This window comes from Lygodium microphyllum, chromosome 4 (genome assembly GCF_053477565.2).
Source record: "Lygodium microphyllum isolate KBCC chromosome 4, Lygodium_microphyllum_v1.1.10, whole genome shotgun sequence".
In the NCBI taxonomy this organism is placed as follows: Eukaryota; Viridiplantae; Streptophyta; class Polypodiopsida; order Schizaeales; family Lygodiaceae; genus Lygodium; species Lygodium microphyllum.
In genome coordinates, this window is record NC_141138.1 from 176,236,446 (window position 1) to 176,308,534 (window position 72,089).

At 40.9% G+C, this 72,089-nt stretch overlaps 1 protein-coding gene across 1 annotated transcript; it reads right to left on the reverse strand.

Annotated features, from left to right (window-relative positions):
• Positions 1-1,860: 1,860 nt before the first annotated feature.
• On the reverse strand, positions 1,861-60,315 carry LOC148037950 (uncharacterized). Its single transcript, XM_087676995.1, has 4 exons — positions 60,088-60,315; positions 59,920-59,987; positions 4,597-4,733; positions 1,861-3,096 (listed from the first exon to the last, which is right to left on the reverse strand). Exons 1-4 carry the CDS (start codon positions 60,185-60,187, stop codon positions 2,502-2,504), a joined length of 900 nt encoding a protein of 299 aa, XP_087533121.1. The 5' UTR covers positions 60,188-60,315; the 3' UTR covers positions 1,861-2,501.
• Between the last annotated feature and the right edge of the window lie 11,774 nt (positions 60,316-72,089).

Sequence of the window (72,089 nt, forward strand, 5' to 3'; positions counted from 1 at the left end):
TATTACATAAAGTAAAGCAACCCACGTTTGCATTGTGAAGCATGGGGATTTTGTAGAAAGATGCAATTATGGCCGCATGTGAGAAGGTTTGTCTACAAAAGATATTTTCATATTTGAGTGAGAAAATCAATGGAGCAATTGACATATATTGTGACATGAGACGGCAACAAAGTAGATGTTAATGCTAGGATAAAACACATAGAGATACAAATCATTTTGTGACCAAGAAGGTCCTAGTCCATGACACTAATTTGGTGTATGTTACTAGACAAGCCTAAAGGAAGTGTTGAGAAGTCAAGCTCAATGCATACGAAGGATCCACCAGATTGACTACTTTGCACATATGACACTAGCATGCACCACGGTTCATTTGTGCTAGTGATTAGAGCTTCTATACACTAGCATACTTGTGGCGCCGTCCTACCAACTTCTATTTTGTATTCACAGCCATGAAGAAATAAAATATCTTTTTTTTAGCAGTATTAGGTAATAGAAAGAGCAAGGGACTATTCAATCAATCTTTGAAGACGATAAAATCTCTATCAAATTCTTCAATGTTGTGTTCATTTTCCTTTGTATTAATAATGGGGATACTTTTCAAGGCCTAGTTATAAATGCCCTTATCTATGAATTTTTTTCTCAATAAAACACATTCCTTTCTATTTAATGTATAAATAAACCCTTTATATAGTGCCCTTTTGTATGTTTAAAAAAGTCTTAAAATCATATTTGTATTGAACCCACATGATGCACACATATAATCATGCACTACAAAGGATTAAGATCATAGACCACCATGTTGATATATTCTTTGAACTTTTTTAAAAGCTTCTAGGCACATCTAACATCATGCTAACATCCGCATCAAAAGACCAGCATCTAGATTCACGTGTATTTACCAAAAAATAAGCACAACTTGTAATGCATATATACACATGCTACATTTACAATTTTCACACAAATTAAAATGGTTGGCAAAGGAGGACGTATTATTTGGGCGTTGTCAATTCTCTCAATAGAGAAGTGATGAAGTACTTATAAAGTATATGAGGGTGAGGTTTTTAAATGAGATTGTAGTAATTTGCCCTTAATAAAAATTCAAGCTTGATGTTTAAAGGTCATCACGATTTGTTAACTTCACTTTTAGGAGTTTCATAAAGCATAAACTTTCCTTCATGATTAGAATTGCTAAAATTTATTACTACCCATTATTCCCTACCAGTCATCGCTTATTATGATAGAAAAGAGGTCAGCTTTGAATAGTACATACACACATCTGAACCTATCAGGTCATCCAGCTATGTGATATATGAGAAGTTTCTTTTTACCTTTGAGTCTTTCATACAAAATAATTAGTTGCCCTCTTAGACATTTCATCAATGTTGAGACCTTTACAAGCACAAGGCAAAGTGAGAATAGTAGCACTCTTTGGTTGAACCAAGTATAATGGTTCATGCATAGAGGAATTTTTGCATCGTTCCTTCGACTAATCTTAGAAAACCATAAACATAAGTAGCTTGGTTAGTAAACTGCAAACATAAGTATCAACCAAGATGAGGCATTTGTTATATGTTGCCTTTTATGTTGGGTGAGGCAGAATAAGCTTGATAAGGATTTTATAAAGTGAGTCAGTTTAGAGACAATACGATATAGCTTCCAGATATTGCAAAAGACAATTTTAATGCCCTGCAATAATATCAAGTTAGTGTCAAAATGTTACCTCAGAATAGAGTTTACTTCTTACTCCCAACCAAATGACAAAAGGAATAATCCAGGAATTGAAAAGCTTAGAATATACACTTGAAACATTCATCCATAAAACATTTATTGGTTTTTGCTTTTAAGTTCGCAGCTGAAGTATGTCCAATGACAAATTCTTAGTGATGAGATAGTTCTCTAATGGAATGTTGATTACAAGAAAGGACATGGTAAAGAAGATAAATACAGATACATGTCCAATCTAATCTATCATAACCATTATGAATGCAATAGGTAAATGTGGCACCTGGACTAGTGTCTCTGAACATGCTCAGTGCTCACAATCATCAAGATGCTGAATGTTATGTCTCAACTTGGGTTGCAATTTATTGCTACTCACTTTTATACGGTCCCCCACATGTTCCAAACTCAAAAAATCACATGGCTCTTAGTTTGTGCATATGATCCAAACTCAAAAAAAGTGTGTTCACCTGTGGCATGCAATAAAACTTCAAAAAAGAACTAAGATATGTGACAGGCTGGGATACCATCAATATGAATTCCTTTTTTCTTTCCCCCACATGCTACGAACAGATCACAGAGGCATGCCTGGCATCTTGTATCCCTCTAAAATCTGCTGTATGCAAAAACAGCAGCTTACATCCTAGATTATCCTGGGACATCTGGTCTCTAGAAGGAGCTGCCTTCCAATCATTCTGTACACATCACAGAGACCCTTTGAATGTGGATCATAGTGAGGGGATCATATTGCAAGCATGAGCAACAAGTTTGTACTCTCTCTCTCAATCCGACATGGCTGCTTGCCAAAGACTTGGGAGTGAGTCTGCAAAGATAGCCTTAAGCAATGCTCGATCCTTGTCTGCAAGGTGGTATGTTCCATATCCTCTTGTCACAGCTAGTCCCACAACTTTTCTGCCACTAGCAACTGCATTCTTCCTTGTTCGGGTGAGTATGCTAGCTGGCATGGACTCCTCTGTAATGGTTTGTTCTTTATTTGCCTCTGGAAGGCTGTCATCTCTGGAGTCTGTAAGTTGGGGCTCATTCCCAGATTGTATTGGACCATTATTAAACCCATCTGAGGTGTGTTTGATATCATCCTTTCTATCTGGACCAATCGCCTCTGTTTTGTTTGTCGGTGAATTACCCCACCATTTTGTTGATGAAACAGGCAATCCCCTGCTAGGAAATCCGTGCCTGAAATCATCAAGATATGTAGGTATATTTGCCCGTAACTGAAATTGATTGTGTAAGTGAGAACGATGGTCTATATGGAGCGGCCTCAGAGAAGTGGAATGCATAGAATAACCATGTGCAGGTCCAGCTGTCTGTCTCCTTAAGGCATCTGAAGTTATGTGTTCCCTTTGAGCTGGCACTGCACTGACGCAATCAAAAAATGAGATTCTTTAGTCAAAGCTTCCTGAAGTTCACTGTGATAATTCTTAGTACATCACAAGTACATTCACCTGACATTATGTGATGGGAATTTTAAAATTAGTTGATCCATGATAATTCTGTGTAGTAACTGTTACACCAAGGTTGGTTCTTGAATTGCAGTTGAGTCATGAGCATGACACATCTTAACCATGCAAATACAGCATATGATGCATTATTAAGTGTGAACTTCTTTATAGGGGTCCTGTGGATCTTGGTTGAGTGGAGTATGATGTCAAGGAAGACACCACATGGGCTCCAACCAGAGCTGCAGGGACATGCTAACGCTAACAAGATGATGCCCAGAAGACAAGAGTCTACAGTTTCCCAAGTGTGTTGGCGGCTGATAGGCATGCCAGTCTTAAAGAGGATCAGCAATTGGCAAAAGGTAGGTGCATAACCAGCCCATCTCAAGATATGGTGGTTATGGTGAAGGATACTGTGCAGAACACTCCAGTATGGGATACCAGGGTCCAAAAGTCCAAATTTGTTAAGAGCTTCTCCCTGAGTGAGTGCCACTTCCAAAAACCAGAAACACAATTTCAACAATGTAATGGCTATAGACCACCAGACAAGATAGTCGAATGGTTCCAGGCCAGCATTTATAAACGCATTTCCATATCTTTTGTGTTCATTTTTGACATAGCATTCCATGTTCCATGCCTTTGCTGGGAGTTGAGGCATCATAGTCTCAAAATAAAATTTGCTCAAGAAGTTACTAGTTAACCAAGCTTCACAAAGTTTATGAAGTCCACAAGATCAATGATAGATCTTTAGAATAAGAGATCTACACTTGTATGCGAAACACAATGCTATCCTTTATGATCAGTTGTCATCCAATTGAAGGTTTCTTGAATTGCAAATTATTGAGAAATTATTGCTGTTGATGAAACTGAAGTTCCAAAAATAAGTATGTTGTGGGACAATTAGTTGCGTTTGTCCATTATATTATGCATAGTGTTGGTTGTGAGATAATGTGCTGTGATAAGTTCCAATACAGCAATACTGAAATACATGACTCTACAGTGGACCCTTATGATAAATTCAAAACTAGCGTTGGCAGCAGCCATTATAATACAATAACAAGAATGATATTCCATTTTCACAAACCTCTAGGATTTTGATCCAATAAACTCTACAGTGGACCCTTATGATCAATTCAAAACTAGCGTTGGCAGCAGCCACCATAATAATATTACAAGAATGATATTGCATTTTCACAAACTTGTAGGATTTTGATCAAATAACTTTAAAAAAAGACAATCCTCTAATGCATCAAGGTAAGTTCTATCTGGGTCGATGCGTTTACTTTTGAATCTCTAAGTAGACACCTGCATCCATTCAGTATAAAAAATGCCTATGCTGGCTTGCATGTTCAATATATGCCTTGTAAACTTCAATAAATTCTTGATATAAACTCTGTTAACTGATAAATAATAAACTCACAAGTTGAAAGCTCTAGATTTGTTGAGATGAGCAGGATGTGAATCCAAATGCAGAAGTGCCTGTGCTTCCCGCTCCATCAAGGCCTTCTCTTTGGCAGCTTCCCTTTTGATGTCGTCAATACTCTTCCCCGCCAAGATCTACATTCCAACAAAGCTTGTAAAATTGAGTTCAATATAGCTTTCTCAAACATGCATCTCATATCGCAAAAGCATCCTTAGTTTGAACTCCGAAAGGACCATCTAGAAGAACTTATAGTAGTTCAAATGTCATTTTCAATCATAGAAGACTAACAATGGAAGGTGTAACCATATTCAACAACCAGCATCTAGATGACACCTACACAATCCAAAAATTGCCCATTTTTATAAAGAACCAAGAAATAGAAAATTGGGAGAGGAAACTGAAAAGTAGTCGCACACCTTGTAGTAAAGAGAATGAGCGCTTTGACAATCCACACTTGGTTACAATTGAATGTATGGGAATCGGGACCCTGAGGTCAACTTTCAAGAGCCCAATTCTTGGATGTGTCATCTAGTGGTAGGGAATAAAGAAGAAAGAAGTATGGGTCCCCAGGTTAGCAACCCGGCGGCTTACAGTTACGATAAATACAAATGCGAAAAGTGTCATTTCTAAAAGAAATTGTGAGCAAGTGAAACCAGCCTTCCTCGGATAGGATGGTAAATAACCTAACTTAACATTAATTACAGCAAGCATAAAATTCACATAAACTAAAAATGCAATTATTATCACTTTATCTTGGACATTGGACACTTTGTTGGCCCCAAAACTGGCACCCCTTTCGGTATTTCTTTAACTTATATTGCAAATGGATGGAGTATAACTGAGATCCTCTGACCTCCTCTACTAATCCAAGTGCCTCTTGCTAGCAAAACTAACCAGCAAGTCTCCAAACCAATTCGCCCTTGGTTTGCTTGGGAATTGGCCTTCATCTTACTCCTTGAAAGACAAATTCAACCCCAAATCTGATATTGACTGGCTAGCTGGCCTCTTGAATCTCCTTGAAATTCCTCAATTTCAGCTACTCGAATTCGAGTCCCAAGCCCTCAATTCTAAGCATGCATCCCTAGGCAGCTGTCAAAACCCTAATTTTTGCTGTAAATTAGTATTTACAGCAAAGATTGACTGGAATCTCTTTCTCTAATGGCTCTAACTACTGAAAAATGCTGAGGTAACTTGAGAGATGGCTAGGGGATGAGAGGCAATGCTGTAGAGATAGAAATTTTATAGTTTCATCGTAAGAAATGCTGAAAGATTGCTGCTGCCCTGCTCAAACAACCATGGAAGCTGTCAACTACAGCTTAGGACTACCAAAAATATTATTGCCCCCCCATGTATGCTATCACTTGCACCAGAAGGACCTTGGGCTACTATCACCTACTCTTGAAAGGCTCCAAATTGTTGTCACTTGCTATAGGACTAGTCCATGGTAGCTGCAAATCACATCAGCAACATCTTCTTGCTCTCTAACAATCAACCTCCTCTCTCACAATGGCTAGAATAGACTTCTAGTAGCCCTTGCAAACGTTTTTTCCACTTGCATGGGCAAGTTTTGCTAGGTGGCAATCTTCTAATACCATTTTTCAGCATTATCCAGCTTATTAAATTAATTTTTAAAATGTTAATTTTGAAAATTAATTTAATAATTATTCTAATGCTCAAAAAAATATTTTCACCAATCAATAATTAAATTGGCTAGGCCAATTTGTCTTCCAAGTATCCTTGAGCAGTTATTGACCCTTAGACTAGCATTAATTAATTAATTAATGCCTAGTCTATAATATCACCACTGATATTAGTGGCCATTAAATTGGTCTAGGTCCAAATCTGATACCAAGTACCACCTAATACCTGTTAGGCATAACTTATTATAACTTTTGTCTTTGACATCCACTACATCCTCAAAGTCCTCGGCCTGTTACCATGAAATAACTGCCATGTGCATCACATGTGCTAAACAACCTTACACATTTAATTAATAACTTAATCAAATGTTATCGGTGTAGTAATCAATTAGGCATGGAAATCAAGGCAGACAATCATTACGTGCAATAAGAGAGACAAAGAGAGTGCGAGAGAGTAGAGTAGAGAGTAACACATTTTTCGATACAATGACGAGAGTACCTCTTTAGGTTTTTAGATAGATATATGTATGAAAGTACAATGTGCTAAGGGTATGTTCACACCCGTGCACATATACAAGGCATGATGGCTCTTTATTCCCAACAACCTCCCACCTAAAGGCAATGTGCCTTAAGAGGAGAAAATAATCAGCTAAGTCTAGGTATGTACAAAGCCGAAATAAATATATCTATCCAACTCACATCATCTGTCGGCAATGAGCAAACCGCTCCGCCGAAAGACCCTTCGTGAGAAGGTCTACAGGATTATTATCTGTATGCACTTTGACAAGCTCAATGCTCTTGCTGTCAAGTACACCTCTAATGAAGTGGTACTTCACCTGTATGAGCTTTGTCTTTGCATGAAAGACAAGATTCCATACTAGCATGATAGCACTCTGACTATCACAATGAAGAACAGGTAACTCTGTGATGCCAAGCTCTCCCACCAAACGTGAAAGCCATAAAGCCTCCTTGCATGCCTCAGTGGCAACTACATACTCTGCCTCTGTAGTAGACAATGCAATACACATTTGTAGCCAGGAGATCCAAGAGACTGCTCCTCCTATGAAAGTAAACACATACCCAGAAGTGGACTTATTGCAGTCCGCATGACCAGCATAGTCTGCATCCGTAAAGCGAACAACAAATACCTTTTGCTTTTCAAAGCAGATGCACAACTCCTTTGTGCCTTTGAGGTATCTCATAATACCTTTCACTGCATCCCAATGCTTCTTGCCAAGGGTTGTCATGTATCTGCTAACCACTCCCACTGGAAAAGCAATGTCAGGACGTGTAGCAACCATAGCATACATCAAACTACCAACAGCTCAAGCGTATGGTATCTTGGCCATTTCAGCCTTCTCATCATCAGATGTAGGGTTGTCCTCTGCACTGAGTTTTACATATGGAGGCAATGAAACCCCAATTGTTTTCCCCCTCTCCATATTGAAAGGCTGCAAAACTTTGGAGATATACTCCTACTGAGATAGATAGAGTAAGCCTTTCGATCTATCTCTTGAGTATTCGCATGCCAAAAATGTGATTTGCATCACCCAGATCTTTCATGTCAAAGCTGCCATGAAGACTTTGCTTCAATGAATCCAAGACATGAGTATCCCTGCCAGCAATCAGCATGTCATCAACACACAAAACCAAGATAATCAGGCCGTCATCTGCTATCTTCTTGGTGTACAAGCAGTGATCCACTTGACTTCTATGAAAGCCTTGGGACTGCATGAATGTATCAAACTTATGATACCATTCTCTTGGTGCTTGTTTCAGCCCATACAAACTTCTTTTGAGTTTACATACCATTTTTTCTTTCCCTTGTTCAACAAAACCTTCAGGCTGCTACATATATATGTCTTCATGCAGATCACCATGTAAACAAAACCTTTCTCTTGTTCAACAAAACCTTCAGGCTGCTGCATATATATGTCTTCATGCAGATCACCATGTAAACACGCAGTCTTTACATCCATTTCTATGAGTTTCATATCTTCAACTGCAACCAAGCCCAAAATGGTTCTCAATGTAGTCATCTTGACTACAGGAGAGAAAATCTCATCAAAGTCAATTCCATGCTCCTGCTTGTACCCTTTTGCAACCAATCTTGCTTTTACTTTGGTGAGGAACCAGAAGTGACCTTCATCTTGTAAACCCATTTGCATGGAAGGGTTTTCTGCCCTTTAGGCAACTGCACCAAGTCCCAAGTGCCATTTTTTTCAAGAGATTCCATCTCTGACAGCATGGCTTTATACCATTTCTTGCTGTCCTCTCTGTCCATTGCTTCCTTGAAGCAAGACTGTTCACCACAGTCTGTCAACATGACATACTCAGCCACATTAATTGCACCAAGAACAAACCTGTCAGGTTGTCTAGTAGCCCTAGATGATCTCCCCAATGGTCATTGTTTGCTGGCTGTTTCTGCAAATTTCCATTTTCAGAATGCTGTCTTGAAATTTCAGCTTGCAAATCAGTATTAACAGCTTGCTGTCATGGCTGTTCCTGCACATGGAATGGCTCATTTTCATGGGCAATAGCTGGCTGATCATTTCCAACATCATTTCCTGCATTCTCAGGTTCATTTACAGCAGGTATTTACTGCTGTACAACAGGCACATTTTGCTGTCTAAAAGGTATTTCTTCCCGGAATACAACCCTACGGACCTCCTCAGTCTTTCCGAGCTGTTTGTGCATGCGATCTTCCCGGAAGATAACATCATTGCTGCGTACTACTTTCCTTTTCTCCGGATCCCACAATTTATACCCCAGTTCACCCTCGTCACCATATCCTAGGAAAATGCATTTACAAGACTTTGGCTCAAGTTTCCTGCGTTTTTCTTTACGAATATGCACAAAAGCTTCGCAGCCAAACACTTTCAGATGAGCATACGAAGGTGGCTTGCCCGACCACGCTTCTTGGGGAACTCCCCCCCCCCCCCAAAAGACCTGTTTGGTGACCGATTAATCAAGTGAACGACTGTCATAACAGCCTTTGCCCAAAAACCATGGGATAATGTAGCATGAGACAGCATCATACGGACCTTATCCTGTATGGTCCGATTCACACGCTCTGCAACTCCATTTTGGGGTGGATTATGAGGGACAGTGAGCTCCCTCTTTATCCCTTTACTGTCACAAAATGCCTAAAAGGCCTTGGACACATATTCCCCACCATTGTCAGAGCAAAGACACTTAAGTGTCTTATCTGTCTGATTTTCAGCCAATACCAAGAATTTTTTAAACTTGTCAAGCACTTCATCCTTTGCTACGAATCGAGTAAACCCATATTTTCCGTGTAGCATCATCGACAAAGGTGACAAAATATTTCTTTTCCCCTAAAGATAATCCTAGCATTTGACATACATCCAAATGTACTAACCCTAGAGGAGAAGATTTCAAAGAAAGAGACTTTTTGTGAGACGTCGGTGCATGTTTGCCATAAATGCAATGATCACAATGCTCAAAATCAGCATAACGAAGACAAGGCAAGTAATCCAAACGAGAAAGCATTTTCATTCTTGTTTGACTCGTGTGTCCCAACCGGCCATGCCACAAAGAGACGCTTGGCTGCTCGGTCACGCACACTAGATACATGAAGTGGATACAAAGTATCACTCTTGCAACCTTTGGCAATAACCCTAGATCCCTTACAGAACTTCCATTTTCCATCACCAAAGGTGGTATGAAAACCATCATCATCTAGCTGCCCTATGCTAATCAAGCTCTTCTTGAGCTGAGATACATGCCGTATATGCTAAAGTGTAAAGACAGAGCCATGCTGAAACTGTAACTGCACACTGCCAAGTGCGAACACCTGCAATCTCACATGACAACACCATGTCGACCCCCTGTATAGGCGGAAAACCACTCACGATGAGGGGTGACATGAAAGGAAGCACCTGAATCAAGAATCCATGTATGCATGTCATCATCTGTATCTGCGAGTAAAGCATGTGCACCAAAATGTGCAGAGACAAAGAGTGCATCACTCCCCCTATCATTGTCATGAGTGACTATATTCACCTCTTCAATTTTTACACTGCTCTTCTCAGGCTGACTGTCCTTCTTTTCTTCATTGCAATCATCTGTCTTCTTGCCTTTTCCTTTCTCTTTATTCCATTTGTAGCAGTCACGTTTAAAGTGACCCTTCTTGCCACAATGATGGCATTCAACATCTTTGCCACGTGATTTACTGCGTCCCTTGCCATCATATTTGCCCTTTTGCTGTGATCTGCCCCTAGTATGCAAAGCACTGGAAGACTTACTGGATGCATTGTTCTGCTGATTCATCTCTTCCATCAGTAAAGCACTCTCTACATCAGCATACAAAAGGATTACATTAGAATTGCTCATAGCATTCCTGAATGTATCCCAACTCTTTGGTAGAGTGCAAAGTAAGAAAGTAGCCTTAAATTCCTCATCAATCATGAACTTCAAGGCAACCAGCTGGCTGAAAATGGAGTTAAACTCACTCAAGTGAGTAGGCATTGCTGTACCTTCTTTCATACACAAATCCATAAGCTTTTTCAGCCAATACACTTTGCTTGCAGCACTCTTCTGTGCATAAAATTCTTCTGCCCAAATGTGACCAAAAAACCAACAAATGCAGGCCCAAACTGTCACCCAAGTGACCAAGGTACAAACAAGTACTAATCAGCAATAAATGACCACGCAGAAGTACAAATTTCAGATCTGTAATTAAGTTTTCAGAAGCGCCAAAACAAGTGCTACAGCATTATCCAACTGATTACAGCTGTTCCAAGGGCATATGCATCACATTACATGAGAAATCCCAAAATTTCAGCTGCAATTTCTGTTGTACATGTACCTACAAGCATAAAATTTGACACGAACGGTCAAAAGCCCCAAAATTTTGTACTCAAAAGCGTCAAACACACATCTGCATTTCCTCTGTCATGCATAGGACTATCCAATTTTGCCAAAATAAAACAATTTCAGCAAAACTCCCAAATTTTACCAAGTGTTGATGTCCAGATTGTGCGGAATTCAACCTGCATGTACCTAAAGTGACCAAATGCTGCACAAATTTTGCCCAAATCGCAAAAGCCCCAGATTGCATGGGATCCAATGTGCCTCAATGTCGAGAAATTGGGTTAATTTCAGCCCAATTTATGCATGTACATGAAAAGCCCCAAATGTCGGGGACAAAATGTCACAAATTCTTGCAATTTCTGAGACAAATTTGCTTGTCCTGCATCAAATTTCCCAAATCTAGGAAAAGCCCCAAATTTTTGGGCCAGAATTGCACAAATTTGAGATTTTGTGCTTACACACGAGAAACGCCGTCAACGGGTATAAGCAATTTCAAAAAAAAAAAATTTGAATTTTTCTGAAAATTCTGACAGGTCCGTTGACCCGCCAGGCGTTGTCGTAAGCCTGGAACCCCACCAGCTGTCGTCTAACGCGCGTCGCCTGTCCGTCATGGGCTGGTCGCAGCTCGTCAGCGCCCACCCGCTGGTCCCGTCCGGTCCGCTGCAATCGTTACCACACCTGCTCCCTGTTCTGGTCACTGCCCGCTGGTCCTCAACCTGACGTTGGTTCCCTAGTCAGCTGGACTGCCCAGTCGCCCCACACCCCAGTTACTACTCGTCAACTGCTTCACGCCTACTACCTGTCGTCGACTGGACCACGCTGGTCAATCGTCACCTGCAGTCGTTAGCTGCTGCACCAGTTGACCGTCTCTCCAGCACACGGGCCTGCCTGCGACTCTCCTGCTCGCCTTTGAGCTGTCTCTTGCCAGCTCTGGTCTTCTACCTCAGCCTAACGACCGTCTGCAGCACCTTACGCTTTGATACCAGTTTGTAGTAATCGATTAGACACAGAGATCGAGGCAGACAGTCGTTACGCGCAGTGAGAGACAGCAGAGTAGAGAGTGAACACGTTTTTCAGTACAATGACAAGAGTACCTCTTTAGGTTTTTAGATAGATATATGATAGATGACGGAGAGTCAGATCAGAAAAAACGATGAAAAAGCACGAGTGATTCTTCTCCTCCCAACCACGCCTAGATAACTGCTGGCCCTCTCCACGGATTCCTTTTGCCAGCCGTCAACTTCCTGGAGTCCTACTATTCCTGGACTCTCTTACTCTCTAGGCTCCCCTTAACCCCGTTCGGGCGCCCAAGAGCCCGGACGGTCATTCTCGTGCATGTTCCCCTAGATTTACCTTAATGTGACATTAAATGTCACTTTTAATGTCACATTCCATATTTATGACCTTAATGTGACATTAAATATCACTTTTAATGTCACATTTCCTTCCCCTTAAGAATCGGTTTTGTCCTCGAAAACGATACTTGGAAGGTCTAACTGTAAATCGGGAAACCTTTTCTTTAAAGTACTTACTCGCTCCCATGTTGAGCTTTCTTCTGAACAATCTTTCCACTTAACCAAACATTCTTGATAAATAGTATTCCTCGTTCGTCTATTACGAACATTTAATATTTTTTCTGGTTCATGTGGATTAGATTGGTCATAGAATAACTCCTCAATATCATCATTTAAGATTAGATTATCCAAATCACCCAGCTTCTTCCTTAATTTACTTACATGAAAAACTGGATGTATTTTACTACCAGCAGGTAGTTGGAGCTTGTAAGCCAATTCTCCCACCCTTTTAAGTATTATGAAAGGACCACAATACCTTGGTGAAAGCTTTGGACATTGTCCCTTTTTCATAATTTTTGTTTGTTCAGGCACCTTAAGATAGACCAATTCTCCTTCTTCAAAGGAGATGTCTCTTCGGTGAGGATCTGCATATGCTTTAGCTCGATTTTGAGCTTTTTTAATATTTTCTTGAGCAAATTTTAACATACTATTCATATCCTCCAAAAAGTCTTTAGCTGCCTGAACCTTTTCCTTATGCAGTCCTACTGCAAAAGGAGCTCTGGGCTGAAACCCATACATTAACATAAATGGACTATATCCAGTGGAAGAGTGCTTGGCACTGTTATATGCAAACTCTGCTATCGGTAAATACTCTTCCCAATTAGTTTGCCTTTTACTTACATATGCCCTAAGCATATCTTCAAGAATTTGGTTAACCCTTTCAGTTTGCCCATCTGTTTGCGGATGATCCGCCGTACTCATGCTAAGTTTAGTATCCAATTTCCTAAATACTGCACGCCAAAAATGGCTATCAAATTTTCTATCCCGATCAGAAACTATATTTGCCGGAAGGCCATACAATCGGTATATGTTCTCTACGAACAATCTAGCCAATTCTGGTGTTTTAACATCAGTTGAAGTTGGAATAAACCTGGCCATTTTGGTTAACCTATCCACAATCACCCACACAGAGTCGTGCCCCCTCTGTGTTCTAGGTAAAGCAACACTAAAGTCCATGGAGATACTCTCCCATTTCCCCGAAGGAATTTCTAATGGATGGAAAAGTCCTCCCATTTTTAATCTTTCAGCTTTATTAACCTGGCATTTTTTACATTTGACCACATAGTCAAGGACGTCCTTATTCATTCCAGGCCAATAGAACTACCTTTTAATAAGACTGTAAGTCTTATTAACTCCTGGATGTCCCGCACTAGGGGTATCATGACACTCAAAGAGTATCTGGCGCCTTATTTCTATATCTTTCGGGACACATACCCTACCCTTGTAGAGTAAATAACCATTATCAATGGTAAAATTCTTCCACTTGAATCCAGTTTGAGCAACCCCTGATGCCCCATTTCCTTGTTGAACATCCTCAGACATTCCTTCCTCAGTAGAAGCACTTTCAGCTGGATCCCCATTTTTTATTGCTTCCCATATGTTGAAATATGCCGGATCAACCTGGCATTTCCCTTTTAAAGATTCAAGCAAGTTGGAAGTGAACTGAGTAAAACTCAATTCATTAATGATGGGCATTCTGCTGAGTGCATCAACTACTATATTATACTTTCCTTTTCTATATCTTATCTCATAGTCGAACTCTTGGAGGAGTTCGGCCCATCTGGCTTTACGCCCGTGTAAATCTGGTTGATCATTAAGCCACTTAATGCTTTCATGATCCGATAAAATCAAAAGTTTAGCACCATACAAATAGTGCCTCCATTTCTTCATTGCATGTACTATTGCATACAGCTCCCTCTCATAAACAGAATAATTCTGTTTTGCACGATCTAATTTCTTGCTTTCAAAAGCAACTGATCGACCTTCTTGTAATAAGACCGCGCCTATTGCCTTATCACTGGCATCAGCTTCAACCACAAATGGTTTATTGGGATCCACTATTAATAATACTGGAGCTGTAGCAATAGCTACCTTAAGTTTTTGAAAACTTTCATTTTGGTCTGTTCCCCAATTAAAACTTTTCCCTTTCCCTTTAAGTTGGTCTGTCATTGGAACAGCTATTTTGGCATAATCTCGAATGAATCTACGATAAAATCCAAATAAACCTAGGAAGATCTGCAGCTCTTCCAGGTTCCTTGGAGGTGGCCATTCAATAATTGCCCTTACTTTTTCTGGATCCATGTTGATTCCCTCTTTCGAGATAATATGCCCCAGATATTTGACCTCTTGTGCAAAGAATTCACATTTAGTTTTCTTCGCATAAAGGGAATGTGTTTTTAACAGTTGGAATACTAATTGTAAGTGTTCCAAATGTTCTTCTCTTGATTTACTAAAGATCAAGATATCATCCAAAAAGACTACTACAAAATGTCCTAGATAGGGCCGTAAAACACTATTCATCAGCTTCATAAAGGTAGCTGGTGCATTAGTGAGGCCAAAAGGCATCACCAAAAAATCATAATGCCCGTATCTAGTACGAAATGCCGTCTTAGAAACATCTTGTGCCTTAATTCTTATTTGGTGATAACCTGATCTTAAATCTATCTTTGTGAAGAATTTTCCCCTTGCAATTGATCAAAAAGATCTTCCATTCTGGGCATAGGAAATTTATTCTTCACCGTTATTTTATTAAGTGCTCTATAGTCAACACAAAGTCGCATAGAACCATCTTTTTTCTTGACCAATAAAATTGGTGAAGCCCAAGGTGAATTACTGGGTTGAATAAACCCTTTATCCAGGTAATCCTTAATTTGTCTTTCAACTTCTTGATGCTGTGTTTCACTTAACCTATACGGTGGCTTTGAAATTGGGTGTGTATCCTTATTTATATCAATTGGGTGATTTATATCACCCCTATCTGGTGGAAGGCCACTTGGTAAATCAGAAGGAAACACATCTTTAAAATCATCTAACAAACTATTCAATTCATTATTAACATTCAACTCACAAACATAAGAAAATTGTTGCTTTATATTACAGAAAGTAAAAGTATTCTGTACAGGAAGAGACCATAACATATATACCTCACAAACTTCCTTTTTTATCAGCTTCTGAACTTCAGTAGAACACAGCAAAGGATTATCAGAAACTTCATGTTCACCTTGAATGACAAAAGTCTTACCATCCCTTTCAAATTCCAGTGTATTATGGTGATAGCTACGTTTTAAGGATGGTTCCAATCCCCATAGCCACTCCCTCCCTAGAGCAATATCAGCTCTTTCCATATTCATTATTTGGAAATCAAGCTTATCTTTATATCCTTGAATCTCAATTTCCAAATTGGATACCATTGTATCCCATATTTTATTGTCTTGACCTTGCATCATACGAACAACATATTAATGCTCATTGTTTTGTTGGGGAAGTTTCAATTTTTTGACAAGTGCATAATTTATAAAATTATGTGTGGCAGAGTCATCAATCATGACTCTAACCCTTTTCCCAGCTATCAATCCATGTACTCTAAGTAAATCATGTGGCCCAAAAGTAGGCTGCCACATAGAAGTTGACATACAACACTTATGTTGTACATCCATGTGCAAGACCTCTAAAGATTTATACTTTTCATGGCCCTTTAATTCTAAGGTCTGCACTACATGGATTTGTTTTTCTTTTCCCTTGCCCTTGTCCTTATCCTTTTCTTTGTCTTCCCCCTTTTTCTTTTGAGGGCAATTCCAAGCAGCATGGTTAGGGGATAGGCAATTGAAACACAATTTTTCTTTTTTGGCCTTATCAAAGTCATCAGGACTTAACTTTGGCCTCATATATGGTTTCTTTTCAAAAGGTTGTTTTTTACCCTTGAAAAATGGCATTTTCCTTTTAAATTTGCCCACAAATTTTGAGGTTTCCAATTCCTTAGACTTGGGCTCCGTATCAGTGAGACTAGTGAGTGTACCTAGACGCGTACTATCTTCATAAATTAATGCAAATTTAATTGCCTCTTCCAGCGTCTTAGGTAAACTCCGTTTTACTTCCTTTTTACAGGCTTTATCCAGTCCCCTAATGAATCCTCTTGTTTTTTGGAATTCATCAATTCCTTCCAGTTTAAGGATGATCTCACGATATTCCTCCAGGTATGTTAGTAGGGGTCGTCCCTTTTGTCTGACATAATCCCAATCTTCCCAATTTCTTTCCATTTCATTTTCAGGAAGAAATTCTTTCAAAAAGACAGATTCAAATTGAGCCCAAGTTTCGGGTATTTTATTCGCCTCCTTTAAAGTTCGCCACCACTTATATGCTTTGGGTCCCAAAGTTAAACTAGCCTCCAGTGCTTGGAGATGTGGTGGGGTATTTTTTAATTTATGTAAATCTTCCCATTTTTGGAGGAAATTAAATATTGTGCCTTTATTCTTATCTTTTTCCTCCCCATAAAATTGAGGTGGTTTCATATCCTTTAGAATTGGATTATCCCTCAATTTATGGTAAGTTTGGGGTTCCTTAGGATCTCGCATAGTCACATCTAAATCTTTCGATGAAGATGGGACATCTGAGATTTCTATCTTATTTTTATCTCTTTCCAACAATAAAGTTAACTGAGATTTTATTTCAGTAAGTGTTTGAGTTAAAATTTCCATTTGAACCCCTTGAGTTTGCACACGAGCAGTAAGATCATCGAATTGCTCTCGCGTAGCAAAAAATTCTTCCCATTGTTCTTCTTGTATTTCTGGTTCATGGGGATCTACCATAGGTTGATCCCCGAAACTAGAACTTTCCATTACCCTTTCTTTCCCTTTTTCTGCCATTAATACACTGGAATTGGAAAGCAAAAATAAGAAATTTGCATACAAGATAAAGTACTTCCCTGATTTTTAATGGCAGGCTGTGGTTGCTGGTTTGGAAAGAAATCCGAAGAGTAAGGAATAAATTTCATCGCCCAAAGAAAGTCGGTCACGCAGGAAATGGAGCTTCTTTGCAGAATGACTAGTATTCAGCCCCCTTCTTTAATAATCACGCTAGTCATTAATGTCGCTTTCCTGAATTTGTCGCTTTCCTGAATTTGCTTCCTGCTGAACCTATACTTATGATATAAATACAGTCGAGGCTGAAATTGCGTGTCTTGTTGGTGTGTTCATGGAGAAGCATTCACAGTCAGGTATGGGCAAGATTCGATGGCCCACGATCAGCTTTCGATGGCCCACGATCAGTTTTTTTTTTTTTTTTTTAACGTAAAACAGAATGGCTGCCCCTTTCGATATGGTCCGTGGCCAGAATTACACGTCACGTTAACTTTCGTGACGTGTCACGTCACTTCTAACCAGTGACTTACGGGTCGTTACAGGTCCGTCGATTGTTGTCGACGTCTCGTATGACCAGCGACTCCAGCGACTTCTTTTCGTGACGTGTCACGTCACGTCTGACCAATGAATTCACGGTCCATCGAACTTTCGACTGAACAGATTGCGGGCAAATTCGTCACTGCCCTTCCGTTGAAGACCTCCAGGAATCCTCACGGCTTTGATACCAATGATAGATGACGGAGAGTCAGATCAGAAAAAACGATGAAAAAGCACGAGTGATTCTTCTCCTCCCAACCACGCCTAGATAAGTGCTGGCCCTCTCCACGGATTCCTTTTGCCAACCGTCAACTTCCTGGAGTCCTACTATTCCTGGACTCTCTTACTCTCTAGGCTCCCCTTAACCCCGTTCGGGCGCCCAAGAGCCCGGACGGTCATTCTCGTGCATGTTCCCCTAGATTTACCTTAATGTGACATTAAATGTCACTTTTAATGTCACATTCCATATTTATGACCTTAATGTGACATTAAATATCACTTTTAATGTCACATTAATGTCACAATATATGTATGAAAGTACAATGTGCTAAGGGTGTGGTCACACCCGTGCACATATAAAAGGCACAATGGCCCTTTATTCCCAACTAGCCAAGAAATCTTCTGCCTTACAATGGGAATAGGAGGATATTAAGAGAGAATTCAAGAAGCATCTCGCAGCTTGCTTGTTGAGGAAATGTTGAAAAACTATCTTGTGAAAGTTCTTGTGAAATTAAGGACTAGAGAGTATGAGCTTCTTGTAGGCCTTCTCCTCTTTAGCAAAGAAATCCACCAGAGGAGAATCGAAGTTGCTATAGAGGAGACCAAGGAAAACACCACACCAGCCAAAGAATCCATCATAGGAAAAAGTCATAAAGGAGACCGAGAAAGATCATCACTCATAGTGGCACCAATCTAACATGCATAGGCATGTTGTAGGAGATAAATCATTCCCTTCTTGTCACAAAAGTCACCATGGCACAAAGCACTCACGTGAAATGGAAAGTATTCGAGTCACACAGAGTTGTCATAGCTCAATATGACAACCACCCATTCACCATCAGAATAGAACTAGCCATGCCAAAAGAGAACCTAGATGTTCCATCCTTAGATATCTGGATGAGCAATAGTAGATATCGGTATATGTTCATGGTGCAACTTAGTGTGAATGCACTAAGGATACTTCAAGGTTAGGGTACCCAAATCCTATTTATAGGACTCAAGGCCCTATAGTGCACATTAATTGTGTGATCACCACTCTTGGACTCCTGGCCCCTATGCTAACACGATCATACATTGAGACAATGTGGGCTGGTAATATCGGATGCTAGCTCCTAGGGCGTGGTCATGACCCAGTTTGTTGCCAACTCCCAAGCTTCGAGGTGAGCCCATTTGGCTCTATGGCTAGGAGGTGAGTCTGATATCCATTTCTCTCATGTTTGTGGATACAACTTGTATCGTGTCTCATGTACATGTTGGATCCAAGGTGGACTTTTTGGAGCCACAAGAGGAATGACTCTCCCAAGAATACGATCAAAGCAAAATCTATGTTGAGATTTCATCTCTCTTGCTCATGGAACATAAAGAAAAGAACACATATCTGCATCATCGTCCTCTTCATCCTCATCGCTCTCCATAATTATCCTTTTAGAAACGCACGAGAGAGAGAGAGAGAACTTCTTGTTCGACACACAATGGGGGGGGGCTGTGCATGAGAGAAAGAAGGGATGTATATGGAAAGAAGCACACCCCTTCATCCCCCACATGCACCCCTTCGTATAAAATTTATTAATGAATAATATTTTCTTTTACATTGGTCTTAGCCATTGTTTCCTTGGGGATCTCGAAACTTATAGGCTTGCTTTATGAATACACCATTTCTAAAACCGTAATAAGACTACATTGATATGTGATATTATTAATGTAGATGCAATAGGGTGCTAGATTTTGAGCATATTTAGGCTTCATCATTCTCCCCGGACACAATTGCGAAGCCGTCCTCGGCAAGCACGAAGAAAAAGAACCAGAACACCGTTGAACATGTCTTTAGCGTCGATGACGAAGCCGAGCCATAGGAGACCCCCTAGGGACCACCACACCAAGGATGCTATCCCCTACTTTGTCATGAGCTTGCACACTCAAAAATCTCAAAGGGATGACCATCTTCTTCATGCTCATGAGGATTCTTCAACTGAACCATGTGTTGAGGATGTGTCGAATAGAAACACTAGTATCAATGGCCCTTCTTAAATATGTATATAGCATAAAATATTGTGATTTGATTTGTCATAATGGAAAAGTTGTTACGCATGATGATCAAGTAGTGCTACAGAACTTCTAATGGAACACGAAACTGCACATCCAAGATGTCAACAAAGAGAAAATAGACCCGTCGCAGATTGGTGGCCTTTTTGCGATGATTAGGGAGGGAGATGAACACTTTGAATAGGACGTAGATGGGGATGCCCGTTGAAGTGGCATTACTAGACAGTAGTACAAGCCTCCGAACAGGACAGTTGCTGCGATGATTCTTGATCACATTAGAGGAAACCTGATGATGGCGAACTGATGCACCCAATTCTTTTCTGAATCACCTTTTTGTAGTCAAATCGAATAGTACCCTGCCATTAATGTCTTGAATCTCTTCCCCATGAGCGATTGATTTCCCGGCCAATGCACCAAAAATGGAGCCATAAGAGGAATGACTCTCCCAGGAACACGATCAAAGCAAAATCTATGCCGAGATTTCATCTCTCTCGCTCATGGAACATAAAGAAAAGAACACATATCTGCATCATCGTCCTCTTCATCCTCATCGCTCTCCATAATTATCCTTTTAGAAACACACGAGAGAGAGAGAAAACTTCTTGTTCGACACACAATTTGGGGGGGGGGGGGGGGGGGTGATGGTGCATGAGAGAGAGAAGGGATGTATATGGAAAGAAGCACACCCCTTCATCCCCCACATGCACCCCTTCGTATAAAATTTATTAATGAATAATATTTTATTTTACATTAGTCTTAGCCATTGTTTCCTTGGGGATCTCGAAACTTATAGGCTTGCTTTATGAATACACCATTTTTAAAACCGTAATAAGACTACATTGATATATGATATAATTAATGTAGATGCGATAGGGTGCTAGATTTTGAGCATATTTTGGCTTCATCACTTTTCACTAGTGACCCTCTTTGAACAAGACACCGCCCAAATGCATGATAATGATCTAGGAAGCAAGGCAGTAACTAAGCAACTTAGTATAGGTAGACTACAATTGATTGAGCCACTTAAAATAAGGCTAGCACTAATCTTAGATTACAATGCATTAATCCCTAATTTATTCTCCTTAAAGCAACCCCAAAAAACATTATTTTCCGATTACTGAAAATAAGTGGCAATAGGACGAATGCACCAAAATCTTCTATAAATAGAGTTAGTTGTGGGCATCCCATTCATCCCTAATTCAACACCTACTCCAGCCTTCAGTCATCAGCCCTTTGCCCTCAAACTGCTGCCCATACATTCCATCATGCTTCCACCTGCTTGGAGGACATCACCATTGTTGAGAAACCCTTCACCCTTCACCCGCATTGCATTTAGGGTTTGCAGCCCCAAAAAGGGGCGCCATCCTAGACTGACTATGCCTATTTATAGGCCACTCTCTCATTCATTCCTCACGGCTGATTTATTCAATCCGTCACCTCGTCTCTCCAACCTCTCCACTACCCTCACACCCCTTTAGGAGGACATTGCAGTTCGTGGTTCGTGGTTGTCTTCATCATCTTCCTTGTGCTACGGCACCCTTGTTCCCTTGTATCACATTCACCCCATGATTCAAAACTTCATCATTCCATTCATCAAAGTTTTTTTCTCTCTTCTCTTCTCTTCTCCATGTTTGCGGAGTTCACTTCGTGTTCCTCCCCGCCAACCCTACTGTCTCGTTGGTATGTCATCTTTGACATGGTATCAGAGCCAATTCTGCTCAAACAGTGGCAAAGATCCTCCACTCCAGTGAAGGCAAAGACTAGTGGCGAGTGCGGCATCCATTTCTCTTCTTCTTCCGCTGCATCAAAATCTCGTTTTTGCAGGTTTCAGGTGTTTTCAGCTTGCTCCCCACACCCCTTTCGCGGAAGACATCACAATCTCAGCTGTCCCTTGCTATCATCTACAATCTCTCGCATGTTTCCAGCCTTCCACCCGCAGTTTGCAGCTGTTTACAGCAAAACGACTGTTGCTGATCACTCTCCATTTAGAAAACAATCTTGTTTCTGCAGATCTCAAGTATTTCAGCTTGCTGCCCACACCCCAAATGCGGAGGACATCACGGTCCAAGCTGGCCATTGCTGTCTACAACACTCTGGTGCCTGTTTCCAGCCTATCACACATTGTTCGGAGCTAATTTCAGCATATTGACTGCTGCTGCTATTTTTTCCTACGTTTTTAGTCTTTCTCTCTCCTACAAGCTGTCCTACTTGTGTTTCTAGTCTTTCTCTCACCTACTGCCTACGTTTTTAGTCTTTTCTCTCTCCTACAGGCTGTTTTTCCTGCGTTTTTAGTCTTTCTCTCTCCTACAAGCTGTCTTGCCTGCGTTTTTAGTCTTTCTCTCACCTATTGCCTACGTTTTTAGTATTTCTCTCCTGCAGGCTGCATTTTTAGTCTCTCTCTCTTGCTACCTATACTGCCTGCGTTTTTAGTCTTTCTCTCTCCTCACCTGCGTTTTTCTATTGGTTGCAACCTCTTACTACCGGTCGCATCCTCCTCCCAGTGGCAGCTCACTTCCAGCCCTTTCACTAACCTCCCACCCCTTGAGGCGGACATTGTGGTTTGTGCTTCACACTGCCCTCACCCCCCTTGAGGCGGACATTGCGGTTCGTGGTTCATGGTGGCTGACCTCTTCCTTCTTCAGCAAGGCACACTAGTATTCATGGCTTCTTTACCAACAGATGACCAAACTACTGGATGCTCCTACTATGGCATCACCGGACACACCACTGATGCTTGCCGACTTCGACCCTTGCTCCCCATTCCTCCAGAGTACATGCGTTTTCCACCAAACACTTCTTGTGCCACCTCTCCTTTCTGGCTAGGCCACTGGGCAACCGACAAACACCCTTTGTCCAATGTCTTGGCTGCTTTGGGATGGAATACCTTGGGATAAACATTGTAGGCCTTCCTTTTTTGGCTCAGTTTTGGATTTGAAAGGGGGTGTTGAGCTAAAACATGCTTTATAACTGATTAGCATTTTTAAATAGTCCCAAAATAGGCTTAATTAATTAAAAGCGCAAATTTGATACATGGTTCAAGAGAGTTTTGTGGTCCCCCAAAACCCTAATTTTTAGAGCACCCTTTAATATCTATAAATAGACAAACTGCCGACCATTTAGCCTTATCCTTTTGTGCAAGTTTCTCACTCTACCTTGCAAATTTCAGCCATCAACCACCTACCATTTGCTATCCGGCCATCACTAACTACAGCCCATCACACTCCAACCCTAGGCAGCCTGTTTTCAGCCATCGCCCTACTATTTGGAGGTCTCCATCTGCCGCGTCATCATAGCACCCGATCAACATGCGTTTTCAGCATTTGGTGCTAGGCAACAAGCTGCTACCATCTCTCCCATCAAGCGACTACTATAGTACTTGCGCTTTTGCTGTCCAGCATGCCGTCTACATCAGCAAATACCTCTCTTGTTGTTGCCTGACAATTCTCTGCCTCAGGTGATCAATTTTCAGCCTTCCTGTGGTGGTATACTGCTTTATTTACCTGATTTCGATCTCCAACTGCTCTGTTTTAGTGACCAGCCTGCTACCCTTCATTATTCAGCACTCTCTCATCTCCGTCTGGTGGTCATAGCACTTGGGATCCATCTCCAATGGACATCACTCTCCAACACTATATTTCTCTACCCTTGCACATTTTATACACTCTTACATTCATTTACAGCATTCATTCACTTCAGAGTTTCTTCTCTTTGTGTTTCTCTATGTTTAAGTTTTGACTTTTTGCGTTTTGCATTTTGCATTTAGGATTCGAGTTTTTGCTTGTCTTTATCTGAGTCTTTGTGTTTCAGTCTTGATCGTACATGTTGTGTTTTCTCAATGCGAGCCCTAGCATATCTTCACAAGGTCATGACACAATCTAGGTTGTGGTCAATCGATTGATGAAAATGGCTCAATTCACTCCTACAAAGACGACCGTCAAAAGCCACGAATTGGCTGGTGTCTTTGTCGAATATATTTATAGACTTTATGGTTTGCTCGATGAAGTAGTCTATCCTAAAACCAATGGGTAGACCGAACGAATGAATCAAACCATGGAGGATACACCATGTTGTCATGCCGCTACGTGGACACAGTGTGAAAGACCCTAGAGTGCATCATCATCCGGCTTTCTTATTAATCTAGAGAGTCAAATGTCATATTAGTCATTAGTGTTAGTGTTCATAGTATGGATAGTTCCAAAATACGGGATTTTTAGACAATTTTAGTCTATTTTTTATAATTTGGATATTATTTCTTGTAAATATTCTAAAAAGGTGTAGAAAACTTCTAGAACAGGGTGACATGAAAAAAGCAAGTTGCTTTTCAACTAGTTTGGGAGATTTCATGCAAAAAGAGGAACTTCTGAATTCATGGACACAATCGCAGTTTTAAGGCAGCAAACAACACTCCAAACTGGAAAGAAGAAGAAAGAGCGATTTGGGAGAATTCTGACCAAGTGTCTTAGAGTTTTACCCCCCTTTCGGAGCCGACGGAACCATCAAATTTGCCATCTAAGCAGCTGAGAAGAAGCTAGTATTTTGTGCGCGGTTTTTGTCTACCAGGTAGCTCCAATAGATCTAATGCTTGTAGATTACTTCACAGTAGTCCCAGACAAGGATTTTGTTTATCTTCTCAAGTTCTATCAATACATAACGCTTTGAATCATTGAGCTTTGTCTTTATCTTGTGTACCTCTTGCCTATTCTTTTTCTTCTCTTCTATCTTTTATTCTCTACTTCCTTCTCTCTCTAATCCCTAGTGGATATGACCTTTCGACTAAAAACCCTCCCACATTGGTGAACCCGAAGTGAAAGGTCATCGGAAGGAAAGGCAGGATGGGAAACCCTTCAAGCACAATTTCTAGTGATATTTTGCAGCAGTTAGTATAGAATATAAACATGCTTATGCAAGTACAACAACAACAGGTGATGCAGGCTTCTGCTCAAACAAAAACTATTGTGATGAATGCTCTACAGGCGGTAGAGCAGAAAATGAAGTTGTTTAATGGTAGGAATGTATCTACATATTTACATACCTATGCTCAACAAATAGAGTTCTTTCGGATGGCTCAACTTGCATGGAGCCATTATTTTGTATGGGTCACTATACATGAATTGAAAGGCCGAGTTACTAAATTGTACATGCAGGATGCTAACTCGGTAGCTTTCAAGAAGACGCTCTGGGAAGAATTTTACATTGAAGTCACCAATTCTATTACCCGTAAGACTTTCCAAGAGTAGATTCTACAATCTAATAAGAGTCTTGTGGCTACAGAGTTATTGAGAGAAATTGAAAGTCAGTTTAAGAAGTTAGATCTTGCAAAACAACAAGCTCTTGCAAGTCAAAAAATTGAATTATCTCTAGAAGCGGTAAATCTTGAGCTTCAAGAGAAGCTTGATGATTTGTTAGAGGATTAGACTACAAAGACACGGCTTAAAATTGAGTGGAGGCACATTAAGGAAGCTCTTACTGCACTGGTAAAAAAGCATAGAAAAAGAGAAAGATTGCATGTATCTAGCTTGCCCACTGTTACGGGCAAAACAATTGATGTATCTAGTAAGCCATCCACTTCTATGGCTAACCCTATGGCTACGCCTGCTGTTCCCACTATTAGAGAAGATGTACTAGATGAATTGATTAAAGGCATGCAGGATCTTCAGTTGAAGGTCACAAAATTGGATGAGAAAGGACAAGAGAAAAGGAGACAAGCAGCAGCTCCTAAACCAAGGAAAAGATATATGTGGTGTGATAGTTTACAGTATGAAAGAAAGAATTGTGTTGCTTATCAGGATGCCTTGGCACGACAGCTCATCTTTTGAAAAGATGGCAAGATCCATGCACAAGAAACGAGATTGCCTCGTACTTTGAATTTTGGAAAGGGCGGTATGCAAAAGTTGTTGGAAGACTTGGCTGTCTGAAATACTTATGCGGCTGTACATACTGTTACTTTTGGGCTACACTTTGATAGAATGTCTGGCCAAGTGATGATTGGTCTGAAAGCTACAATATAGACACATGCTTTGCATGCACCTCAAAAGAGAAAAGTTACTAACAGTGAAATGTCTCATACAAGGCAAGACATTCGTGACATAACTGGCTAGAAATCACCGGTAGATACATATTCAACGTATGCATATTTAGCAAAGGTGCAAAACGCAGATGTACTTGTGAAAGAGAAATGAAATAGAGATGAAGATAATGCACGGACATCTAAGAGAGTGACAAGAAGAAGTGTGGATCAACCTAAAGCTGCAAATCAACCACCTCCCGAGCATGTTATGGAAGAGGTTGAGTAAGAACAAAAACAAGATAGCAAACAAGAGGACAAATAAAAGGACAACCAGTCGGGATATAAATTACAGTCTAATATTGAGATAGGCACATATCTTAAGAAGGTTCTTGAAAAACACATTTTAAACAGTCGGGTGGAATTCACCTTGTGAGAGGTGCTTGGCATTGCCAAGCAGGAATTTCATGACGAAATCATTGACATAATTAAGAGGCAATGTCAATCTCATGGTGATACTACTAGTGCATTGCTACAATTTGAAGAGGAAACTGGTTTGTTGGGCATTCGAACTGAATATGTGCATAATGTAAGTGCTAGTTTATCAATGGAGGATGCTGCTAATCAACGGACAGCATGTAGAAAAGAGAAGAAGTTGCTGAAAATACATTGTCTTGTAACAATATGCATGGTGGAGTAAGGCAGATGCAACAATATGGGAAAGAGACTCCAGGATTTATTCCTTGGAGTCATTATACAAGAAATCATTGGGCAAGGGCTTTCACTGAAACAATAATGAAGATAAGGGAGCATGAACTTTCTTGTGTTACTCTGCTTGACCACGGGTCTAAGATTAATGTCATTGAGCGTGGATTGTATGAGAATGATGCATGGCTTGTGGACACTGATCATGGTTGGTGTATAAGGATTTCAAATAATTCTTCAAGGGAGCTCTATGATATATGTCCTAATGTAAAAGTGACGATTTTGGTAATGTACAAGAGAGCAGCACTTCTTTGTGCATGATAGGTCCTCATATGCAGTGATTTTGAAACAACCCTATATTACAAGAGTGTGTATGGAAACAAAGGTGCTTGATGATGATTCTGCTTATGCAAGAGTTAGAAGTAAGAATGCGAGGAAAGCAGTCCAATTTCTTAACATTTGTGTTAATCATCCTAAGAACCGAGATACACTTCGAGAGTCTCCTTTGCCTCAAAATACAAGGGAATTCAAAGACCCAAAGTTTCATTGAGCACTGCTCTAATGCACGACTATAGTAGTGTTGTTCAAAGGATACACTCGCCTCTTGATGGAATGAAGCATGTATTTACTGCTTGTTATTCTCAGTTTACAGCAAACAATTCATGTTGGTTTAAGCCTATGAAAGATATGTACAAGGCTGAACATGAAACAGGCTACTAAGGAACTGAGAGCATTGGGGTTGTTAGCTAAAAATGAAAGCATTTCAGACTTCTTTTATGGGCTAAATATTACTAACACTATGGCTGAAATTTTAGCAACCATACATGTAGAAAATGAGGCTGAAAATAGAGTGTTGTCAATATGTTCTTTGGACATGCATGATGTTATAGCATTGTTTGCTTAGCAAGAAATATTACAATCGACTAAAGCAGTTGTGGAGACAAAGTATAAGACGGTTGACAAAAAGGTGAAACCAATTGCTTTGCCGCTTCCACCAGACAGTGAGAGCTTGTATGAGAAAGTGTCAAGGCAACCAAGTTTATGGGATCCTAGAGATATAGGTCATCAATTTAGAGCTGAAACATTACAGGGATTGAAAGTTGGTGCAAAAGGGTTTCTTTTGCCTGCTGAAAGAAGCGCCCCTTGCAGTATTTCTTTATTTTTAAAAGGAGAGAAAATACAATGAGCTGTCTTTCACCTATTCTGGGTGAAATTTGGTAGCATAACAGTACAATTACTGACCCAAATCAAGTTGACCAGGAGGGGAAACTCTGCCCAAGTCTGAATCTTCTGGTTGGAGTGCAGAATTGACCATGTCAACCTGCTGTATTTACTGGTTCAGACCTGTTCTGAAACCTGTTTACAACTCATACTGTTCCCTGTACTGTTCAGCCCACTGTAATTATTGCCTGTTCACTGGAAAGGGCGGTAGTGTACAACCAAAATACATAAATGCTTTCACCCAATTTACAGTCGTCCACTTTACCTGAACTTAAAGACACAGAATCAAGAAGATATACAGAAAGCTAAAATGCTCCTGTTGCAACACATACACCCTGTTGGATCCGAATGTTGTCTCTCCTATGGTAATATTTACTGTGCCACATGTACCATGGAACTTGAGGCCTATTACAGTGCCTAAAGCTTACTTGCCAAAGCCAACGGGTTTGCTAAATGCAAAGATACACATGAAGATCTTGGAGCCCTCTTCAGCCCTGTACACAAATCGTTGGTTTACTGTGCCCAAAAAGAATGGGGCTTTGAGATTTATTCACATGCACCCAATCGATAAAGTGACCATAAGAAATGCGGGTACAGGTCTTGAAGTTGATGAGTTTGCAGAGGTTTTTGCAAGCAGAGAGATCTATTCTTTGGGTGATCTTTACTCGAGGTATAATCAGTTTCAGCTTACAATTGAGAGTAAGGATATCACAACCATGAAGACTCCCTTGGGGTTAGTATGGATGTGGGCCCTATGGACGAAGTCCATCACTAGTGACAATAGATGGGATTAATAGAATGCAAGATGTATGCACGAATGTATCTGAGGTACATGTTTTATTTGATATGGATCCCTTACTTTGCACATGTAGCTAATGCTCTATATCAGCTCGAGGAAAGGTCAGAGGTTTCACTGGGAAAGAAAGCATCAGAAAGCAATGAAGAAATTGAAGCAGCTCTTGAAATCTGCTCCTACATTTAGAAAGGTTGATTATTCACATGGGAAGCCTATCATTATTATTGTTGGTACGAGCCCAATCGGGATTGGATGGGCAATTGGGCAAGATGATGAGGAAGGGCAAAGATATGCAATTCGGTTTGGTGCTTAAGTATTGACCGAACGGTAGAGAAGGTATCCATAAGTAAAAAGAGAATTATGGGAAATTGTGACAGCCCTTAAATGTGATGAGGAGTATTTATGGGTTCTCATGTAGTCATGGAGACTGATTGTTTGCCGATATTGGGTATGATTACTAGTTGTGTTACCCCGGACATTGCTATGCTCCAGTGGATTGCATACATCAAATCTTTGGACCCTGAATTTCAACATATTGCAAGAAGAGATAACCTAGTGGGAAACATGTTATCTCGAGGACCCTATGAGAATGAAGATGGGATAATGGATGAGGAGGAAGAAGATGATTTTCTTGCTACTAAAAATAATGATTTGATTGGTGAAACTGAATTGGCAATTGTTGTAACTACATGTACAGCTCTAATGAATGCAAGGATAACATTAAATGCACTAAATAAAACTAGTTTGTCAAGTACAAGTGTTGTGAGAGTGAATTTAGCAATGCAAGGAGTTGCTACAACACTAACAGAAGCTTGGACAGCAAAGATAAAACACTTTAGATGCTATGTATCTTGTGTAGAAGTGTTTCTGGATGACAAATATGCAAGAGAGTGGCTGAGAATTGGTCGATACCTCAGCACATTAACAAAAAGAGAAGAGTGATCGGATGAGGAGTTTAAGAAGATCAAGAGGAAAGCGTGTGGGTAAAGAGAAAACACTTTAGATGCTATGTATCTTGTGTAAAGTGTTTCTAGAAGACAAATATGCAGGAGAGTGGCTGAGAATTGGTCAATATCTCAACACATTAACAAAAAGAGAAGAGTGGTCAGATGAGGAGTTTAAGAAGATCAAGAGGAAAGCCTATGGGTTTTTCTTAAAATATGGTACTTGTGAAAACATGCTAAGAAGAAACAGGATATACCATTGCAAGTTCTGGGTAGCACAGCTTCACAAATAAATGTTATGCAAGAATTTCATGAAAGCTTATGGGCTAGTCATAAAGGTGTTTGGGGTACTTTTGCAAAGATCAAAGAAAGATATTGGTGGCAGGGCATGTATAAGGATGTTGCTCACTTTGTGGAAACATGTATGACATGTCAAATGTATTCACCTGTGAGACATCGAAATGGATTGCAGCCCACATATCCCTTGTCTCTTCATTTTAAGTGGGTGGTGGAGTTAGTCACGATGTCTACAGGTCTTTGGCAAATGAGCTATCTTGTACTTGCCCATGAAGACTTGACAAATCAAGTCGGAGAGCTCTACGTACCAAGACAACAAATGCAATGTGTATTTTTCTCTTAGAAGAGATCTTTTGTCAATATGGCTGTGTGGGAAAATTTACAGCAAATAGGGATAAACTGGATGCAAATGAAACCCATGATTTCTTTGCACGGTTGGGAATAAAGCTTGCTTTAACTTTAGCTTATAACCCTGAAGAAAATGGTAAAAGTGAAAGAGGTCACCCACCTATTGTGAAGGCATTGGCAAAAGCATGTGGAGAGAAGGTAAAAGAGTGGCCACGATTACTCGCTTATGCTTTATGGGCTGAGAACAACTTGCTATTACAGGATATATGACTACTGAATTGATGTACAATCAAAAACTTACCATGCCGATAGAAGAGATGGCAATCACATGAAGTGTGCTACCTTGGAAAGAAGGGCCCAATCGAGAGGAGTTGTTGGCCTTACGTATTAGACAGTTGGAAAGGAAGTCGGAAGACATAGAGGCAGCAATTGAAAAGTTAAGGACAGCAAGGATACAAAACAAGAAACCGTTTGACAAAAGACATAGATTGAGGCCAAGAACTATACAAGATGGGGATTGGGTGCTTGTTTATGATAGCAGTTTGAAAAACCAATATAGCGCTATGCGTAAAGTCTCCAAACGATAGTTCGGACCCTATGTGGTAAGACAAGTGTTTGATAATGCTACTTATGCATTAAATGAGCTGGATGGGACAACCTTAAAATTTCCGATAGCAAGGAAAAGAATCAAATTATTCGGGAGACGGGAATCTACTACCTATGAGTTGCTAGAACTGGACGAAAATAGTGGCCATGATACAAGGGCTAGCCAGGAAGATATGAAAGATGAAGAAGCAAAGGATATGATTACAGAGGATGAGGACGACTTAGAATCTGCTGACAGCTAGGACTTTGCCACATACCGAAGGATGTGCAGGTTCAGAGAGGGTGGATGTCTTGCCGCTACATGGACACAGCATGAAAAACCCTGGAGTGCATCTTCATCCAGCTTTCTTATTAATCTAAAGAGTCAATGTCATATTAGTCATTAGTATTAGTGTTCATAGTATGAATAATTCCAAAATAAGGGATTTTTTGACAATTTTAGCCTATTTTTTATATTTTCGATATTATTTCTTGTAAATATCCTAAAAAGGTGTTGAAAACTTCTAGAATAGGGTGAAATGCAAAAGGCAAGTTGCTTTTCAACCAGTTTGGGAGATCTCATGCAAAAAGAGGGCTTCCGAATTCGTATGGGCACAATTGCAGTTTTCAAGTAGCAAACAACACTCTGGACTGGGAAAAAGAAGCGATCCGAGAGAATTCTAACCAGATGCACTGGTGTTTTACCCCCCTTTTCGAAGCCAACAGAACCATCAGATTTGCCATCTGAGCAGCAGAGAAGAAGCTAGTGTTTGGTGCGCATTTTTGGTCTACCAAGAAGCTCTAGGAGAACTAACGCTTGGAGATTGCTTCCGAGTAGTCCCAGACAAGGATTTTGTTTATCTTCTCAAATTCTATCATTACCCAACGCTTAGAATCATTGAGCTTTGTTTATATCTTATGTACCTCCTACCTATTATTTTTCTTCTCTTCTATCTCCTATTCTCTACTTTCTTCTCTCTAATCCCCAGTAGATACGACCTTTCGACTAAAACCCCTCTGACAACATGCATGTCTCCCGTAGGCAATTTAATGGGGGGTGTTATCTTCCTCAAATTGAACTAGCTTTTAACAGTGTTGAACATTCAGCTACTGGTTATACCCCATTTATGCTTATATACAATTATGAGCCGAAGCCACCAATTCTCACAAAGCTTAGGAGGGTGAAAATGCAATCCATAGTTGACTTTCTATACGATATGCAAGAGATGTTGATGATTGCTAGGTACAGCATTAAAAGGACCTAAAATCATACTACATTATATGCTAACTAACATCGTATTCTTAGAAAGCTTCAATAAGGCATATGGATTTACCTTAAAGTTTCAAAGGACTCCGGTTCAATGACTACCAACAAGTATTATAAATTATCTTCAAGGTATTGTAGTCCTTTCTAGATTACCAAGAAGATAAGTAGCGTATCTTATGAGCTACGTGTACCTTCAAAAATCCGAGTTCACCCAGTGTTCCACACAAGTTGTTTGAAAGAACGATTGGGACAAGGTAAACTCACTGTTTCAATTAAGAAAATCCCACGGCTAGAGAATATTGCTCGTTGTATTCCACTCAAACCCGAATTGGTTCTTAACCTTAGGACTAAACAATCTCGTCGAACTATTTATCCCAAGTATTTGGTCAAGGGAAAAAACCGCCCACATTTTCCTCACTTCATCCATGAGGATATTGATGAGGCCAACAACCGTTCATAAGGGGGAAAGTGTTATGATCTTGGACATCCGCATAGGCGCTAGTAGCATTGGTCATAGTGGTCTCATGAAGTGAATTAGTACAAATATACTAAGGACACTTCAAGGTTAGAGCAACCAAGTCCTATTTAAAGGACTCAAGGCCCTATTATACACTTTTATTGTGTGTTCACCACTCTTGGACTCTTGGCCCATTGGCCGACATATCTGTATACGAAGATGGTGTGGACTTGTGATATGGAATGCCAACCCTTGGGATGTGGTTGTGACCTAGGGTACTACTAGCACCAAAGCTCGAGGGTGAGCTTGTTTATGGCTAGGAGGTGAGTCTGATGTCCAATCCCTTTTGTTGTGATTATGGCTTGTGTCATGTCTCATGTGCAAGTTGGATCCTAACGAGACATTTCATCATCCTACTCCTATCCCTTCAATATATCATCCCAATCAAGAGGAGAGTGCACAACAATCCAAGTAAGATACCGACGAGGATCCAAAACTCCCATCCCAAAGAGGACATGCCGACATGGGGACCATGCCATATCCAATCTACTAAACCCGTCACAATCAATGAAAGGTGAGCAAAGCTTACATTCAGTTGCTCCACCTTAATCCATACCACTTATGTGAATGCAAGTAGAGGTAAATCAAGACTCAAGAGGAAGAAGCAAACAAGGTAACCCCTCATTTACTTGCCATTTAAGAAATTGTGATTTTGGTTACATAGCACTACTTTTCGTACTAACAAATCTAATCCCCTTCATACTTATATTCCACTATATAATCACCATCTCATCTATGCATATCACAATACACCACATCGAAGGCTATACTTTCTTTCAGCACATGTTCATAGGCTCCTATCCTATCCCACAACTAGGAGGTGGAGGTGCAATCCCACTTTCAATGAGACAAGTGCTATGGGTCAGGGGACCCAACACTTTGTTGTTGCATGTAGCACTGGGCCGCCTTTAGTAACAAGAGTTGTTTTAATAAGTCAACCTTTAGCACTTAATTCAATCTCATGAGACATCTTGGATTCCCAAGACTTATGGGACCATATTCAAGGGCTGGAACCCTAGCTAGACCCCTGTTGGTCTTCATACAAGGTTGTCTAATCTTAACCACATAGAAGATACTACAACCATAGATGAGCTTATGCAAGGTATGTTGCATGTGTTCTCTCCCAACTGCAACATTTTGACCTTGCATCTAGCTAGCAGGCACATTTGACCAACCATTATGTGACACATGGTATTGTCCTAAGCAAAGAGGTACATCATACCATAGTGTAGGGCCTATGAAAGATAAGCAATAGCACATTAATGCAACTAATGCTACTAAAAAGTTGTCGCAACTTAACCTTGAGGCTTTTTAGTGTTCATTGCACGTATTGTTTACTAACACAATATCTACTTTAGGACCTACTATGAGCAATATACTAGTGTCTATATTTTGGTAAAGTTGGGTATGGATGCTTCCTCAAGCACCCTTTAGACAACTATAGACTAGGATATACACATATAAGGACATGTTTATGGTAATAGCACGTGTATATATTGCTTTAGGTCATTTGTGTTACATGTCATCCGAGGTATTAAGACCTACTATGATCAATGTATTAGTCACTATGTTTTCAAGCAAGTGGATATGGATGCTTCATCAAGCATTGGGTATCGTACCTTTTGGACAACCATCGACTAGGATACCTGTAAGGACATGTTTACAACAACATGAACCGCCTATGTTACTTCAAGTTATCTGTGTTACATGTTTGATATATAGAGTGCAAGGTATCAAATGTATATTTGTGTACTATGAATGCTTTCATGCTCAAGATATGTCACATGTTAGGTAAAGCAGCTTGTGAAGGACAAAGAGCATCTAAGGCAAATGGAACTCCATGGAGATGATTTTTTTTTTTTTTTTTTTGGAGGGGGGAACGAGAGAGAGAGAGAGAGAGAGAGAGAACTCTTGCAAGTATATGCAAATTGAAGCACAATGAAAATGATTGATTGATCTATCTAAAAGTACAACAAGGCCACAATATATAAACTAAAGTGTGCACCTAAATCTTTGACCATTATTTAATGCTGAGATGTGTAAGAGGTGTTCACACCTAGATACGCACTTTTATACACACATGAATGAGTGATAATTAACAAATCCCCCTTTGGATTATGGGTGACTAAACCCGTGACCCAAAACATAACAATGGAAAGGACTTATCTCAAAAAGGCAATGTCTAATCCTATACAATGATTCTGAAGAGGAGATACATAACTGAGAGAGATGTAATATGAGCATGTTTATGACATGGTCTACCAACAAGCTCAAGGACCCAAAGTAGGACATGGTTCAAAGATACGTGTGCATGGCTCAAAAGCTGATCAAAATACAGGATGGCATAGAGACTGCAACCGGTCTATGACGCACATAAAGCGGTAGTTCCTTCAATTAATACCTGGTTTTTTCACACACACACACACAAACAGAGACCTCCCTCCCTCACTCAACACCAAATTGGCCCCGAAGACTGGCGCCCCTCTCGGTATTTCTTTATCAATTAAAAGATGGAAAGTTACAAAAATGAAATGTTCCAAAATACATAACTTGTGAACACTTGGTTTTCATCTTTTCTAAGTAAATCCTAGCTGCATAAGGATAGTACAGCATGAACAAAACAACATCCCTTTTAGGAAAGCATTTTCTGTGACCATAACTCAATAACTCATATGCAGAATTGCAATCTATAGAACTCTGTATTTACTGTTTTTACTGTCCAGCATATCCAAAACAACACCCCTTTTACCTTGGCATCATTCCAGCAGTAAAACAGCCCCACAAACAACACTAAATCAGAGCTAAAAAACCATGTTCCTGTGTGACATGGTCATCACTTTCTTTAGTCCCTGCATTAGAGAAGCCAACAGCTGCTCCTGAACCTACACAGTAAGGCTCTTGCCTCAGCAAAGGTGCAAAGAAAACACAAGCCTATACCTTCAATGGAATCAGCCCATCATGCAAAGCATTTCCTCTGAGAATAGAGAGAGAGTTAACCAGAGGGAGCAAGCTCTACCTCCGTACATGAGTCAGAGACAAAGAAGTACTATCCCTAGCTGATAAACTTGCAGCAATCTGCCCTTAGCTCCTCCAAACTTCACTCTCAAATCTGCCCCTTATGTCTATTATGTTTTTTTTAATGCTCTCTCTCTCTCTTTTGGAAATTCATGCCACATGGCATACATGTAACAATTTTGCCATTTAAACCTTGCGGTCTAAAATTTTCCATGTTCAGTGCAAAATTTGACCTCGACACAAATCAGAGAATTAATCCTCATGCAAAAACGAAGATAATGACGTAAATAGATTTTGGGGTCCAAAAATAGTAACTCCCTAAATTTTAGGGATGGTGACCCCTGCATTTCTCAAGTTATTCTGAGCAACTTTTATCATTGCAACCACATCAAAAAATGTAATGGGCTCAATTATGGCGACTCTTATTCCGTGAGCATTCTCACATGTGCATCTTCTGCCTTGGCCAGGCTCATTGTCTTGCACCGTCTCCAGTGGCTAAGCACACAGTCCCAAACCACTGGCATTCTAGTCTTCAATGCCCATTCAATATGAAACCGATCCTAAGGCTCAAACAAACCATTAGTCCAATTTGTCCCAATCGCTACCTCTTTTGGCCATGCAAAGATCCCAGCATAATCCAAGAGAACTCTAGGGCTAAAAAGCAACAGCAACTAAAGAAAAAAAAATAAAATATTTATATAAGTAAATAAGGAAAGCAATTGCAAAAAGTATCACCACCTGGTGATATACCCCCCTCTTGAAAGAAGCAAGCAACCTCGATTGCATGCCACACATGCTAACGGATGACACAGGAGGACGATAACAAGATTCTCCATGTTATTAGTCCCATCGCATGTATCACTTGCTAACAGATGACACACGGCGATGGTAGGAGTTTTCCCACTACCATTTATGCCATTGCAAGTTCAAGTCTCACATAGATGGAGGATCACATCCTGTATCCAACTATGATTACTAGGAGCCTTTCTAATATACATGTTTCCAGATGCAACACAAGGTGATAGCACGTATCCCCGAACTATTAGTGTCACAACATGTATAATCATTCAACTGAAGTATAACAAATACAACTTCAAAGCACTAAGATTTCATTCAATGATACACATGTTAATGCTAAGTGTAAACCATACATTGTATATTATTCAATGAGATGCAATATTCAACTATACAATAGAGAATGTACATTGCTTCAAAAAGCATTCAAAGTCATTGTAGATTCCAATAAGAAAGCTTCTCGGTAAAGTTGCAATAACTGAGGCGAATCTGCCAATTCAACCTCTTCTATCCATTTGGCATCCATTGGTAAATAGTTCCTAAACTTCACCAAAAATCTTCTTATAACTCTACCTTTCACTTTCCTATCCTTATGTGCTAGGATCTACTCAGGAACTAGAATCTCATCTAATTCCTCTACTTCAGGCTGTTCCTCTTGAACCATATCTTCTGACACTTCACCAATAAAAGGCCTCAATAGGCTCACATAGAATGCATTATGAATTTTCCAATTCTCTGGCGATTTCAGCCTATATGCCACGTCATTGATCTTCTCTAAGACCTGAAAAGGGCCATAGTGATGTATACTCGACTTTGGAAACAAACGTTCCTTGCCCTTTTGTTTTCTCTAACGTGCCTTTTCAAAACGCAATAAGACCCAATCATCCTTTTTGAACAAGAGTTCCTAACAATAACTATCAGCAGCTCATTTCCGTTTAGCTTGTGACTTTTCTAAGGCATACTTGATCTTTTTATATGCTTCTTCCCAATCTTTTACATAATGATCTACTTCAAAAATGTTATCTTTTGTCTGCAAAATGGAAGGCAGTTTCTTTCCACCTTCCACAATCTCAAAAAGTGCTTTGCTAGTAGATTAGTACACTGTATTATTATATGCATACTCAACCAATGGCAAGTAGTGTTCCCAAGAAGTCTTATAATCTGAAACATAACACTTCAGTAGATCTAAAACAATCGAATTTGCTTCTTCAAACTGTCCATCAATTTGTGGATGGAAAGAAGATGAAAATTCCAGCGTAGTGCCCATGTTTTCAAACAATGCTTTCCAAAACAAGCTAGTCATTCTTGGGTCTCTATCACTCACAATTGACCGTGGCATTCCATAGTACTTGAAGATATTATGCATAAATACTTTACCATGTATTCTAACTTAACCTTTTTTCTTACAGGAATGAAATGCGCCTATTTGCTAAATCTACAAATGATAGTCCAAATTCCATCATTCCTTGAAGAAGTTCTTGGAAGATCAAAAATGAAATCCATGGCAATACTTTCCCATGGCCTTTCTGGAATAGGCAGTGGTTGCAATAACCCTGGTGCCTTCTGTCTATCAAATTTGACCTTTTGGCATACAAGGCAAGATCTGACATATGCATCAACATTAGATCTCAAGGCTAGGCTGGCCAATAGAAGAAAGTCTCTACCACTTTAACTGTAGCATCAATACCACGATGTCTTGCATACGGTGGAGCATGACTTTCTAATAAAACTTTTGGCCTTAGCTGTTTTATAGCCCATAGTCTTCCATGCATCATGATAAAGCCTTCTTTGAACACATAATGATCATGATGTTGGCCATTGATCGACTATTCATAGATTTCAGAGAAATCTTCGTCATCAGCATACTGCTCTTTCATATCATCCAATTCATCATGATAAGAAATTGAAACAGCTGACACCTATGGTTCGCGAGATAAAGCATCTACAACTATATTCTTCTTGCCTTCCACGTGCACTATTTGAAAATGAAACATAGATAGAAAATTTGCCCAATGCATGTATTTCTCTGACAATTTAGTCTATGTGAGAAAGTATATAAGTCTTTGATGATCCGTTTGCACTACAAAATCAGCACCAAGCAAATAGTGCTTCCAACCAGAGAGTGCATGGATCACAGCCAATAACTCTTTCTCATAAATTTGGTAAGTCCTTTTAATGACTGAAAGTACTCTACTCTTGTATGCCACAACTCGACCATTCTGCATTAATACAGCACCAATGCTATTTCCACATGCATCACACTGCACTACGAATGGCTTAGACAAATTTGGCAAAATGACTAATGGATTTGTCAATCCATTGCCATTTGACATCCTTCTTTTCAAGCGCATGTAAAGGAGAAGCAATCTCTGCAAAGTGTCTTACAAATCTTCTGTAGTAAGAGGATAGGCCGAGGAAACTGCAAACATCATGAACGGTTTTCAAGTACAGCCAAGAGACAATTGACTCTATCTTTGCAGGATCCATCTTCACACCATCTTTAGAAACTATGTGCCCAAGGAAGTGAATCTCTTCCAAAAAGAATTCACTCTTCTTACCATTAATGAGCAATCTATTATGCTTAAGCTCATTAAAGACTGTAACTAAGTGTTTTCTATGCTCCTCTTCATTCTTTGAAAAGATAATCATATCATCAAAGAATGTGCCAACGAAACTTCGATGAGGGCGGAAAATTCTATCCGTCAACCTGTTAAACATAGCAGGAGCATTAGTCAATCCAAATGGCATGACTAAAAATTCATAGTGACCAAATGTCGTTTTAAAAGCAATCTTATGGATATCCTCTGGCCTGATTCTGATCTGATAGTACCCACTTTTCAAATCTATCCTGCTAAACATTCCTGCTCCGTGTAATCAATCAAGAATGTCATCTATCCTCGGATTCGGAAACCTATTCTTGATCGTGTTCTTATTCAAGGCTCTGTAGTCAATACACATTCGCCAAGAGCTGTCCTTTTTCTGAACTAGCAACACAGGTGAACAAAACGGAGAACTACTGGGCTGAATTAGTCCCTTCTCTAAAAGCTCATTAACCTGTGTCATAATCTCTTTCTGTTGTGCTGCACTGACCCTGTATGGTGGCCTATTGGGCAAACTAGTCCCTAGAATAAGATCTATGGTATGTTCTTCAAGCCTCTCAGGGGGTAGCTTTCCTGGTAACGAATCTAAGAAATAGTCACTAAATTTATCCAAGAAAGCCCTTCTACTTTAATCTAGTACAAACACATTACTGTCAACTTCATTAACTTGCTTTGCAAAAACCAAGTACACAGAAATATGATTTTTCATTACAGAAGTAATTGCAGAAGCACAAACAACTGGGACAAACTCTCCTTTAAGCTTCACATCTAACACATGAGTCTTGTCCCTATGTACAAGAGTAATCGTTCTATTGTAAGTATCCAAGATAGCGTGCTTCCTGTGGCACCATGGAATACCCAACAGAACATCACAGCCCTCTAAAGGCACAGCCCTCTAAAGGCATAATATGGAACTCCTTTGTGTCCACATAACTCTGAATGTGTATACGGAGTTTGCAAAGAATGGGGGTGACAGGTTCAATATGTCTTGGGCATGCCAAATCAGCCTGTCCAACTAGTCCCATTTCCTCGGGACATATACCTAGCTTAGCTGCCAATGCCAGTGAGATAAAGTTTGCACAAGCTCTAGGATCAAAAATAAGCACTGTGGAATCTTTGATCTTTCCCCAGCTCTGCACAATTCTGTAGCATCATCAACTAATCGATCTCCCACCATATCAGGCACTAAGCCAATGCTGGGCTTCTTTTTACTTGGCGCATCTTTATTCTCCGCATCTTTGGAAGATTGTTGTGGGCACTTAGAGCAATATGGCCCTTTTGTTCACATATAAAGCATTTCCCAACCATCATTAAAGCCTTTCTTTCTTTAAATGATTTGCCAAAAAGTGGCCTCTTCTGTCCTTTGCCCTGTTTAAAAGAAGTCTAAGGTTGCTGCTGAGATCTTTTCTTCCAAAAAGACTTCTTTGTAAAGCTGGTCTTTTCTGGAAATTGCTTCTTTTTCTTGCCAGGATCCTACTTAAACTGAGAATCCTTCTTTTCAGTGCCTTTAAAGCTGTCAGCTTTTCCTTTCAACAATGCATTTGCCACACCAGCATTTTCAATTAACTGTACCATATTTGTAACCCTAGTCTTGGTACAATAATCTCTAATGGCTTCGAGCAAACCGCAACAGTACTTTTCAATTTGTTCTGACAAGGACACTGTCCTGTAAGAACTCAAGAGCAAAAGTGCTTCCCAAAATTTCTTATTGTACTCTGCTAAATCCGCACAATTTGCCACATCCAATTTATGCCATGCAGTCATGGCATCTACTTCAAACATGTTAGTTAACCATAAGGCTGCAAACAACTGTTTAAAATGGACCCAAATGGCAGGTGCATATCCTTGCATCAACAATATGTTCCACCACTGCAAAGCATTACCTTTCAGGAAAGTTGCAGCCTTCCGCACCTTAGATATCTCACTAAAATTCCCTCCAATGTAAGCTACATCAAACTGCTATATAAATGTCAAAGCTTTCAGCTTATCTTGCATACCATTGAGGTTTCAAACTTTAATGCCTGACCACCCTCTTTATAGTCTTTAGGCTTTGCACTTTTTAGTGTCAGGTTGCCATAGACAGGTGGTTGTAAAAAGAGGAGTCCCTTAGACGCATTATCAGCATTTGTTTCACCTATCTTAACTGCCATATGCCCACTAGGCTGAAAAAAACCAGCCACTGCATTTTGTACTCTAGGCATCAAATAAGGACTCTGCAAAGTCTGATAACCAAGCTGTAAACCAATATTAGCATAAAGTGGGTTCACTGCCTCAATAGGCATCATTCCTGGTGGCCTTCTAGGCAAGTATCCCTGATAACCTGTGGATAATCCAGCCATTGCTTGAAAAACTTACCCACCACCAAAGTAACCAAGATAAGTAGCAAACTAAGGGAGAATAGTCCGCTGTGCCACTTGTGCATAACTACCTTGACCATTCACTCCCTGGTCCTGTGCTTGTGTTTCTTGTTGCACTGGACTTGTCTCCATGTTTGGCGTCTTTTCCACATGCTCACGCACTTTAGAGGTTTACCTTTTTAAGCGCTCCATGGTATGATGTAATGACTCAGCCTAAGAATCCTCATTATGTGACTTCAAAAATTTTTGCATCCGAGGATTCTTTACAAGCTATTGTCTCTTGTTCTTACTCCTCATCATATGGTTCAATCTCGTAGAAGGTGCTAACACCTGTGCACCAATACTCTCTCTTCAGTGTCTAATAGCAAAAAAAAAACTCTCTTCTTCATGAGGTAGTTTTCCTTTGCCTTTATCCATGTCTGTCATCTCTCTAGTCCTGTAATCTTTGTAAAACCTCTCTGTATGGCCTTTTCACCCAAAATTGTCCGAGCTTAAATTCTTATAGAAAAGAATTCAAATCCCACGGATGGAACCATGTAACTGGTCTATGACTCACATAAAGCAGTAGTTCCTTCAAACCATTAGGCCAATTTGTCCCGATGATTGCCTCTTCTGGCCATAGAAAGATCCTCGCTTAATCCAAGATAACTCTTGGGGTAAAAAGCAACAGCAACTAAAGAAAAGAAAAATAAAATATTTATATAAGTAAATAAGGAAAGTAATTGCAAAAAGTATCACCACCTAGTGACAAAGACAATGGGCACATGACCAAAGGCCGAATACCCAAGTATTGCTTTTGGGCTCAACTAAGAGGCCATGCACAAAATTATTACAACCCCCCAACACCCAACTCCTTCGATAATTATAATGAAAAGAAACAAAAGAAAGTACAACTCATTTTGGATTGCAGCCCGAATACAGAACCCCATACAATATTTAATATTCATTTGATGAAAAGATCTTAGCACATGCATATACATGACCAGCGTATAATTCTAATCATATACTTTTTTATTTCTTGTATTTTTTAAGTTATTTTTAATTTTTAAAGCTTTGACGAGATTAAAACCCCACTTGGTATCAATGTCCAAGGACAATGTAGTCAATGGCGACCACTTGCAATGCCATTGCCTAGCAATGGAAGCTCAGCAAGTCATTTCACGCCCAATGTCAAGAGCAAAGAACCTGACTAGTTGCCAATGTATTGACACATGCTCTAATTTGATGGCAAAAGCCACCAGTATGAAAAGTCATTCAAATTTTATCAAGGCAATTTAAAGATATTTCCATATCCCCAATTTTCTATTTTTCATTCTTTTCTAAATTAATAAAATTTAAGAATTCAAAGCCTCTTACCTAAATTTGCCCCAAAAAAAGACTTTAACAAAGGTTCCTAAAACCTTGATCATAGGCTTATCTTAATCCAAAGGTCAACACGCTATAGATCATGGATAGAGCTTGTGGCAACGAGCAAAGATCAACTGGCAAGAACTAGCAAACAAAATGTGATGAGTACCTGGGAGCAAATGGTGTGACTTCCATTTCAAGCATGTGGCACAAGAGATATGGCATGCAACAACGGGTCAATCAATGCATTGAACATGGCGATGGTTGCATGGAGTAGATGGTGTTAAGGTCAGCTAAAACCAAGCAAGACAAATCTATCAAGCGATAATCAAGCAAGCACCCACATGGATAACTTCTACTATTGTTGTTGTTGTTGTTGTTGCTTCTTCTTCCTCTTCCTCTTCCTCTTCCTCCTCTTCTTCTTCTTCTTTTTCTTCTTCTTATGGCAAAGGCTGTAGCTGCAAAAGCAGTGGTACTTGCAAGCTACACATAGGATGAGAAGGCAACGCACACATCATCTTGTGGTAGAGGCAGCAGCAACACAAGCAATGGTGTTGGCAAGTTGCACACAAGATGAGAAAGCAACACACACATCAGGTAAGCAAGGTGGCACATGCAATAGCAAGTATCGAGTGGCATAAGAGCTGTCATAGATTGAGCTAGCAGGACAAAGGTAGGCGGATTGCAACAATGGAAATTTCTTCTTCGCTTTCTTACTTGTCGATCAACAACATTCTTGGCTCATAGTGTTAGAGCACAAGGAGCGGATCATGGCCAACTACATGTACCTTCTTGCTCTGATACCACTATTGGTTGGAGGAGCTCGCGAAGAACAAACATGTGGATGGAGATGAAAGAGGGGCTTTCGGAGGGGGGCCATGGTTTTGGGGGGGGAAGGGAAGGGGGGGGGAGAGAGAGAGAGAGAGAAAGCGAGAGAGAGAGCTCTTGCAACTACAAGAAAATTGAAGCAAAATGAAAATGATTGATTGATATGAAAGTACAATTGATAGGGCCTCAATATATAGGCCAAGATGTGTCAAAAGTGGATGCAGTGATGGAAGTGTGTGGAAAACTGTTGTAATAGACTATTGTACACAAGAGACAGAAACTTGCAAAAGCAAAGAACACTACACAAGAAAATCAAAAGCAAAGAGATACTCTAGAAATGGAATTCATATACCAAGATATGAGACAGTACAGAACCAATGTGAATCACTGGTTGTTAAGAAACTGGCACCTGCTCCTCTCCCTCCACCAAAACCAATCAAGTGATGAATGATCATAATGTGGAGGAGAAGCTTGAATAAAAAGGCAAAAATAAGGCCATAAATAATGTCAGGTCGGCCAGCAATAAATGCTAAAATGACCATCATAAAATGCCAAGAAAAATGCCTAAATAATCGAGATAATATCTTGGTGTCCTAGCCCAGTGACATGCACAGACTCAGCCATGAACTGACATATCTGCTAACACCCTGTCTCAGATCATGGGTGATCTAATACAATACAATATACAATACAATGATAATGTATCATCATAGCATATACAACAAGGACCACCGAAATAGAACCATGGATACCCAAGCAGTGGATGCGCAAGCCACCACCAAGGTGCCTCGAAGAGAACTTGATGTCGATGTCGATCGTACCAATACCCAAAAATAGAGAAGAATCATAGTAGCTCTCAATATCTGTCAACAATGTCTCGCAATAGCATACAAGACCAACCTGTCAAAAATGCCTTTCAACATATGTGACCATGGATTCCCCACCTTTGGCCAAACCGCCAAAGTATCCCCTCATGTGAGCTCAAATTAGGAGCCAATCCCGCTCTCTGTCAAATAAACAACTCATCATGAACCTGGATGTCAATCCTAACTCCAGGATTTGAACCTGCTAGATTTCACACGGTGCATTAGAGAAACCCCTCTCTCGAACCTGTGCACCTGTATACCTATATAGATGAGGTTCACCTACCCCATCTCACCACCCTCTCACACTCCCTCTCTGGCACTAGAGAGTTTAGGGATGACCCCATCACCTGTACTAGCAACCTAGAAGGGAGGCCCTTACAGCCATTGTCGAAGCCACATAGATAGAGCCTAAACCTAGACGGAGAGAAAAGAAAGATTCACCGAGAGAGTGGTCACCCGTCACTCATCACTGTCCGTGCCTGCTCCTTGTGTAAAGCAACTAATGTCTTGCAGTCCTTCCGAAGGTGTCCCTTCTTGCCACAATAATAGCACTAATACTTCTTCTTCCACGGTATGGCACTCCTCTCTAAGACTGGAACATCTAAAGTACCAAGAGAGAGCATCCTCACAGAAATCTGAAGCTGAGCACAGCAAGTCTCCAACATAACACTTGTAGACGAGTAAAGAATGTTTGCATGTTGACCATCGAGAGATGTCGAAGGAGCCATCAGGAGGGAGATACAGAGAAGATGAAGAAAGGTAAGGGATCTTCAAACAAAAAAGGATGCCAAAAATAAAGACTCGCAAGGATTGCACGAGTTCCAAGCAACAAAGAAAGCACATAGAGAAAAGATCAACAGTAACTAGAGTGTATTGATGAGAACACGACAACCGAATGCACATGAACCCTATCTAAAGCTGAGCAGTGTACCACAAAGTGAGAAGATAGACCAAAAATAATCAAAACCAGCCAGAAAATACTGAGCAAACAGCCAAAACACAAGTGCTGATCAGTAAAACGCAGGCAGGAGACACCAAGATGCAGATATGGAAGGGTCAGCAATAGGTCCCCAGCCCTGAAACAGGCCCAAAAACCTGAAAACGAAAATGGTCCAATTAGCAAACAAAAAGTCAAAACTCCGACGTGAAACAATGTAAAACAACAACAGAACAATGATCCCGCAATTTGATACCATGTTAGAAGTGGATGCAGTGATGGAAGCGTGTGGAACACTGCTGTAATAGACTATTGTATACAAGAGACAAAGAAAAGGGAGAGAAACACTACAAAAGAAAAGAACACTGCACAAGGAAATCAAGAGCAAAGAGATACTCGGAAAATGGAATCCATATACCAAGATACGAGACAATACAGAACCAATGTGAGTCACTAGCTATGAAGGCACTGGCACTTGCTCCTCTCCCTCCACGAAAACCAATCAGGTGATGAATGATCACAATGTGGAGGAGAAGCCTGGATAAATAGACAAAAATAATGCCATAAATAATGTCAAGTTGACCAGCATTTAATGCTCGTCAGCCAGCAATAAATGCTAAAATGACCATCATAAAATGCCAAGAAAAATGCCTAAATAATCAGGATAATATCTTGGTGCCCTAGCACATTGACATGCACAGACTCAGCCATGAACTGGCATATCTACTGACAAGATGTACATCTAAATCTTTGACTCTTATTTAATTCTAAGTGGTATAAAGGGTACTCACACCTAGATACGCACTTTTACACATGCTAATGTATGTTTACCTCTTATGCTTTTTGGAATGCACTTGAGCATATTGCTTCCATTTGTGTTGTTTGCAAATGCATGTTTGCACATAATATGGCTTTGGGATGGTCACAAGATAGAGCCATGGCATTATGACATGAATTATTCTTGTGCTATTGATTACAACTAGCCAGAGCTTTATGTTCATGATGTTTCAAGCCTCAATCATGGACTTGTATTGAGGCCTTTTGCATAACTTGGCTTGTTAGTTTAGTATATCTGATCTATTGATTGTTAATGTGAGCTTTAAGGATGACCACATGGTATGGGAGTAGGTGAATCTCTCATTGTGGTAGCTTTGTGCATTCGGACCTCTAGTAAAGCATATAGGCTATGTTGAGTTTCACAGCTGAATGGGATGGGATTATTTAAATGCATGGTGTCCTTGGTCTCAAAAGAAGTTGTGGTCTATAGTGGCAAGGCATCGAGGTACAGATGCTACTAAGAAAGTAGTTAAGATTTTCATTGGCCAACTTCAAGTCAAGGGATAGATGCTTTTGTAAGGAATTTTCATTGCCTAAAATGAAGCTATTGGGTTTGTGCATCCTTTGTAGACAATGAGCTTTGAGACTTCCATGATCAATCTCACAGCCACGTGTGTTTCTACATTCATACTTATTTATTTACTTGTTCAATGAGTACTACTTCAATACCCATGGATTCATGCAGTTGTAAATTGTGATTTACTAGTGCAATGACTACCATCTTGGATAAATGTACATTGGCAGTACAAATTTGTGTCGCTAATTATAGCTGATTGCATAGCGCATTCTAAGCCGGATACATAGCAAGAGGCTCTTCAACACCCTCAATGGCGAGAGGCCATGGAGAAGAAGCTAGAGAGTATTGACCGAAATGAGACTTGGACATTGGTGGATCGTCCAAGCCATAAAAAAGTCGTCGGGATGAAGTGGATTTTTAGGACCAAGCTAAAGGCTGATGGAACTTTAAACAAGTACAAGGCTCGCCTTGTCGTGCAAGGGTTTTGACAAAAGCATGGTATTGATTATGAAGAGACCTTCGCACCTACTACGCGGATGACATCTTTTCAATTATTACTCACACTAGCCGATCACCACGGTTGGCCAATACATTAAATGGATGTCAAGAGTGCCTTCCTGAATGTTTATCTGAAGAAGGAAGTCTATGTGGAGCAGCCACCAAGATTTCCTTCTACGAACCCGAGGGATAAGGTATTCCGCTTGCAAAAAGATTTTTATGGGTTGAAGCAAGCACTGCGGTCTTGGTTCCATAGGATGGACGAGTTCTTACAAACTCGAATATACCATTCTACCCTTATGACTCGAACTTATATGTTCGATCTACTACAGAGGGGGTCAACTATATCCTCCTGTACGTTGATGACTTACTCATCACAGACTCAAATTTTGCTACCACCAGGAAATCAAGGCAAAGCTTAGTGCTATATTTGAGATGACAGACCTCGGTTTGTTGTCTTACTTCTTGGGGATGGAGATAGTTCAATCTAGGGGTTGTATTTTTATATCACAACAAAAGTACACACTTCAGCTTGTGGAACAATTCACTATGGATCAGACACATATCCTAGATCAGCCCTCCGATGCACATACCTATAGGTCTATTGTAGGAAAACTTATTTGGTTAATTCATACTAGGCCAGACTTAGCTTACTCAGTCAACATTCTCAATTAGTACTTCACAACACCTAGGATGTCACATTAGATTGCATGTCTGTGTGTTGCATTATTTACGGTGTACTTATTCTTATGGCCTCACTTATGGCTCTGGTTTATATTTGCAGGGTACACTGATTCTAATTGGGTAAGAGATCCCGAAACCCGACGTTCCCATGGCAGCTACCTCTTCACCTTGGGCATGACTCCCATTTCATGGTCCAACCCTAAGTAAGAGTCAATGGCGGTTTCCATGGGCTAAGGCTAAGTCTAGGGCTCTCTTCAATGGCACCACCAAGGCCATCTATCTGAGAAGCTTATTGGCGGCACTTCACTTCCCTTGTGACTCTCCCGTCGTCATCTGATGCAACAACCAGAGTGCCATTGCCCTTGCGGACAATCCAATCATCACACCACCACGGACGCAGCATGTGGGAGTCCACTTCCACTTTTCCAAAGAGCAAGTTGAGCTAAGCACTATCCGCCTAGAGTTTGTACCTCCATCAGACGATTTTGCATAAATTTTAACAAAAGTGGTCAACTAGCTGGTTCTTCAATATCTTCTATCTAGGATCAGCTTGGATATACACTCTTCTACTTCTTCAAATTGATGGGGAGAGGGTGCTTCCCTCTTGTTTTCCCTTTCGATTTGAGAAGGGAGCAGCTACTTTCTTGATGGTGACAATGATTATGCTTACAACTTTTAGACATTCATTCATTCATTTATTCTTTTGTATTATACTTATGGATATTTGTAACTTCATCCGCACTGTCAAAATGACATGATTGTAAAAGGATACTTAGGTAAGTGAACGATTCCCCTGCAAGGGTACTATCCAAGTGGCACGTTGCATTGCATTTTGCATGGCCATAACATCTTACATCTCCCTTTGCATTACCCCATGCATTGGCATTCTGTTCATGTAAACATGCATCTGTACACATTTATCCCTTTTTAATCTGGATCCACCATATTCATAGCATTGCACATTGCAGTCTCCAAGGCAATTCTCCCTAGCTTGCTTGCTTGTCTTGCTTGCTTCACATCTTTGCTATATTTGTGTCACCCACACCTTAGCCATTTTCCTTCTTCACCAACACCCAATAATGGTAGGAATGGTATGCTTGTTTTCTGAAGGTCTTGGGTCTAACCATATCTTATCACTCTCCCATTTGGAGCACAAATACTCAATAGGACGAAAACTGATTCGAAACCTTCACTTGATGTTAAATCTATCAAAACTACATTTCCCTCCAAAAAAAAAAGATCCATAGTTGATTCCATTCGCCTTTGCAAGACTTGGTAGGCCATTGGGCAGCCGCCGTGCACCCTTTGTCTAATACCTTAGCCTCTCTGGGGTGATTACTTGGGCTCCCTTGGTAAGATAACCATCGTCTCTGTAGTCTTAGTAGGCCACTGGGCAGCCAACGCGCACCCTTTGTCCGATGCTCTGGCTGCTTTGGGGTGGGATGCCTTGGAGTGAAAGATTTTTTTTTTTTTAAGGTCTTGGCTGGCCTACTTCTCATGACACCGTTGTTGGACCTGAGAGGGGGTGTTGAGCTAAAAATGCATTAGCTGGAAGAAACCTTGTTTATTTTTTTAAAAATGCATTCTTAGAGAGTGTCTGAATCCCATAAGCACAAACCCACTTGGGAGGGCCCAAACTTTCTATAAAGAGATATGCTGCCCTCCATTCAGCCCTAATCTTGTATTTGCAACTTTCACGTGTTTTCAGCTTGCTGCCCACACCCCGTTCGCGGAGGACATTGCAATCCAAGCTGTCCATTGCAATCTTCACTCATCCGGCGTCTGTTTCCAGCCCTCCATCATTAGTTTGCTGCAGTTTCCAGCTAGGCAACTAATGTTGTCCGTCATCCAGCTATTGTACAACCTGCCACGTCAGCATACTACTGCATTTGCAGCCCCTGCTACTACACTACAGATTTTCTCTCTCCAATAGCCTGTGTTTGCTGTTGTTTTCTCTCCTGTAGCATGCATTTATTGTTTTCTCTCCTAGCTGTGCATTGTTTTCTCTCTCCTTACCTACGTTTTTGTCTCTCTCTCCTCACCTGCGTTTTTAGTCTCTCTCTCCTACACTATCATCTGCATCAGATCTAACCTTCCTTGGATGTGTTTGCTAGTATTCGACATCCAGGGGCTGCCTTGCTACGATTTGGAATCTCTTTGGAGTAGTACAATACACTCTCCAGCTCATTACCCTTGTCATGATCCTTGGGATACAAGAGTTAGAGGTACAGTATTCATTCACTACATAGTGTGTTTGCTACATGAGCATTGTATATTCAATAGTCATATCACTTCATTCATTCTCAGTGTTCATTGTCTCTAAGTTACCCTAACCCTATCTGTGTCCTATCAATTTGTGATTTGTCGTACGGTGTTATTTGTGTTTCTATGTTAGGATATTTTCTTCACACCGTGCCCTAGGTGCCTACTTTAAACCATAGAGGGCCTTATGCAACCGGTACAGTTAGCTTTTTGAGACTTTTTAAACAAAGGCACGAGGTTGTGTGACATAAACCTCTTCATGAAGATCATCATTCAAAAAAGCAATCTTCACATCCAGATGATGCACATGCTAATCAAAATGAGTAACCAAAGCAATGACACTGCAAATAGTGGTGATACATGAAGTAGGTACAAATGTCTCATCATAGTCAATCCCATGCTGTTGGGCATTCCCTCTCGCAACAAGACACGCCTTATAGTGATTAATATTACCATCATATATATGTTTTAATTTGTAAACCCAGTTTGTGCCTATAGCAAGCTTGCCAACAAGCAAGTCACATAACTCCCATGTGTCATTTTTATGAATAGAGTCTATATATGATTGCATAGCTGCCATCCAATGTTCATCGTGTAAAGCATCATGTAAAGAGACATGTTTCTCATTGCATGCACTAGTTACGAGTTCCTACACAACCAAGTTACCCTATGCATGGCGAGTGGCTACTCTAGTTCTACCAGCAAGTGGAACAAATTGTTTACAATCGCGTAAAGTATGTTTTAGCTTCCAAAATAGCAGCCCTCTCATTGGCTACTTCATCGTCAGTAATGTCCTGATCAATGGGCTGAAAATCAAGCTATTGTTCAGCATGTGTTTGCTTCTATAAACCCTTAATAGGTTGCTGAAATTGACCGAAATCAAGTGCACTTTGCTAAAACAATGATAGCAAACTGTCAAACATATCCATAGGCCCCAAATTGGACTGATTTTGGCAATCCATGATAGGCCCCAAATTGGACTGATTTTGGCAGTCCATGAAGGGCTAACCAATATGTTCAGCGAATACCACCTCTCTACTAAAAAAGACTTATCTATGGAGGGTTGGTACAAGCAGTACCCTTTACATTCTGCATTGTAACCAACAAAAATGCATTTGACAGCCCCGTCTTGCAATTTATGTCTTCATGGTTGTGGCACCAAAGCATATGCCAAACAACCAAATATAACCACTGGTTTCCAACCATTCCAAGACTCATAAGGTGTACATACAACTAATGCTTTAGTAGGGCTATGATTCAGTACATACACTGCACACATTGAAGAAGGATCATACGAACAATGCACAACAAAAGCATAAGACTAACCAATGTCCAAGCTTGCTAAATGTGCGGTTGCATCCTTTTTCGTACTTGCTGAATTTGCAGTAACACGCATGCTTGATTGTTTTCACTTTTCACTTGCCATCTGTTTTCTACATTCTTCAATAACATTCCCCTTTTTTTTTAGATAATCACAATGCTTTTTCTTAGCACCGTCATCCTTGATGCTCGAGGAGTCCATATAAGAAGTTGTTTTGCCTTTACCCTTTGAGTTTGAGAGCCGCCATGACTTCCCTTTGTTCCTATAGGTGGCTGCAAACGCTTTATTGTCCAACCTTATGTTAGAGCGATTCACTTGAGATAGCTCTTCTTGCAATAACAATGATACCAACGCATCAAATGTGTATGCATTGGTATCTCCTTTTGCAAGTAAGCGAAGTGTAGTGGCAAAACTCTAATAAGTATCAAGTAGACCAGCTCTGCAAATACAAGAGTGGCATCAAAATTATCTCATCAATATTTGTAAGTTGCTCTATGATGTCCTTGACACATGTAACGTATGCTACACTGAATCACCCTCTATCATGTGCTCCATCTCAAGCTATTTACACAAATAGGCCACACAAGCCTCGTTGCACACCAATGGTGACAGTGGATGAGCTAGAAGAACCTATAGCATTTTATGTAGCCAAGCATGCATGCCTAGCCTCTAGACCACATACATAACTTGAAAGTTGGTTGGCAACAAAGACATGCTTCATCATGTATGCCCACATGGGATACTTAATGCCATCCAATTTATCAAAGACCCCAAACATATTGAGCAAATCATTTTGCCTTGCCATTTCTCACTGCAAATTGCTAGTATTTATAACCAGTTGTTGTCGAAAGTACAAATGCAGGGGCAACACAAAAATAAAGCAAAGAAAAGCCAAAAAGCTTACAATTTTTCACAAAATTGATGATGGCAAGGAAGAATTGGCAGCTAAAAAGGCTCCAATGTTTGCTAATGTTGATGTAGAAGGTGCAATTGGCCTCGATGTCAATGAATTTAGGAAAATTTCACAAAAGCCCCAAATTTATTTGCTGAAATTTTGTGAAATTTGGGCATGAATGTGAAAAGCCCCAAATTTTTGGTGCAAAATTGGGTAATTTTGGGCATCAAACACAAAATCCCCAAAATTTTGATAAAATTTGGGGTTTTCAAGCAAAAGCCCCAAAAATTTTTAAGAAATTTGGTAGAAATTGATAACTGCTCCAAAATCCCCAATTTTTTGGGCTTGTTAAGAGGCTGCACATGAACAGGGTTTTGATGTTGATTAAGGTTAAGCAATTATGATGACATTAATTTTTTAATGTCATCATAATTGGAGCTGATGTGACATGATAAGGACTTGTCGGGGCTGCATTTTGACGCCAGATATGTTGCCACTTGTCTAGTGTCAACAGCAAGCGTGAGTTGTCAGTGCACATTAGAAAATGCAACTGTTGAGCATCATGCTGAACAGATCGCTGGTCAAGACTTTGTTGCAAGCTACAGCGCAGCAGACGGAACTAGATCTGGAGAGGACGCCGCAAACTAACAGCCCAAGTCTGATGAGAACGTAGCAAACTATTGGACCAAGCGCAAGGGTGGCAATCAATGTGATGGGACCTGAAGCATGTTGTTTGACAAGCAAGAACAGCAGCCAATATACAGGAGGTTAGCTGAGCATAAGGCTCAATGGCGGTAGTGGTAGCAGCGATGACGGAGAAGAGGTAAGCTCTGAGACCACTATTAGGTTAGGATTCAACAACACTCACAGTGAACAAGTGAACAAGAGAGGAGAGTGCTAGAAGGTCACATCCACCTTGTGAGAATGATCTGAACGTACAATCCCTAAGGTACTAAGTACCACACCCATTAACAAGTGTTCACAAGGAAAAAGCCCTTCTCTAGTGATAAGGGAACGTTCACACCAAAACTTAGGAGGAACACAATAAGTGCAACACCAATGGCTGTTCAACCTACACAACTGCTGCCCACATCAAGCAACCTGTCCTCATCTGCCACCAGCCACCTATCGCCCCAAATTAGGTTGTGTTTGCTACTCTAGCACTGACATCATCAGCTGTCACCATTTTCTCTGCCCTGCTGCCTGTGTTTTCAAGTTCAACAGGCCACCCCACATCAATTTTGCACTTCCTCTACTGTCGCCCAGCCTTCTCAACTTCTGATTGTTGAGGTCAGAATGACTTACATGCTAATTAGCCAATTAGAACAGCCCCAAAACAAGCTTAATTAATAAATTCACCAAAACCTTCATTAAAAGAAACGCAATCCTAGAGAGTGTTTGTGTCCCATAAGCCCAACCCTAATTTGGGAGGGACCCAACCATCTATAAATAGACAAGTTGCACACCACTCAGCCTCAATCTCACTTTTGCAGTTTGCAAGTGCCATCTCTCTCCTGTCCACACCCCGTACACAGAGGATATCTCAGCCAAGCTGCTCCCAACTGCTGTCTACCATTTGACGCTTGCTGTCGAGCTTTCCACTACTGTTGGGGACTGATTTCAGCCTGCCATCAACTATCTACGAGCTGTGACTGCTGCAGATTACTGCCCAGCCTGCGTTTACTGATTTCTCACCTCCTACTACTGTTGAACAGCCTGATCTGCTGCTGCTCTGCTGTCCACAGTACCCTGGAGGCTGCATTTTGCTGCAGACTGCTCCGCCCTGCCTATCATGTCAACCCTAAACCTGCATTTACTGCAAACTGGTTCCATATAGCTGCCATGTCATCAGCATACTTGCATTTTGCTGTTTTGCATCATCTACTGCCTATCTGCCCACTGATCCGGCCATCAAAGGCTGTGTTTCCTGCTGCTAAACACATTCATATGGTGCCTTCTACATCTCGGGATCCATCAGAGTAAGACACCCTCTTCCACTCGTACTCTTTGCCTTGATCCTCAAGACATGGGAGTTCAGGGGCCAGTTTTCACCTTGCATAGTCATATGTTCATCATGATAAGAATTCTCTTGAAGATCCATTTTTGTATATTAATACTCGAAGAGATGATTGTATGAAAAAGATTGGTAATTCTTCTTCTACCTTTCCCTCTTTGAATTTTGCTTCTCAAAGCCAGAATGAGTATAGCGTTTCTTCTTCATTGCATTCAGCATCTTCATCATCATTACAATTTCCATCTCTAAATCAATAAAATCAATTGAATGCATATTCATCATGATTTACACCGCAATTTCAAAGCCCACCCATCCCACCCACTTCTTCCACTACATCATTTTTACCATACACCATTTACATTCCCATTTCAAACACCTCGTGCCGTTGCACACACCACACCAAGGGGGTTCTTAAAACATAGGCCCAACCTTTAGGACCCTACATGTTCAATTCCAGGTGGTGCTCATGTACATTTGGGTTGGTTGTGTATCAACAACTTCTCGCTGAATTCTCCACTATAGGGACCCCCAAGTCCCATGAGACCAATCCCATATTGTGCAATAAGTGATCTCATAGCCCATCATGCCTATGTTCTATGAATTTAAGTATTAGCTACTACGTAATGCTTAATTGTTCAATCAGGTTTCATATTGCTTTATCCGTAGAGGGGGCTCTTCTTGTTTCTTCTCAAAAAGGCAACAAGGACAAGGCAAGAAAACTCAATCCAAAACCAAACTCAAACCCAAAATCAAAATCAAACAAGTGAGACACAAGGAAACTCCTAATCATCCTTAAAATCACATACATGCATAGCAAGCACTCTAGGGTTGATTCCCAAGTGTACTCGTCGCCTTCTAAACACTTCCACTTTATGCAACATGTCATTTTGTTGCCCCCACTGCTGACCCTCTATGAGTGTGAATGTCCATTCTTGCGTTATGTGAGGCTACATAATCAAGTCCACAAGAAGTTCTCTTTCCTATTTTCATATTCAAAGTGGTAAATAACCACTTACACGAAGGGGAATACCGTAGACGACAAGGACTCTCAAGCTGGGAAGGTAACTCAAACCAACAGTGACACCCCTTCCTTACATGAAACCAAAGACACCAAAGAAACTAAACCCATCTAGCACCAAATCCCTAAAAAGAATAGACTTTGCATACCTTGCCAACGTTTGGGCCACATAGATAAGGAGTGTCATACTAAGACCCAAGGTCTACCAAAACTAAGAAACCACAGTAGGCCATGAGTGCATCCACTTCCCTCCAAACAGTTGAGTGGAGCTATGCCTCCTGCTGCTGCCCCCATCTGCTACTCCTGGCACATATTGCACTTGACATGTGGCACATGGACAACCTCATCCACCTCGCCTTAGAGTACTCCTAAAAGTTTTAGTAACTAGTCTACCAATCCCGCTCCAATAGCACTTTTTGCCTCCATTCCGGGATCTCCTTTTGCACCCCCACCTAAAACCATTCCCCCATCTTGAAATGAGTTTCATTTGCAGAGACCTACTGATGTGGCCACACCCTTAGGCTAACATCTCTCTAGGTTCTTGGATCCTCTAGGCTAGTCTAGCATTCCCAAGCATTCTTAGTTCCTTAGGCTAATGAATCGGGCCCATAGGCTACCCAGGGCTTAGGCCTTCCTTTATCTATTTTCTGCTTAGGGCTCCTCTAGATATTGTCCACCCTTGGAAAGCAAGGAATGCTTTCGCCATAATTTAGTTGAGGCAAGGTCTCTAACCAGAATTTCACTCGCGATTATAGCATTCAACCTAGCATCTAAGCAATGGGAACACTTAACTAACTGATACACGACTCAAGATAGGGTCCATCATATCAAGCTTGACGACGGGCTCCAAGAATTCAGATGATCTACGTTTACATCAGCTGATTGTACTCATTGTGATTTAGGAACCATTCACAGTACAACACACTCTCCAATTCATCTCTGTCTTGGTTCAATCTAAGACATGGAGGTTCAAGGTTATTGTATTCACATCATTCTCATTCACTTTGAGTTAATCTTCACCTTTGAGTTCCACAAGCTATCATTGTGTTTTGTCTTTATATTCTTTGCTCAAGTTTTCTTTACACAGAGGTTCGAGGCCCACTAATTGTATCTACTATCATCTTCATTATCATTCAACATTCAACAGAATGTGTTCTCCATGGTCGTACACTTTGCATTTTTAGTGCTTGTCATACCATTTCTATAACTAAAGTAAACACCGATCACAATTCAAAACTCCCATCGTGGGCTTGAAAAACTAACTCTAGGTTTTGAACCACCAAACTTTGTTGATGCTTGTAGAAAGCCTCCCTCAAGGTCCACCACATCATACGAATGTATAGCAAGCACCAACTCCAAGTTTTGAACCGCCAGACTAAGTTGAGGCTCCCCCAAGGTCCACCACATCATACGAATGTATAGCAAGCATCAACATCCCCTAACTCCGCCCTCTCACAATCATCTTTCGTTGGCTTGGCATACATGAGGAGCACCACTCCACTAGTATAAAACAAGGACATCCCTGCTCTAGGCCAAGACATGCACTGGAGGAGAACATGTGTTGCAATAGGGGGATCAAGGAATGCCAAAACTTGCATAGCAAACCTGCCAAGCACACACTCGTCCAACCTAGCCATGCCATAAGAGAAATCGGTCACCCTCTAGCCTCATAAATAGCCCAATACCCACAAAATATACACTGCTTACAGACGAAAGATAGCCATCCATACACTAGTCCAGCCTAGCCATGCCATAAGAGAATTCAATCTCCCTCTAGCCTCATAAATAGCCTTTCACCCATGAAATATACACTGCTTACAAACGAAAGATAGCCTAAAGGAAATGGATGGACAAACAGGGAAATGGCAAGGAGAATCCTGCTTGAAAGAAGGAGTAAAAGCAAGGGAATGGAATCAATAAAGCCCATGCTCCGAATGACCTATCCAAAGAATGGCCCCTAAGATAGCATCCCCCATGTTGACCACCTACACACATGCAACCAACTCCCATATGGACCAATTGAAAATGTTGGATATGTCAACAAGTTGGTCTTATTGCCATACTATCAAACACGTGATGGAACTGCTTGGACTTTTCCTAGCACCTAATTAAGGCAACCTCTTCGTGTCTTCAATGATCATCAATCTACATCACCTTCCTTCGTGGATGTTCATGCCAACCAGATAGTGTGAGATTCTAGTCCTTGACCAAAGGCTTCAAAAGTTCATAGTTCGAGGCTGCTAGATATACACGGGCGTTCTATCTAGGAAAGGATGGTATGCATACTTTTGCAATACTAAGCATGGAAGCATGCAAGATTGCATATGGACTAGAGTTTAACAAGGATTCATTTTTTGACAACCTTTTCCTCCTTTTATTCCAATGCAAAAGTAGCTAGAACTTCCATGTCTCTAAGAATCTCGACTATCTTTTACTCATGTCAACAGTGGCCAAGTTTCTCATGCATATTTGGTAGTATTATCTAAAAAAACATTGCAATGAGTCCTTGTGCACAAGCCATTGGATCAATGTAAAAATCCAATGAAGGTAGCGGCTTCCAATAGGGGAACAGAAAAAGTTGTCATGAAAATATGCAAAGTCAATCACTCAACAGCCAAGCTCAAATAGTCTCTAAGTACCTAAGTACTTCAATGAACACAAAAACTAGAGGGGCATGGGTAGTGTTTGATAATTTACAAGAATAAAGAAGAATGAAAAAAATTAAACAAACGCTTCAAGATGAAAAGGTAGTCTTTAGAACCTTGACTTGAGTTGTTTGAAGAGGTTTAGCAACTTTTGATCATCAAATGAAGTGCAACATTTGATGTAAATTCAAGATGAAACAAAAGCTAGCCTACACAACATAAAGATGAAACAAAAGCTTTCCAAAATCCTCATCATGCAACATCAAGAATAGCCAAGATCAACCACAAGTATCAATTGACATAACACAAAAGAATGCATGGTATTAAAGTTATGGATAAGTGTTACAAGTCCAAAAGAAGCACAAAATTCTAATCCAATGTTATAGACATAATGCATGTACCATATGCACAGAATGGCTATTGCCAAGCTAAAATGAAAGTGCTTTGATAATGCGCAAAGAGAAGACCTGTAACATAGAGCATCATTTATGATTAACATGAGCAACAAATTGAAATGCCTAGACAGATTAGGCAACACAAGTTGGCCCACAAGCCTCAGACCAATAGCATATCAAGTTGAGCTCCTATTGTAAGGATCTGTGTCGCTTACCACCAACCCACATCCCAATGTGTGGAGAAAACTGCCAAAGAGTCTACATTCCAAGTGTGTTGATCTCGCTAGATGTGGCACAAGAGAGCCCTTGAGTCATTTTCATAACAAATCCTCCTTGTCAACTCGAAAGATGTATGGAGTGAGTTAACAAAGACCCGTCCTTGAGTCCCTCTAGAAATAATCTCCATAGAATATCTTTCTCATCTTTGCTAAGAGGGAAAGCTAAAGATTCATTGTAACTTTTAGGAACTTAGAGAACATCCTAGATATGCTATTGTGGCCATTTTAAGAATCCATTGGAATCCTACCTTCAACCAAAACATCAATGCGTTTGTATATCTCCACAATGATCTTTTCCTTTTCCTGCTTAAATCGATGCGACCAAACTAACACTGATGCTTGCACAGGTGGCAAGTCACACCCTGCCCACCACCCAATCCTTCTTTGTAATAGGCCATGTTTGCATAGGCCTTTTCAATATCTGGCCGAAAGATCATTTTCCCATGGCACGAAGCAACCTCTCCTCAAATTTATAAGGATTTTGATATTCTTACCAATTGCCTAGAGATTTTTCATTCGCAAGAGGGTCTCTATGCTGACACAACTCAGAGCTATGAATTTGAGGAAGGGCTGCAACATGGGTGAAAACCTAAGTATCATGGAGGTTGAGTTTGAAATTTTTATGGTTTATGGTTAAGGGTTTAGGGATCCAAAATGCCATAGATTCAAGGTAGAGTTAATGTGGGTCCAGTCTTGAGGCAATAGGCTGCTCAAGCACAAACAAAAAGGGTTATGCATATAAAGAAGAAGTGGATTCAATGTAACTATTGGCTTGAGGTAGCAGTGATATGTTTGTCGTGGCTAGCCAAAAGGAAAAAAAGAACCCTCACTTTCCTTAAGGGTTTCTCTCCACTGCCTTGAACAACAATTTCGGTTTCATAACAACTCAGCGACTATCTCAAAACTGCTGAACGTTTTGGTAGCAAAAGTGTGTGCAAGCTTCACTTTGAGTCCACAAGTTACGGGAAATATTCCAAATATTCAGCACTGTGAACCGTACGACAAATTGTGTACTAAGATGTAGTCAGGAAACTGGCAGACCTTGCGATAAGGCCATCTAGTCACGCCATTTTCTCTGCAGATTCGTTTGAGATCGTTTGTGGTGACACCTGGACATCACCAGAGATGAAGAAAATCAAGCTCGTTCTTTTCTGCAAATGCCATGTAATCGAGAAGGAGATACAGCTTGCGTCTTAGCCGATACTCTACCTAAGGCGGCAGAAGCTTCGGCCATGGGAAACGAGAAGAGAGCGGCCACTTCCTCGAAAGAGACGTCGGGCCTGGCTCTAGCAGCATAATCAGCAGCCATCTTCCTTGCGTTCGCGTTCGCGTTCGCGTTCTCGTTCTCCCTTCCCAGTCTGTGAAACTAATGAATGAACTGCGCTCTCGTTCTCGTTCTCCCTTTCAACTGTCTCTGAAATTAATGAATCAATTGCATGCCTGTGTAGTTCTTACATCACAAAGACTTATTATAACCATATATAAGGATTTGGCACTTCTAAGCTACGTTTTATCTTTAAACTTTTATATCTACCGAAACAAACAATAGAAGAAAACCAGGAGGGAAACACCAAACCTAAGTTTAACAAGCTAAGAGGGAAAGGGGGGAGTGGGAACATTGTTATTTCCTAAGCATGTGCCGAGAAAATTCTATCTAAGGTAAGTTAATTACTTACATGAACACGTACCTCCTACATTGCATGCATTATTCTGCTTGGGTGCTAGCCAATGTGATCATACATACACCCAAGCAAGAGGATGAAGAGATGAGCAAGGAGAGTGTTGATGACAACACTGAGTTAACCGATGTTGGTAAGACCGCTCTAAGCTTGCACAAGCACAAGAGGAGTGAAGGCAAAGCAGACGGTGCTAGTACCATTTCCATACAACCCTTGGAGTGACTGCAGGCATCAGAAGAGTGCACTTTTGACACAAGAGAAGACAAAAAGATAGGCTTGAAGTGAGTCCAAAGCTAGTGTCAAAGATTTTAGCAAAGTTTATCAAGAAGAACGTGGAAGACGACAAGTTGTTTTAATATTCACATAATGAAAGCAATCATTGTCTTCTTCATATGCAAGCCACCAAAAGCATCTATATCAAAAACAGAAGTGCCAAACTGCAAATAGGCAAAACCACTTTAGGTTAAGAACTTCTAAAGCAATGTTTTTTGGTAACCCAAGAGCAAATCATGGAGAGGCTAATACATTTACCAATCTAACCAAAGTTTTGCTAGATTAGTTTGATCAAGGGTACCCTAGTATTGATGCAAAGATATGATGAAGCCAATTTGTATGGAACTAAGAACTTTCGATGGTTTGTCGCACAAATCAATAGCAACAAGCTATGTAGACGCAATGGCATCTTCGTCACTCCCTAGTTTAATGAGCAAGGGGCCATAAAGAATGGTGATAAAAGGGTTTAAGAAACTTCTTAATCTTGATAATCCTAATACTAACAATGAAAGAGCAAACCAAATCGACAACATATAATGTGAAAGGGTCATTAGAGAGAGTAAAAGGACCTTATTTTGAAAACAAGTCCTTCTTGGAAATTTAGATGGAATGCTTGTACTAGAGCACAAGTTTCGTGCAAGAAGCCATACAAAGTTCTCTTATATTCATTGTAGTAAAGGTCAAAGGCTCAAAATCTACACGTATCACCATTGTCAAGTCCTTAAGATGGCCTAGATTAAAACATGGTTTTCATGGTGGTAGGCTTTTGGTGGACTCTATATACTAGGAAGGTGACTCCTTGGATATCATAAATTTCTAATGTTATAATGATGCTAGATTGAGGGAAAGTTTACAATTTGCTCTTGGTAACTTGGATGCTCCTAGATGCTTAATTAGGAGGATATTAATATGGTCCAAGGGGATTGTGTGTTAGATATGATCAATGCCCCACCCTCATTAGGTGCTACCAATGATCCATGGTGCTCAAAGTTGTAAGGCCCCCATTATGAGGAGAAGCCAAATGTGAGCCCGGACATTGGTTGAGTCCTGACTTGTATATCAGATGAGGTCTATGTGACTGGATGGCAAAAAGGTGACTGTTGTGGGTCTAATCTTTGGGTTAGATGGAGTGGTTAAGCTGGTAGCAACTCGAGGCACATTGCATTGAGTTGCGTGGTAAGGGAGTTAAAAGGGCCCCCTATTGTGGGGTGCGGGGGCCGCGGAAGCGGCCCCTGGCTGGGGGGTCCCAGGGGGGCCAGCGGCCCCCCTGGCGGGGGTCCGGGGGCAGCGCCCCCGGCCCGATGGTAAAGGAAATATTCCCTGGAATATTCCCTGGCCGACTAGTGGAGGCTCATATGGTAGGTCGGTCAGCAGGCCGACCTAACGACCTTCGCGGGCTATAAAAGCTAAACCCCTTCGCAGCCATCTCTCACTCATCCTTCACCCAGTCAGAGTTGTTGTTCCAGCTAGCCTTAAGCTCTTCACCTATCTTCTATCTAGATCGCCATCTAAGCTTCACACAGTGGAAGCGCACGGGTGGACAGAGCCATCTTTGTATCAGTTGTTTGGAGTTAAAGAATTTACTGATTCTCCTCTTATCTGTTGTGTACTCTCTATCTCTTTCTCAGATTCTGTTCGTTGTGCCGTGTAATATTTTACATGGTATCAGAGCCCAGGGGGCTCTAGAGATCGGAGAGCGTGCAAGAGGCAAAGGCTTCAACAGCAAAGAGAAACGATGTCGACTCCGGGAATCAGTTCTGGCGCATCAGGAAGCAGTGCAGGAGGTGGTGCTGCTGTACCGGCTATTCAAACACTGAGGATTCGTCCACCAACCTTCAGCGAAGGCAAGTTAGATGGTACAAACTACACCTTGTGGAAGTTCAAAATTATAACTATCCTTGATTCTTATGAGCTTCTGGAGACTGTGCTGGGGACTGACGCAGAACCACAGCCTACCCTCAACCCATCAAATCCTAGTGTGATGATTCCTCTGAATGCAGATCTTCTACGAGCTTGGAAACGAAGGAATGTAGATGCATTGTGTGCCTTAGTTACAAGCTGTTCTGACAGTGTTTTGACTCTGATTCAGCATACAACCAAAGCGTCAGATGCTTGGAATGTACTACGGAGTCAGTATGAAACACGAAACCAAACAAGGATTCAAAACTTGGAGAATCAACTAGCAGTGGAGAAGTTTGCTGAAGGAGAGACGGTTGAAGCATTCATCACTCGGATTAAGAATCTGCGACCAGATGGCTGGCGCTGGGATACAAAAGACTAGCGAAGAGCTAGCTCGGAGGTGTCTTCGGATTTGTCCACAAAAGTTTGATGGACTAGTAACTGCCCTTAATACTCAGGTGAGACCTCAAGCTTTGACTTTTGAGGAGTTTTGTGCATTATTAATGGAGGAGGAGTTGAGGCTGAAAGCCCGAGAAGGAAGCAACAATGGAGATGCTGCATTCTCTGCCAATGCAAAAGGCAAAGGTGTTTCCTCCACCAAAAATGATGGTGACAAAAAGAAGAAGGGCGGCAAGAAGAAGTTTCAAGGAGAATGCTTCTACTGTAAGAAGAAAGGACATGCAATTACAGATTGTCGTGTCAAGAAGGCAGATGAAAAGAATGGTACCCTTAAAAGTAAAGGGCAAGAGACAGCCAATACGGTTGAAGCAGAGTTGGAATTATTCATGGCGACCATTGAGGAAGTGTGCTCCTCGGCGCAAGAAGAATCTACCACTGACTCTTGGGTGTTGGATAGTGGGGCCTCCCGTCACATGAACAACAAGAAAGGTCTATACAGTTCTATGCAGCCTCTACAAGAATCCATCACTGTGACGGTTGGAAATGATGCTAAATGCCCTGCTGCGGGCACAGGTACTATTTCTTTTGTTGCTGCAAATGGTGAAGTCAAAAAGCTTTCAAATGTGTTGTATGTTCCCGAAATCAGGAGAAATCTCTTATCAGTTGCTGCCATAACTGATCTTGGTCATGAAGTGAGGTTCAAGAAGACAGGTGCAGAAATTATTGATAGTGCTGGCACAATTGTTGGCAAAGGAGAAAGAAGGAACAACCTGTATGAGCTAAGTGCTCTTACAGCCACCGCTGGAGTGGGCACAAGTAAGCTTTGGCATGAAAGGTTTGGACACATCGGATTTGCAGTATTGAAGGAGATGCAAAAGCAAGGTATGGTTGCTCACCTACCTACAATAACTGAATTGAAGGAACCATGTGAAGCTTGTATGATGGGCAAGCAACAGAGAAAGGCATTTCCACAAGAAAGCAAGAATAGAGGACAGGCTCCTCTAGAGTTGGTGCATGCTGACTTGTGTGGTAAGATGCCTACACAGGCCTTGGGGGGATCTTCTTATTTTATGTTGATTGTCGACGACTACAGTAGGAAGATGTGGGTGTACTTCCTTCGTGATAAGGCTCAAGCTTTTGGTAAGTTTAAAGAATGGCTAATACTTGTTGAGAATGAAACAGGGAAAAGTGTGAAGAAATTTAGAACAGATGGTGGTGGTGAGTTCAACTCAAAGGAGTTTGAAGGCTTTTGCAAGAGCAAAGGGATCAAGCGTCAATTGACGACGCCTCACACACCTCAGCAGAATGGTGTTGTGGAACGCAGGAATCGTACCATAGTGGAGATGGCAAGATCCATGCTAAAGGGCAAGGGATTGCCTAACCATTTTTGGGCTGAAGCTGTTAATACTGTAGTCTACATTCTAAATCGGAGCTACACAAAGGCTCTCAAGGGAAAAACACCTCATGAGGCTTACACTGGTAAGAAACCATCTGTTTCACATTTCAGAATTTTTGGATGTGAATGTTATGCACATGTTCCAGATGAGAAGAGAAACAAGTTACAACCAAAAAGCAGAAAATGTATCTTCTTGGGTTATAGTGATGAGCAGAAGGCTTACAAGTTATATGACCAAGAGGCAAAGAAGATCATCGCGAGTCGTGATGTGGTGTTCAAGGAGGAGCCGCATACAGTGGAGGAGGAGAAGGCAAGTTCTTCCACTTTATCATCAAGCGAAGAAGTAGTCCACTATGAACCTGTCCCGAGAGCTATCCCTATCCTTAAGGAGGAGGAAGCATCATCTTCAGATGATGAGGAAAAAGTTCACCAACCTGACATCACCCCACCGGAAAAGCCATTGCCGCACTGGGTGAAGCAGCTCTATGACCACAATAATCCTATGCCTGCATCTGTTGAGGAGAAGGCAGACGGACCAAGGAGGTCTCAGAGAATAGAGGAGCAAAGGAGGGCTTCTGCTCACATAGTCAATATGGCCTTGATGGTTGAGATTATGAGAGAAGTAAAGGAGCCAACTGACTTAGAAGAAGCACTTGTAGATCCATCATGGAAGGATGCTATGCAGGCAGAGTATGACAGCATAATGAAGAATGACACTTGGGAGCTAGTGGATCGACCAGCAAAGCGGAAGGTTATTGGCACCAAGTGGATCTGGAAGGTAAAGTACAAGGCTGATGGTACCTTAGAAAAGTACAAAGCTAGACTGGTTGCCCAAGGATTTTCACAAGTTGAAGGGTTTGATTTTCAAGAGTCATTTGTCCCAACTGCCAGAATGACCACTATTCGCACGGTACTTGCAGTGGCTGCCCATAAGAAGTGGCCGGTGTACCAAATGGATGTTAAGTCAGCGTTCTTAAATGGTGACCTCAAGGAGGAGGTGTACGTGGCTCAGCCACCAGGGTTTGAGGCCCCCCATTCTGAGAACAAAGTGTGTAAGCTGAAGAAGGCATTGTATGGGCTGAAACAAGCCCCCAGAGCATGGTACCAGCGGATAGATAGGTTCTTTTTAAACCTAAACCTCAAAAGATGTGCCTCAGATGCTAACTTGTATGTTCACAGGGATGGTAAAAAGTTTGTAGTGATTGTCCTATATGTGGACGACCTTCTTATTACAGGTGACTATGAAGATATGATCAACCAAACTCGAAAGGCTTTGAGCTCTGAGTTTGAAATGACAGACTTAGGCTTGCTGCACTATTGTTTGGGAATTGAAGTCTGGCAAGAGCCAGGAAAGATCTTCATCTCTCAGAAGAAGTATGCATGGGAGATCTTGAAGGCATTTGGCATGACCGAGTGCAAGGAGATAGCTACACCTATGGAGGTGAATGCAAAGTTATCCGTCAAGGATACATCAGCATTAGCAGACATTGGGAGGTATAGGAGGTTGGTCGGCAGTCTGATCTACTTGTGTAACACCAGACCAGATATCAGTTTTGCTGTTGGTGTTTTGAGCAGGTTCTCAAACAAGCCTCATGAGAGTCATTGGAAGGCTGGGATGCGGGTGCTCAGATACTTGAAGAAAACTCTTGATTATGGTATCACATACAGTTTCGGAACTTCTCTTGTGGGGAACTGTGACTCAGATTGGGCAGGAGACATTGATTCCAGGAAGTCAGTTTCTGGTTATTGTTTCTCTTTGGGTTCATGAATTTTCTCTTGGATTAGTAAGAAGCAACCAACAGTGGCATTGTCTTCTACCGAAGCAGAGTACAAGGCAGCTTGTTTTGCTGCATGTGAGGCCGTATGGTTGAGAAGGATTCTATGGCATATGGGAGTGCAGGATGAAGAACCAACTATGCTGAGATGTGACAATCAGAGTTGCATCGCCATTGCCAAAAATCCAGTGTTTCATGCACGCACCAAACATATAGAGATCCAGTATCACTATGTGCGTGATTTGATGGAGGATGGGATAGTGGAATTGGTCTACTGTCCAACAGAGGAGAATGGAGCAGATATCTTCACCAAAGCACTTACGAAGGATCTACTTCAAGTTCATCTTTAGAGACTCGGCATTGGGCCGAGGAGATAGTTCACCTATGGGTGGACATTGAGGGGGGGTGTTAGATATGATCAATGCCCCACCCTCATTAGGTGCTACCAATGATCCATGGTGCTCAAAGTTGTAAGGCCCCCATTATGAGGAGAAGCCAAATGTGAGCCCGGACATTGGTTGAGTCCTGACTTGTATATCAGATGAGGTCTATGTGACCGGATGGCAAAAAGGTGACTATTGTGGGTCTAATCTTTGGGTTAGATGGAGTGGTTAAGCTGATAGCAACTCGAGGCACATTGCATTGAGTTGCGTGGTAAGGGAGTTAAAAGGGGCCCCTATTGTGGGGTCCGGGGGCCGCGGAAGCGGCCCCTGGCTAGGGGGTCCCAGGGGGGCCAGCGGCCCCCTTGCCGGGGGTTCGGGGGCAGCGCCCCCGGCCCAATGGTAAAGGGAATATTCCCTGGCCGACTAGTGGAGGCTCATATGGTAGGTCGGTCAGCAGGCCGACCTAACGACCTTCGCGGGCTATAAAAGCTAAACCCCTTCGCAGCCATCTCTCACTCATCCTTCACCCAGTCAGAGTTGTTCCAGCTAGCCTTAAGCTCTTCACCTATCTTCTATCTAGATCGCCATCTAAGCTTCACACAGTGGAAGCGCACGGGTGGACAGAGCCATCTTTGTATCAGTTGTTTGGAGTTAAAGAATTTACTGATTCTCCTCTTATCTGTTGTGTACTCTCTATCTCTTTCTCAGATTCTGTTCGCTGCGTCGTGTAATATTTTACATTGTGATGCATCTATAATAGAATCTAAACTACATGGAGAGAAGCTTGATGCTTACGAATTCGCATCAAATTGGTTGGGCTTAATAGATATCAAATGTTATCCACAAATGAGTAAGGCTCCTCTACCCTTCAAATCACTAAACTACCCAATATATTGGACATGACTTAACAAGTGGTATTGTATTGGTGAGGGAGAATGGATGCCACTTATACTCTCAATGGAGGTCGACTTTAACTAGTTCATCTCAAATCATGCCTATGTAATGTTCTCTTAGTTCTTTTGAGCCTCACATAATGGAAGCACATCACCAATAGTCACTAGCCAATGTTAGGCATGTTATGCAAACTACCATCAACTTATGATTAAGGGGGTGGTTGGATGGTTGGATTGGAGGCATGGCCAACATACTAAAGGACCCCTAGGGGCATTCATTAAACATAATTAAACAATGCATTGGCCTTCAAGGAATGTGGATGCAAGTGAAAGATACGAGTTGAAGGCTGGGATGCCGGGTGTGGTTGGTCTAAGCAATGGCTATCGTGCACTAATTGCTACATAATAGCCATTTTCTTGGACCAGCCACACCCATGGCCTTGGACAACGCTTGGACACGACCCATTGTCTAAGTTGAGGGCACACAACCAATCCACCACATCATCACTTTTATCCCTATAATCTTGGGTAACATAGCATAATTAGGTCCCCCTTTCTAGTGCACTAATCATTCAATACCACCCATAATCTTAATTAGAGGCCTCTTGACCATGCTTTGACTAAGGCCACAACTGAGCATGCATACCAATCACGGCCATCTACTTGCCCATTGATTATACCACCTCACACTTGGACACATGGGCCTCTTCTAAAACCAGCTCATCATAGGCCTTGTCTTTTCATGCCTTTTTCTCTACCATGTTGATTGTTTTGACCACCCTTGGCTCACTTGGACTTGGGCCCTTGGCCATCATAAACACATTATCATTTGTGGCATTGGCACAACTCTTACCTACCATGGTTGTGCACATAAGTTCCACGGCACCAACTCAAACAAGTCCACAACCATGTGGCCATCATGCATTCATGTGATTCCCTTATGGCCATTTTTGGCCCTTCATGAGAATCCTTAGCCCACCAACAAGATAGGGCTCAACCACTATGTTAATCTCTCAACCACCTTGGTTGTGCCTTAAACACAAGTGAAAGGTGAGCAAAAGATGGAAGCACAAGTAGAAGCAAGAAGAGTACAATAACTATGGAGGCTCAAGCAAGAGTGAGATTGATTTGTGGGACCTCTAACTGGCTCAATGTCTGACCTGACTTCCCTTATTCTATTTGTCACTAAAAAAAAGAGGAAAAAAGTGATAGTGATAGGCACCCACCACCTATAGTATATAGGTGTGCGAGTTTGTATATAACTAAATGTAGGCAGCTAGACACATGCAGCCTTTGACCCCCAATAACCTCCCACTTAAAGGAAAATGTGCTTCAGTGAGGAGTGAAAAGAAAAAAGAGAAAAATACAATATGTACACACAAAGTACAACGGAATGAGGAAAGACATCATCTCATCCTATGCCCATCATCTTCCTAAGGAGGCATATCATTCCACTAGGAGACTTTTAGTGAGTAGATATGTAGGATTCATATCCATAGGTATTTTGACAAGCTCAATGGACTTATCCTCTATCACCTCTTTGATGAAGTAATAGTATACCTCAATGTTCTTTGTCTTTGCATGGAAGACTGATTATGGGCCAACTAAATGGCACTCATCGAATCTCAATGCAATGTATGAGTCATAGTCATACCAAGATTTACAACCAAGTGGCCTAGCCATAGGGCCTCCTTGCAAGCCTCAATGGTAGTTACAATGTACTTAGTCTCAGTAGTAGTAGATAAAGTTGTGTATTTTTGCACCCTTGACATCCAAGAGATAGTACCTCCAGCATAGGTAAAGACATTCCCAAAGGTGGACTTCCTATCATCTATATATCTTGCATAATCTGAGTCAATGTAACCCATAACTATTGTATCTTGGCTACCACAATGAATGCACATATCTATAGTGCCTTTAAGGTATCTTATAATACCCTTCACAGCATCCCAATGTTTCCTACTAGGTATAGCCATATAACGTGCCACAACTCCCATTGCAAATGCTATCTTAGGCTGAGTGGCTATCATGGCATACATTAAACTACCCACTACTGTGGATGCATGCATAACCTTTGCCATCTCAGCCCTCTCAGCATTTAACTGTGAATAATCGGTCTAACTAACTTTCACATGAGAAGGTAAAGGACAACCAATAGGCTTACCATCCTACATATGAAATCACTCGAGTACGTGTATGTATTCCTTTTGGGATAAGTAGAGAAGTCCTTTAGAGAGATTGCATGTAATGTGCATATCAAATTTGTGTGAGGTTTATCCCATGTCCTCCATCACAAAGCTTTTTTCGAGCTGAGTCTTTAAAGCATCCGGCTCAACATGAGCACTCCCAGCTATAAGCATATCATTAACACAAAGCACCAAGATAATAAGGCTACCATCACATGCCTTCTTTGTGTATAAACACAAATCCATATCATTGCAAGAATATCCTTGTGAATGCATGGAAGTATCAAACTTATGGTGTCTACTTAAGCCCATAAAGGCTCTTCTTCAATTTGCACACTACGTGTTCACTACTTTTTCTACAAAGCCCTTAGGCTACTACATATAAATGTTCTCATACAAGTTTCCATGTAAAAAAGTTGTCTTAATATCCATTTGATAAAGATCCAAATCCAACTAGCAACCCATGGCTTGGCAATACACTACGAGAACCAAGCTGAGATGCTCTAGCTAGAAGAAAGACTTGGAAATGCTTATATGCAATGTGATCATATGTTGCTTGACCTCCATCTTCTCAATGTATATAGGCCACCATAAGGTAAGCTCAAAGGGGCATTTAGCATGCTTAATCATGCTAACTCCAAATGTAGCTTTTAACACCATGGATTTCATTGTCCAGGACATCACCCCCTGATGCCTTGTGTGAAAATTTTACATCTGACATTCTGTGGCATGCCTTGGTCACTCTTATAGCCCAAACAAAGAATACACACAACCCTATTATAACATACATTGGCTATGGGGCTTGCATAGCCTATCCTCTTTATCCAACATCATGATCTTATACAACATGCGCATCTTGGATAATATTTTCACCTTGTGCATCCCAAAGATGATAGCCTATTTCACCTACATCCCCATATCCAAGAAAGATGCATTTGACAAACTTTGGATCCAACTTATTGTGCTTATCTTTGAAAATATGACAGAAAGCCTCACATCCAAAGACTTGCAAGTGTGCATATGAGGAAGGTTTACCAAATCATACCTCTTCTATAACTCTACCGTCAAGAGCAGTGCATCGAGATCTATTTATGAGATGCACAATAGTAGTAACTGTCTCAGTCCAAAAATACTATAGTAAGCCTACCCTGACTAAGCATGCTACATACTCTTTCTTGAATATTCCTATTTGTGTGCTTTGCAATACCGTTCTATGGTGGGATGTATGGGGAAATCAACTAACGCTTAATACCCCTCTCATCACATAGCTTCTCAAAAGCCTTTGAGATATATTCAACCCCATTGTTAGATCGTAGATATTTCAGCTTATACTGAGACTAGTTCTTAAACATGGCGAGAAAGCACTAAAACATATGCAAACTATCCAATTTTTGCTTAATAAGATAGGCCCAAATCTTATGTGAAAAATAATTTACGAACATAACAAAATACTTTGCACCACCCAAGGATTGACTGTGCATGGGGCCATAGACATCTAAATACACAAAAGCGAAAGGTTCACTCACATGTATAGAACAAGACTTCTTATACAAATTCCGAGTCTGCCTACCATAAAGATAATGATTACATGAATCAAAATAAGAGTAATCCAATGGCGGGAGCTATTGCAAATGGGTTAGTACTTTCATTCCTTTCAAAGACATGTGTCCAAGGTGACAATGTCATAAAGATACATGCTAAAGATCAATCACAGCCAATACATGGTCAAGTGACCTAGAAACAAGCAAAGGGTAGAGGCTACCAACCTTGATATCTCTAGCAAAAACAAGGTTGCCATGGGTGATCTTCAATGATGAAGAATCACCAAAATATACATGGTACCTGTCATCATTTAACTATCCAACTAAAGTAAGACTTTTTATCAAAGCCACAACATGATATACATCATGAAGCACAAAAAAACATCAGTATCAAACTGCAATGAGAGGTGTATTTAGGCACCAAAATTGAAGTGGAAAATGAAGCATTTACAATAAAAATCAAGAGATGCTAGAGTTTTCTAAGCAAAAGTGGGTGGCTGAAATGTGTTGAAAGCACACGGTTGTCAATTGGAGTTTGTTAGATGGCCCATTTAAAGAGGCGCAACTTTGGCATTAGTGTGACTAGGTGCCAAAAATGAAGTAAAAAATGAAGCATTTGCAATAAAAATCAAGAGGCACCAAAGTTTTCTAAGTGAAAGTAGATGGCTTGGAACACGTTCAAAGTGTATGTTTGTCAATTAGAGTTTGTTAAATGGACCATTTTAAGAGGCACAACTTTCACCTTACAAAACTATTACTTGCTCCAGAAGCTAAAAATAACATTCAG

Bases quoted from the DNA above. Each gene is read 5' to 3' on its own strand.
- LOC148037950 (XM_087676995.1), bottom strand. From the start codon at position 60,187: ATGGCTGCTGATTATGCTGCTAGAGCCAGGCCCGACGTCTCTTTCGAG. The intron at 59,988-60,087 runs GTAGAGTATCGG...GGTGATGTCCAG, and splicing joins CGAAGCTTCTGCCGCCTTAG to GTGTCACCACAAACGATCTC. The intron at 3,097-4,596 runs GTGAGTTTATTA...TGATTGCGTCAG, and splicing joins AAATCTAGAGCTTTCAACTT to TGCAGTGCCAGCTCAAAGGG.